Raw genomic sequence first — 60000 nt, forward strand, 5'->3', positions numbered from 1 at the left:
GAACCCATTTTCAGTCGATCGAAGGGATAAAACAAAATTCGCTGAAGGAGTTGAAGGCCATGCCACGAAATGCTTATAAAAAGTGTTTTGGGGACTTGAAAAATCGTTGGCATAAGCGATCTGGTGAAAGTTCCATTGAAGGCGACAAAATAAATATTGATGAAAAATTAATTATTTTGCGTTTTACAATTTTACAATTTCCGGGTACTTTTTTGTCACAATGAGAGAGTATAAATTGTGCGGTTAAACCCAACTGATATCTACGTTTCTTGTTATATTTCACAATAACTGATAAGGCCCGGCTTGCTTATGAACAGCCAGCTAAGAAGCGATCTCAGTTTAATTTATACATTCGAACTGTGTAGTACATTTTACTAAAATTGAAATCATTTCCATAGAAACAATATCATTAAAATTATATAATCAAAATGCTAAAAGTGACATTTTTGCTAATAACTCTTCTAATCGCGTCCATAGGAGCAGCCAAAATGGTCTGTTATTATGACTCAGCCAGCCAATTTAGAGAAGGTTAGCTTACACGGAGGTTCTTGTGGTTATTGATGATATTATGTGGGTATATAGACTCGTGTGTCTTAAATATATGTATAAGAAAATATGTGTACAAAATAAATATTGAAAATCAGAAGAGATATGGTGTAGTGTCTAACACAATCCATTCTTGAGACTGATAGTAAGCATCGAAAGCCTGCATCCCATGCAAGTGTGTAACACCGCCAAGTACCAAGCCAATCAGGATTGTAACGTGTTGTAACTAGATAAAGGGTGCTTTTTTAGAAATGTGGTTTTCATGAAGATATAAAGCGCATATAGTTATATATCGGGTGATTTTTTAAGAGCTTGATAACTTTTTTTTAAAAAAAACGCATAAAATTTGCAAAATCTCATCGGTTCTTTATTTGAAACGTTAGATTGGTTCATGACATTTACTTTTTGAAGATAATTTCATTTAAATGTTGACCGACAGCGCTGCGTCTTAGGTGGTCCATTCGGAAAGTCCAATTTTGGGCAACTTTTCCGAGCATTTCGGCCGGAATAGCCCGAATTTCTTCGGAAATGTTGTCTTCCAAAGCTGGAATAGTTGCTGGCTTATTTCTGTAGACTTTAGACTTGACGTAGCCCCACAAAAAATAGTCTAAAGGCGTTAAATCGCATGATCTTGGTGGCCAACTGCCCATGCATCCCGAAAAATGCACTGTTTGGTGTGGTTTGTACGCTGGTGGAATCATTGGACCGTATTTTTCAAAGATGCTGTTGGACGCAACGTTACGGTGAATGGCGATCGCTATCGTTCGATGCTAACAAACTTTTTGTTGCCAAAAATGGAAGAACTGAACTTGGTTGACATGTGGTTTCAACAAGATGGCGCTACATGCCACACAGCTCGCGATTCTATGGCCATTTTGAGGGAAAACTTCGGAGAACAATTCATCTCAAAGAAATGGACCCGTAAGTTGGCCAAGATCATGCGATTTAACGCCTTTGGAGCTATTTTTTGTGGGGCTACGTCAAGTCTAAAGTCTACAGAAATAAGCCAGCAACTATTCCGGCTTTGGAAGACAACATTTCCGAAGAAATTCGGGCTATTCCGGCCAGAAATGCTCGAAAAAGTTGCCCAAAATTGGACTTTCCGAATGGACCACCTAAGACGCAGCCGCGGTCAACATTTAAATGAAATTATCTTCAAAAAGTAAATGTCATGAACCAATCTAACGTTTCAAATAAAGAACCGATGAGATTTTTGCAAATTTTATGCTTGTTTTTTTAAAAGTTAGTTATTGGGCACTACAGGAAGAACTTGCCTGAAATCACCACCTAATAAAATAACCTTTCCACCAAAAGGTATTTCATTTTGGTGAATATCACGTAATAATCGATCTAAGCATAGTAATGCAGACCCTGGAACCATGCTAGCTTCGTCCCATATTATTGCTGTAGAACATTTGATTGCTTTTCCGAGGGTGCTATCTGGTTTAATTAGAGAAACAGAAGATTCAGTCAAAGGTATTGGAAATTTGAATATATTATGTGCCGTTCTTCCGCCAGGAAGCAAAATAGAGGCAATCCCTGTCCAAGCCACGGATATCACCTTCTGTCTGATGCTACGAATATGGTGGATAATACTCTTATGAAAAAAAGTTTTGCCAGAGCCGCCAGGACCATCAACAAAGAATGCCTTTACGACATCGTTGCTACTGAAAATTGCATGGGTTATTTGGTCGAATATAATCTTTTGCTCATGATTAAGCTGTTCCTTTAGTGTTTGCGCGTATAATACTTCATCATCTATATTATAATTCTCAATTCCTGCGTCTTCAGTGGTAAGATCATTTGCAGGTAACCCGAAGTCTTTTAAAGATGTGTTATGTGATTGGAAAATGTGACTAATATTTCTCAATGCTAAAAGCTCGCTGGTGTTTTCTGAATTATTTCTTAAAAAATCTTCACAAAGATGCAATTTAAATTTTCTCCAGAGCTCTATTGGTGAGGTTGGTTCTCCAAATATGCAAATCATTGCAAACATACGTCTCAGTTGCACAGGCATTTTAAAGACAGATGCTTCTTCAAATGCAGCGGTCCACTCTGTGTCATCCGCTAGCAACTTTCTCTTTACTGCTGATTCCCAATAAGAAGAGAGATGTTCCCTGTTCACGGTTAATATATCTGAATACGACCTCGGTCCTTTTAACGAAGTAAGTAATAAACGTAAAGCAAAGAGTTCCCGATTTTTTGGATCGACCGTATACATTCTACCAATTGCATTACTCGGTCGTTTTCTTCTTTGCCATGAGCGCGACGCATCTTGCCAAGTATAGTACTCAGAAATTTGATAATACAACAAAGTATTCGCAAATGGATCTATCGCATTCAATTTAAAATATGCGGTTAAAGTGGTATCGCGGTATCGAGCAAGGGTATCAGAAATTGCAGCATTATCATCACGAAAATAAATATTTTGTGAGTCTGGAAGGTGAACGGCTAGAGCTTTTACCATGTGGGACTTTTCTTGTATTGAAAATTCCAAAAGCCTCCAACAGGCTTCAGGCGCAGTAACATATCGAGCGTCTATAAATGTAGATATTTCATCATGATTATCCACGCGATCAATTGGGTGTTTAATAATTTGAACTGTTGCGCAATCATATCCTTTGTAAATATATTTGTGGAGGTATTTAACGCTTTCTATCGATGAACATATTTCGACATTAATATGGGCACTGTATTTTTTGGTCAGCTATTTGTTGTATGGGACTATCCATCGGTTGTCTATTTCAATTAAATGTTTATTGGCACGAACAACTATTTTATAACTTTTTTTTTTACAACTATACTATATTGAAGATAGCCGTTAACGTTTGAAAGCGAATTAGCATGAAAAGTTTTCGGATAGTTTTTGGAGCAAATTGGAGCTCTGCCTCCTTATTAGGAATCTCGGCGCAAACAACCAGGTCAATTTCAGAAGGCTCGCGAATAACATCTTCTTCGCGAAGTGCTACTAAGATGTGGGCATGTGGTAGACCCCGTTTTTTAAACTCAATGACATTTAGGTAGTATTTCACCTTTCCAAACACATTCCTCTGGGAAATATCTTTCATAAGCTCATTGAGCTTCTGCTTAAAAACCCGGGCTATCAGTTCTAGACGCATTTCCGGTCCCTGGTATCTCTCAATATTCTGAATGACTTCTGGCCATTTTGGGTTGCATGTAAAAGTTATGAAAAGCGACGGTTTTCCATATTTTCTTACCATAGCCATAGCATCCTGGTAATGCATGTTCATATTTCGAAGAGAGCCAACAAAACTTGAAGGAAGTGCAACTTGAAGGAAGTGCAACCAGGACGAACACTTTCCATATTTGCACCACGCATTAAGTAGTCATGCAAACCAGCATACATATGTTTCAACACGTAGCTGTTTCTGATGAGTTCGCAGAAATGCCAGACGTGCTCCTTCAATTCTGACATATTGGTCAACTAAATATTGTTGCCAAAGTTTACCTGACGCATGAAGCAAGCTAAAAAATTCTCTTATCGCCATACGGTAAGCAACAAACTGCAGTTGGGTTAATTTAAATCTGCATTCCGTTCAATGACCCTGTTCATGCAGAAGAGTTTCATCATATCCTGACTCGCCATAAGGAAACAAAAGCGGATATACTAATGGATCACACAACCTATGTAGCGTTGAGACAAATAATAAATTCTGCATATCAGATTTCCGTGAAAATATTCGCAAATTTCGATTTCCAGGTGGTTCACCATCCTCTGTTGTGGTTTGGCTAATTCGGCGAGCATTGCGATTTTCTTCTCTGGCCCTCGGTTCCTCTTCGCGTTCAACCTGCGCCATATGTTTATACTCATTTGCCAAGGGGTTAATATTTGAAAGCATTTCGTGGATTTTTCTCAGCAAATACCTATCGCAGTTTGAATTATGTTGTGCCCTTATATCAGTTGCTTGATCCGTGTCAAGAATAAACAGCTGGGCGTAGGAGGATTCTGAAGGATGATCTGCATGCAATGGACCTACCCTATGATATATTGTTCCATGTATTCGGAAGCAATATGGTCCGCGCCCTGTAGGCTCCGCAATTTTCGTTTCGAATGATGCAAAAGCAAACGAACTATTTAGCTGCCGAATATTCTCCAAATAGTGTCCCCGCCAAGAGCTCAAATCATTTTCTAACACAGCTTTTAAAAACTACACGTAATTCTTAAAGTTTCACTTTTCCGCCATGACAACATGTCGTAAAGCCATTTCTTACCTAGTAACAATTTCAACCAAATATTAAGACAATAAGTATGTATATACATATATTACGAATATAAAACAATGAAAAGTACAGGTACCTTTTCACTTCCGAAATGTTTTGCTTTACAGTGTAAACATATATTAGTCAAACCCCCAAGCGAACTATACTCCGGAAGAACTACGGAGTTTAGGGCAGCTTTGAAATAACTTGCCATAGATCCTGCATGACTACGGCTCTATTAAAACAGGTCAATTCATATACATACATACATTAACAATTAAAAATTCCTTTTTATCTATAACATTCACCTCTTCTCTTCGACCTGTTAAACTCCTTTTTCGTCTAATTCGCCTTTGGTTTGGCATTTTATTTTTAATAATTAATCTGAATCTGAACTGAAATTCGATGTAGTATGTATGTATTCGCTGGTAATAGCCGCCTTGACTTTTGGAAGAAAACTGAACTGACTCAAAGCTTACCTAACGCAATAACACTTCTAATCAAAATAACGCCGACAACAATATTTCTGTTAGATTTTGCACTTGCGTCTTCGCCCATACATATGTAAATACATACATATGTTTGTAAGTATGTATGTGTGAATATAAAACAAAGTAGAGTGCGCATGTCAAAGCGCAGTGTTCCTTAGCTCGTACATACATATACGTGCAACATAGAAGAGAGCGCATTTCAAATAGTAGATAGCGCCTTAGCGCATGCATATGTATGTATGTATGTATGTACCAAAGCAAACATTTGTAATTTGTAATATTCGTCATTCTCTTATTGTCATAGATAACTTGATTAGAATCTCTTTTCTTGCTCTCTCGCTTGCAGCTGATCTGTTTCCTGAGCTGGCAACAAAACACAATCAGGGTGCCGTCAACCAGCAGTTAGTGAAAAAGGCGGGATGCCAGAAAAGCAGCGCTATAATTACTTGACGAAATTAGTGTGAAATGAAACTGTGCGAACATATTTTGGCAAAATAAATGTTTATGTAAATTAATTAATGATTTTGCATTTTAGCATTTACATATATATGTATGTATGCATTTTCAAAGTGTTTAATTTAGTGTTTTGTATAATTTATTAAATACCCCAGTTAATATTTTTCAGCAGTGGCATCATTGGCAAAAGAGTCTCGTATAAAGTTATCTATGCTTATTGCAGTGGTCGGCATTTCTTAGCACAATTGTGCAAACTAACTTCTCACGTACGCTTACGCTCTGTCGTTCAGTCGTTGTCGAGCCAGCAACGAATTAACATCACGCAAGACTATAGCGCAAAACCAAATATGCCCTGCGAGAAATATTTTATGACTCTAAATGCCTTTGGTCTTATGCAATGCCTTTTATGTTCCAAGTCTTTTAAAGATAATAGGGAATAATATCCTTAAAAGACATTTTGTTAATTTTCATTATACTAATAATTATTTATAAAATTTGGTTAGATTTAAATCCAATTTCTCACTGGGCTACTTTTTTTTCGTGCTCACCAACACAGTGACAGATCCTCTCATGCCGACCACTGGCTTATTGTTATTTTGCTACCGAGCAGACAACATTGTTGTTGTTAGATTTCGCACTTGCGCCTTCGCGTATGTGGGTATGTGTGTAACGAAAGCAAATGACAGAAACATTTGTAATTATTCATTCTCTTACATATATGCTCTTTTCTGTAGAAGCGCTGCTTATATTAGCTTAATGTAAAAATTGAAGAACTTTAAACGCAAATATATCAAAAGTGGTTCAATGAATTTAAAATCTGTAAAATTTGTGCAAAGTTTCAGATCGCACACTTTAATTTGATGTATTATTTGTCTCTGTACGCTTTGTAGATCTCTGAAAATAAGCGCCTTGTCTTAGAATAATATATAGATAAGTACACCGGCACAAATAGTAGAGTCGACAATCAAATTGCAACGAGAGCAACAAGCTTAGCAGTTACAACAGAAAACAACAAGAAGAAACGTACATATGTAGGTAATTGTACGCCAAAAATTACATATGAACGTTTTGTGCTAACCTACTGAGTACATATGCATGTTATCACTGTGCTATTATATATTGTTTGACTTGCCATTTATCTACATACTTATACATATATATTTATTGCTTATTCTTACATTTACTTTTAGTAATAGTACATAACCTTTTCTTTACGTTATTATTTTAAAACAAATACACTTTTAATAATGAACGCCTTAGAAGTGAGCAAATTTAACCTTATTTTAAGTTGTATTAAAAATATTGAAAGCTTTGATGGCAATGATCAGAATCAACTGCCAGATTTTATAAGTCAAGTTGTAAACATCATACCATGAATTTCGGAATTTGACAATACTAACCGATGTATACTTTTTGAATATGTTAAAAACAAATGCGTTGGCAAAACCAGAGAAGCAATTCATAGATACACTAACGTAACAACGTAACGTATTTAGTAGTAATGATTTAATGGACAATCTTAAAACCTGTAGACTACAAGGAACTATAGAAAATTATTATTTTCAAATTAACAAACTTGCAAATAGAATCCACAAAAGAAATTTAACTCATGGCGATAACACCTACACAACAAGTGAGATAAACCGAATTTCACTTAAAACATTTAGGGACCATTTACCAGAACCCACTCGCACGATGATATTCGCTAGAAACCCTACGACCTTAGAAGATGCATTTCAAATAATATTAGATGCTAGAGACCAAGGTTACACTCAATTTGGACCAGCAAAACAAGGCTATATGAGTACAAATACTACAAGAACTGACTTTAGTAATAACTATAGAAATCCTAATAAACCTATAAAAATATTAGCTCCAAGCTATAACCAGTACGGTAATAAATATGATGAAAGCCATAATACAGGCAATGACAACAATTACAATAATCACAACTTTGGGAACAATTATACACCTTTACGCCAAAACCAACGATTTCCCACTGATAATTTGGATCATTATTATGATAATAACCCTGGTAGCTTAAGATTCACAGGACAAACAAGGCGATCAAACTACTCACAAGCCCCAAATACAAACATACCAAAATATACTCCAAATAATAATCTGTATCAAACTAGACAGTCTAATTTAATAAATCATAATAAAAGTTTGAACAGTTCTAATCAACAAGTGGTACCAATGGAAATTGGAAATTCCAATGTAAATTTTCCTATCGTGGGCGAGGAAACCTTCCTTACATAATAATTAACAACCCCATAAAAAACTAAAATTCATAATCGATACTGGCGCAGAGTTCAGTATAATTAACCCTGATATTTGCCATCCAAGATTGAAGCGAAATGTAAATGTAATAGCAAAAGCTTTAGGTACAAAAATATTGATAACAAAACTTTGTTCATTCCCGATATTTAAAGAATTCAATTTCAACAATTATTTCTGTGAGTTTTTAGAATATGCTTTTAACAAAAATTTCGATGGATTAATAGGAAATAATATTTGAAAGACTTAAATTGCGTCATTGATTTGAATAACAGATAATTAATAACAAAAAATGCTGTTATGACTTTATATTTATCTGAAGAAGAAGAATCTTATAACGAAATGTCTTATAAGGAAAACTACTTTGAATTCTTTAATTCCGAAATCGAAAATTATAATATTACAAAAGTTATTAAATTAAACCATCTGGCAGATTATGAAAAAGAGAAGTTAGTGAAAATAATAAGAAAATAACAAACATGTTTTTTATGACAAAAATACTAAATTAACATTTACAAATGAAATAAAGCATAGAATTATAACAAAACATGATATGCCAATATATGTATTCGAAATTGTATAGATACCGTGAGATACACAAGGAAGAGATAAATAATCAAATTGAAAACATGTTAGAGCAAAATATTATTAGACATTCTCATAGTCCAAATAATAGTCCTATATGGATCGTACCCAAAAAACTAGACTCGTCGAATAAACAAAAATGGCGCATTGTAATTGATTATAGGAAGTTAAATGATGTCCCTGTCGAAGATAGATTCCCCATACCAAATATTGACGATATATTCGATAAGCTAGGTAAATGCCAATATTTCGCGACTCTGGGCTTGACCAAGGGTTTCCACAAGATAGAATTGCATCCAAATGACATTCCAAAGACTGCATTTTCAACCACTACTGGGCATTACGAATTTTTACGTATGCCATTTGGGCTTCGTAATGCACCAGCTACGTTCAACGACTGATTAACAATGTATTGAAAGAATACATTGGTTCAATCTGTTTAGTGTACTTAGACGACATTCTAATTTTTTCGACAAGTAATGAAGAGCTATGGAAGCGATTAATAAAGTATTAAGGCGTTTGGGTGAAGCCAATCTAAAACTTCAAGTTGATAAATGCACATTCCTTGCAAAAGAAACTGAGTTTTTAGGTCACGTTATCACGCCCAATGGCATCAAACCCAATCCGGAAAAGATAAAAGCTATTCAAAAGATTTTATTACCTAAAACTCAAAAAGAAATTAAATAATTTTTGGGCGTAACAGGCTACTATAGGCACTTTATTAATGATTATTCTAGAATAGCGCACCATTTGATTAAATATCTGAAAAAAGGCACAAAAATTAACATACAGGATAAAGACTATAAAGCGGCGTTTGAATAATTAAAGGTACTGATAAAAAATGACCCTATACTGGTGCATCCTGATTTTAATAAAACGTTTACGCTTGTTACCGATGCAAGCAATTTTGCATTAGGAGCAGTACTGACGCAAAGAAATAAAGTTATTTCTTTTGCCAGTCGAACTCTAAATGGACACGAAAACACTACAGCTAAATAGAAAAGGAGTTGCTGGCCATCGTGTGGGCCACGAAATATTTCCGACCATATATTTTAGGCCGTAGATTTATTATTAAGACAGATCATCGTCCCCTTGTTTGGCTCAACAATATAAAAGAACCGAATGCGAAAATCCTAAGATGGAAAATTAAGCTAAACGAGTTCGATTTTGAAGTTAACTATATAAAAGGAAAAGAAAACGTAGTAGCTGATGGACTTAGTAGATTAAGTTATGAGCCAGCTGATAGTGAAATAGAGCTGAACCTAAATTAAATTTTTGAGGAAGATGCCAATACAGTACATAGCGCAGAAAGCGATGATACTGATTACATTAAAATAACTGAAAAACCAATTAATATGTTTAAAATTCAAATAGTCATCCAAAAGTCCAATGCCGATTCTGTAAAAACTCAAACATTATTCAAAAAAAGTTCGTTATAACGTAAATGTAACAGATAAAAATAGTATTTTAAATTTCATGAGAGAGAAACTATCTGTAAAAGGACTTGCAGTAGTTTTTTGTCCAAATATTGAGTTATATCTCGAGTTTCAATCTAGCTTCATTAAATATTTTGTGAAAAATAAAAATCTTAAAATATTAAAATCAAACATGCTTATACAGGATATAACCGACAGAGAACAGCTTTTGCAATTAATCGAGAAAATTCATTATAAAAATAATCACAGAGGGATAAATGAGGTTTTTGAGGAGTTAAAAAATTATTATTTTTACCCAAAATTACAAAAGGATATACAAAATGACATTAACAATTGCAATATTTGCAAACTTGCAAAATTTGATAGAAATCCAATAAAACACAATATATTAATAACACCTACCCCAAATAAACACAATGAAATCGTTCATGTAGATATATGGTTTCCTCAGCGTGGCATGATGTATCTGACAAGCTAACGAAATATGCAACTGCCCACTATCTGGAAGATAGGACGTGGGTATCAATACTCAAAGCTCTTAAGCAAAGGATTCAATATTTAGGAAAACCAAATCTGCTTATATTTGATAACGAAATCGACTCTGCTACAATTAGAAAATTTTTAAAGAATCAAGACATAGAATTTCACACAACAACAGCTTATTTAAAAACAGGAAATGCAGATGTGGAAAGACTGCATGGTATTCTCAACGAGCATATTAGACTCTTTAATGCTGATCCAGATTGGACATCCACACAGGCAAACACATATCACACGGTCAAAAGGGTCAACTTAAAAGTTTACACCAGTCTCGTTTTGATCTGCATTCGATACGCATTGCCTTTTGATCCTCGCGCTTTCTCGAACGTCGCCTGCATTAGTTTATCGTCATCAAAAACGGATAGTGTGGATTTTCTTGCTAATAATATACATTCTATACAAATAAGACATAATCATATACATATACTATACAAATAAGACAAGCATCTGAAATACAACCACTTCAATCGAATAGAACCGAATCCGGGTGTTTTATTTAAAGAAGAAAAGGTAAAATAAAGTGGTAAGTGTCTTACGAGTGAAGTGAGGTGGGCACCTAACCAAACATTGGTCCTTCGAGCCGGATAGAAAGGCACTATTTGAGGAAAAAAAAAAAAGAAAAACAATAAAAAAGATACAAGCGGCAAAATAATTAAAGTGACACATACAAAATACAAAAAATTAAAGGTGCGGTGACATATACTTACACATTAATTAACATATGCAAAAAAAAAAAAAAAATATTTCTATTTCAAGAAAAAATATATAAAAAAGGTGCGGTGACAGATACACATATATACATATACAAAAAAATTTTTCAAGAAAAATAAAATAAATAGAAAAAAAGAGTTCCTTGAGGTGAGATATACATACATATATATAATATAAAAAAAGCGGTTTGAAAAACGGACACAAAACGGTTCCGTGGGGTGATTCCCAAATCAAAACCAAAAAATAAAAAATAATTACAATAATAAAACAAACAAAGAAGGGTAAACCGTGTGTACAGTTATAAAAAAAAAAGTACATAATACATATAACTATACATATACATACATACAAGACAGTGCGAAAAATCAAAAAAAAAATAATAATAATAATCGGGCGCGAAATAATTCATCAAAATAAAAAAAAAACATCCGCACGGGCGCGAAGCTCAATACTTAAAAAAAAAAAAATCTTTGTGAATAATAAATATTAATAAAAGTAATACAAAAAAAAAAAAAAATTTTTTAATTTCAATTTAAATAAAAACCAACGAAGGAAAGCCAAGCAACGAGAGGAAAGTCTACAACCACAGAACAAGCACCAACAAGCAACGGAAAGGAAACGGACAGGAAGAACGCAGTGGCATAAATTAGCCCCCCCCCCCCCCTCTTTTTAACCACATATAAAGCCCTCAAAGTCCCTTGAAGCGGCACAAAGTGAGTGTATATACTCCATCTATTATTTTACATAATTTAAGCTTATTTGCATATATGTATGTTGGAATTTACAGTTGATCTCTCTAAAAACTGTATACGATCCTGTAAATTTTAACAGAACGGTTGCTACCAAACTGTCCGAACTTACGGTTGATTTCCGGGAAACCGAAAACAGTTTGGTACCTTACATATGTACATCCAAATATATGTATGAACGGTATATAGTATGATATATGTATATGTATATATATATATATATACATATATAATTATATGTATACCGGCATATACATATCTGATAAAAGACCTACTTATGCTTACATTTGTGTATCTAAACACACAACATTAAAAATAAAAAAAAAAAAATTTTTCAAGTATTCACTTGACACAATTTTCCAGCAATACCCCTTATGCTCAAAACAGTATAAGCAGGATTGCGCAAAAAGTAAGCTAGGCAATTGCGAAATTTAAAAAGAGAAAAGAAAAATAACAAAACCAAACATACATACATATATGCCAATAGTTACCACTTTCATATGTACATACCTTACATTCCGAAGCAAAGTGAGAAACAAAATTAATGCGACATACACCCACATGTATGTATAAACAGCATAACAAAAATTTTACGTATTAACCAAAAGTGCATACCTGCACTTTACCGAATTTCTATTCCCGCGTTATCCGTACGGCAAATATTATATACATACATACATACGGCATACAATTTGCCTATGCCGGTATATACAACGTACATAGGGTACAAAATTAAATTAAAATTTAACAAATTTTACAAAATTTGGAAAAAATAAAGCGATAAATGCTTTGCTAATTAAAAAACAAAAAAAAAAAATTTACGTTCAAAATAAAACAAACAAATTTAAGGTTGGTAGAAAGAAAAAGCAAATACATACGTATTGCCATTTTCAAGTGTTCACACACACATACTTATATTCAAAGACCAAATCGGCACCTGTCCAGCAATACCCCTTGTTCTTGTTAAAGCACGAGAAAGCAGGATTGCAAACAAAACAAAAAAAAGAAATTTTTTTTTTGCATCTTACGTATGCACATAAACACGCACATATTGTGCAAACTTATATACAAAGGTCATCAACCTTTTTCTCCTTTTTGCATTATCGCTCGTATACGCAAGTATTTGCTAACGAGTACGAAACATCAAATAAAATAAAAAACAAAAACAAGAACAAACTAGTAGCTAAATACATAAGCACCGGGAATAAGTAAAACGAAATACGCGTTCGTTATTTGATAGATTGCGAATACAACAAAAAAAAAAAAAACTTTTATCTTAAAGATTTCAGGCGTACTTATTATTATCAGAAGTACACTGAGAGAATTTTTCTTCTCATAATTTAAATTTTCTCATATTATCTAAATGAACGGAGATTCTAAGTAATCTAAATCAATACAATATTTAAAAGTACAAAAAATGATTTCAGAAGAAAATGTACACCTGCTGATGCTACACGCTCAAAGCAAGGTGCTACAAAGCAAAAAAAGCTGAAAGATATTTCATATACTAAATTTATTGCTGAGAGTGACAGTCTAATTCGATACTGCACTCGGTTTTCTTCCTCACCGATTCAAGACAATTCTGAATCGGTATTAGAAATCAAAAAAGAAAATCTAAGCAATTTCTGGACACGTCTCCAAGCTGCGTATGACGCAATTGTAGAATCTGACGAATCAGATCTACCTGAAAACTTCAAATCTTCAGCATACTCCAAATATGAACACTGCTTAGACCAGTACGAGGAAACGAGAGCTATGATCTCCGACCAATTGAGACTATTTAAAGCAATTGCACCTACTCCACAACCGAGAGTAGAGCTGCCACAAATTCAAAGCCAAGAGGCGAGTTCAGGCATTCACCTTAAAGTGCCAGCATGCGATACAGAATTATTTCATGGAGGTTATGAACAATGGCCGTCATTCCGGGACATGTTTACGGCCGTGTACATAAACCATCCTAAATTATCTAATGCACAAAAATTGTATCACCTACGATACAAGACAAAAGGTCAAGCAGGGGTATTAGTCAAACAGTTCGCTCTTAATGACGAAAATTTCAATTATGCTTGGGAAGCTCTAAAAGCTCGTTACGAAAACGAAAGAATATTAGTCGACAAACAAGTCACAATACTAATGAATTTACCAAAAATTCAAAAAGAAACAAGTGAAGAATTTATAAAACTTCAATCCACTGTTTCAAATTGCTTGTCGGTTCTAGCGACACAGAATATTCCCACAGACAATTGGGACCCCATTCTGGTAAATATATGCACATCCGCATTACCAGAAAAATCGTTACTTTTGTGGGAGCAATCGTTTTCATCACGAAGAAAGTGCCCAACGTGGCAACAAATGAACGATTTATTAACTACCCAATACGAAATTGCAGAAAGGGTAGATAAAAAAATGGTCAGAACTGAAAACGTTCAACACGACCTAAATCGAAGCTTCAGTAGACCCCAAGCAAATAACAATAACAACTTAAATCGTAGTTTTTTCAAAACACAAGCGTTCACATCCGAACAAAATAAACATACGTCATGCGAACTGTGTAAAGGAGGGCACAGGCTGAAATCTTGCGAGAAATTTAAAAAACTAAACATTAACGAAAGAAATAATTTCGTAAGAACAAAAAAACTTTGTACCAATTGTTTGTCTCATGCGCATGCGCTCAAAGATTGTGAAAGCAAATTTAATTGCGTTTATTGCCATAAACGACATAACTCAATGCTTCACATTACAAATTTTTCCAGCTTCGCTCAAAATAACGCTAATGTTAAAAGAGCTGCGGGATTAGTTGCAACAGCAAATCCCGACTTACAAAATTCAGAAAATTGCCAAGAAGCACCATGCTGCTCAAAGGCTTTAAAAACTCAGACGCTACACAGCGAAAACCAAAGCAGTGTATTATTACCCACAGCAGTGGTCTCCATCGAGCACCGAGGAGAACTGTTTAAACTTAGGGCCTTAATAGACCAAGGATCTCAACGATCTTTTATAGCGTCAAGGGCACAAAGTAGGCTACAACTGCCAACAAAACTAGCTAATTTTTAAATTACGGGAATGGGCGGAAGAGTAGTACAAAACTCAAACAAAATCTGCCCCATTACCCTTATTTCCCCCAAGCGGATAAGCGCATTCAAGCAGAAGCTATTGTCTTACCGCAACTAACAAACATGCTTCCAAGCTATCATATAAATAGCAAGCATTGGCAAAAGGTTTCACACCTCAAGTTAGCAGACCCCAACTGCAACACTCCCGCTCAAATAGATATTCTATTAGGCAGCGATCTCATACCTCAAATTATTCTCGAAGGTGTTGAGAAAATTACAAAAACACTTCTGGCGCAAAATACCATTTTCGGATGGGTCCTAAGCGGACTAGTTGCGGAACCAGTCACAACAATGACAACTCAAGTTGAGGAAATCTCAAACGAATACCTCAATACACAACTCAGGAAGTTTTGGGAGTTAGAAGAACTCCCCCCCATATCAATCACAACCCCAGAAGATCGATATTGTGAGGATTTTTACAAATCCACAACTACTCGTTATGTAATGGCCGGGACGTCGTACGACTACCACTAAAGCCAGAATTTCCCCACACACTCGCCTTAGGTCATTCTCGTACCTCTGCTATCCAACAGCTTTTAAGTATGGAAAAAAACCTACTTAAAAAAGGCGAGCTAAAACCAGAATACGATAGGGTTTTAGAAGAATACCTCCATTTAAACCACATGGAGGAAGTCAGCCCTGGCGAAAAAATTGTAAAAAGTAAATGCAATTCTTTTTACCTGCCACATCATGCAGTAATAAAGCCAGACAAAAAAACCACAAAGGTAAGAGTTGTCTTTAATGCATCAAAATCATCAAGTTCGGGGAATTCCCTAAATGACATTTTATTTACGGGACTCACGCTTCAGCCAGATTTAATGCTCCTCATACTAAATTGGCGTATATACAAATACGTTTTCAATGGGGATGTTGAGAAAATGTATCGACAAATAGTCGTACATGATGATGATCAAGATTTTCAGCGAATTATTTTCCGAAAATCTCCTAATAGACCACTGCGCGACTTTAAATTAAAAGCAGGTACCTTTGGCGTAAACTGTGCCCATACCAAGCTATGCGTACACTCCACGAACTGGCAGAAGACACAAAGTCAAAATTTCCTCTGGCAACACAAGTGTTGAAAACACAAACGTATGTAGACGACATTCTGTCTGGAAGCCACAATCTTCCACAGGCATACGAGTCACTAGCACAAGTGACACAAGCGCTCAATACAGCCGGGTTTCCGTTGAAAAAGATAACGGCGAACCACCCAAATATTTTAAAGGACATAGCTAAAGAAAATCTATTAGACACTAATTTCCTTAAATTCGAAAAGGAAAGCACAACGAAAACTTTGGGGATACAATGGAATGCGATATCCGACCAGTTTTCATACACTAATGAGTCAATATCCGCACTAGCAACTATAACTAAGATGCAAATTTCATCCTCGGTGGCCAAACTTTTCGACCCCGCAGGATGGCTTTCGCCAATAATGATGAAAGCAAAAATTCTAATACAAGAATTGTGGCTAGACGGAACTGACTGGCATGAACAAGTGAAACCACTTCGATTAGAGAAGTGGTCCCAGTTCGCGGGTAATCTGAATGATATCTCACAGATACAAATCCCACGATGGATAAATTATGCCCCGGAGCACAAAGTCGAACTACATGGCTTCTGTGATGCCTCTGAAAAGGCATATTGTGCCACCATCTATGTGCGCACACAATCTGACGCAGCGACCACCAGTCACCTACTGGTAGCCAAAGCAAAGGTGGCTCCGCTAAAAACAATAAGTCTGCCACGACTGGAACTATGTGGTGCGCTACTACTAGCCAAACTCGTATCCATGGTGCAAACGCATCTAAATATGACCAAATACAAATTGTATCTCTGGTCTGATTCCGAAATTGTATTAGCCTGGTTAGAAAAACCTCCACATGCATGGAAGACGTATATTTCCAATCGAACGTCTCAAATCCTTGACCTAGTGGGATCAGCCACTTGGCGACACGTGGCCAGTGCTGACAATCCTGCTGACCTAGGTACAAGGGGGTGCAAGCCTCTACACCTTGCAACCACCACTCTTTGGTGGAATGGCCCTAGATGGTTAATAGAATCCCCCGATTCTTGGCCACGATCGCCCATACGCAATATAGATACCCTCGAGCCCTCAGGGTAATCGCTTACATGCTCAACTTCATAGAGCGTATCAAACTTAGAATTAAGGGAATACGCACAGTATATCCCCAAGGCGATACATTGATGCACCTAGACCTAGAAAAGGCAAAGGTTGCTCTTATCACTTATACTCAGTCGCGCCACTTCAGCTGCGAGATGTCACTACTAAGAGAATCGAAGCCGATTGACAAAAAGAGCTCACTCTTAGTACTAAATCCATTTCTGGATACGAAAGGTCTGCTTCGTGCTAATGGTCGGCTTGCTAACTCAAGCCTGACATGTAACGAACGCCATCCTCTAATAATACCAGAGAAGTCTCGACTTGCAACATTGCTACTCAAGTATGTACACATACTAATGTTGCACGCGGAACATCGCTTAATGCAATATATAATCCGCCAAGAGTTCTATATTCCACGGCTTAAGCCTCAAATAAAAAAGTGCATTTTCATGTGCAAGATCTGCACTATGCATAAGCAGAAGATGAGGACGCAGATTATGGCAGCACTTCCACCGGAACGCTGCAACTTCGCTCTGCCTTTCACTATCACAGGTGTTGATTTTGCTGGGCCTTTTCAGATAAAGGCGTCCATGCTAAGATCTCCTACCCTAATGAAAGGCTACCTGGCTGTCTTTGTCTGTTTTACGACAAAAGCAGTGCACCTCGAGCTATGTACTAATCTGACAAAAGAGGCTTTTCTCGCGGCATTTGCTCGCTTCGTCGGACGACGCAGTTTTCCGTCCAAACTTATGAGCGACAATGGAAAAACCTTTATCGGAGCTCAAAGAGCCACAGAAAAACAGTTTGTGGACTTTATTAAACAAGTTTCCCCTGAGATTGTGCAAAAGTACGCCCCCAAGGCATTAATTGGCAATTCATCCCCCCAAGAGCTTCTCATATGGGTGATTTATGGGAATCAGCTGTAAAAAGCTTCAAATCCCACTTAAAAAAGGTAGCTGGAAACTACAAATTTAATTACGAAGAATTTACAACACTATTAATCCGCATTGAAGCCGTTCTAAATTCACGGCCACTAACAACACTCTCGCAAGATCCCTCAGATCTCACAGCCCTAACACCAGGGCACTTTCTCAAAGGAGCACCCATTCTGGCCACACCTGAACCAGGCGTGGAGTCGCTATCCTTATTAAATCGATGGGAAAGAATTAAAATTCTCCATCATAATTTCAGTCGCAGATGGAAAGAAGACTATTTAAAGGACCTCCACAAGAGGTATCGATGGAAAACATCAGAAAATGCGCCAAAGCTTGGAGATTGTGTACTTATTAACGACGATTGTCTCCCACCTACCGAGTGGCGACTTGGCCGTATAGAAAAGCTCCATTATGGCTCAGACGGCCACATCCGGGTCGTTGATCTCCGTACTCAAAACGGAATACTCACCAGACCGCTGGTTAAATTATGCTTTCTACCAACCGCGGATAATAACGAAAATCCGATACTAAACAATCCGAACATAATGCCGTAACACAAATGAAAATAAATCAATAAAATCGCAACTCGCAACCAACCGTTAACAATAACAATAAAAATTTCAAAAAAAAAATGGTCTGTCAATACGACGACCCATGCATGCCACATAACGTGGCACAATCACACATTCTATTTATATACTACCATGTATTTTCAAATACAGTTTCTTACAGAGATCAGGATGGACGTGGACATGCCTACAATCCCAACACCACCTGTTCGGTCGGCAACCAACGGGGCACGTACTGGGCCTACTCCTCCACTTCGCCCAACCAATGCGACTGTATCGCCTGCCGCTTCTGGTAGTGGCTCACGAGCAGCCCCATCAACGCCATCCACTCAAGTCGAGCCGCGTCGCATCCGATGCCCGATATGTCGCCGGAAACATCGACTACAACATTGTGGGCTCTTTAAGGAGCTAACGCCGACACAACGACAGCGTGTGGCACAGGCACATGAGCACTGCCTCAACTGCCTGTCGCACACGCATGGGACGCAGGAGTGTGCTTCTGCCGATCTATGCCACACGTGTGGCAGACCACATCATACGCTGCTGCACAGGACCCCACGACGCGATGCAGGTCGGCCAGCTGCCCCAAGCACGGGTAGATCAACGAGAGGAGACCGGACGGTACGACGCCGAGCTACTGCAGCCCGGCCTGCGCCCCACCAATGGCGTTCGCACCACGTTGCACCAACCAGGCGTCGCCCAAAAGCACCACAGCATCGCCCCGCTTCTGGACTCAGCAACGTAGTGGCAACACTCCAGCAATTGCAGAGATTGCTAGGCTGAATATTCGCCTAGGGGGGCCGGGATGGCTAAATGAGATAAGCCGCCCCCCCCTAATGCCACTACACCAAGACACCACACACACCGAATCCACATTCCACAGAACCCACACATCAACACCACCCACACGCGAGAGGACATCCACACAGGCAAACACATATCACACGGTCAAAAGGGTCAACTTAAAAGTTTTCACCAGTCTCGTTTTGACCAGCATTCGATACGCATTGCCTTTTGATCTTCGCGCTTTCTCGATCGTCGCCTGCACTAGTTTATCGTCATCAAAAACGGATAGTGTGGATTTTCTTGCGAATAATATACATACTATACAAATAAGACATAATCATATACATATACTATACAAATAAGACAAGCATCTGAAATACAACCACTTCAATCGAATAGAACCGAATCCGGGTGTTTTATTTAAAGAAGAAAAGGTAAAATAAAGTGGTAAGTGTCTTACGAGTGAAGTGAGGTGGGCACCTAACCAAACACAGATAATAAAGACGATATTTCCGAAAATGTTTATAAAACTATAATATCATACAATAATACTATTCATTCTACTACCAAAACACGACCGATCGATCTTATAAATAACTTAGTTTCACACGAAGAATTAGCTAAACTTTCCCAAATAATACACACAAGAAAGTCTGAAAGAATACGTATGTTAAATCAGAAAACCAATAGAGTTGCAACGAAAGGTTTTGCCAATGACGTTGTAAAAAAATAATAGAGTAAGTAAATCAATGCCTAAGTATGGCTTATCTCATTTAGCCATCCCGGCCCCCCTAGGCGAATATTCAGCCTAGCAATCTCTGCAATTGCTGGAGTGTTGCCACTACGTTGCTGAGTCCAGAAACGGGGCGATGCTGTGGTGCTTTTGGACGACGCCTGGTTGGTGCCACGTGGTGCGAACGCCGTTGGTGGGTCGCAGGCCGGGCTGCAGTAGCTCGGCGTCGTACCGTCCGGTCTCCTCGCGTTGATCTACCCGTGCTTGGGGCAGCTGGCCGACCTGCATCGCGTCGTGGGGTCCTGTGCAGCAGCGTATGATGTGGTCTGCCACACGTGTGGCATAGATCGGCAGAAGCACACTCCTGCGTCCCATGCGTGTGCGACAGGCAGTTGAGGCAGTGCTTATGTGCCTGTGCCACACGCTGTCGTTGTGTCGGCGTTAGCTCCTTAAAGAGCCCACAATGTTGTAGTCGATGTTTCCGGCGACATATCGGGCATCGGATGCGACGCGGCTCGACTTGAGTGGATGGCGTTGATGGGGCTGCTCGTGAGCCACTACCAGAAGCGGCAGGCGATACAGTCGCATTGGTTGGGCGAAGTGGAGGAGTAGGCCCAGTACGTGCCTCGTTGGTTGCCGACCGAACAGGTGGTGTTGGGATTGTAGGCATGTCCACGTCCATCCTGATCTCTGTAAGAAACTGTATTTGAAAATACATGGTAGTATATAAATAGAATGTGTGATTGTGCCACGTTATGTGGCATGCATGGGTCGTCGTATTGACAGACCATTTTTTTTTTGAAATTTTTATTGTTATTGTTAACGGTTGGTTGCGAGTTGCGATTTTATTGATTTATTTTCATTTGTGTTACGGCATTATGTTCGGATTGTTTAGTATCGGATTTTCGTTATTATCCGCGGTTGGTAGAAAGCATAATTTAACCAGCGGTCTGGTGAGTATTCCGTTTTGAGTACGGAGATCAACGACCCGGATGTGGCCGTCTGAGCCATAATGGAGCTTTTCTATACGGCCAAGTCGCCACTCGGTAGGTGGGAGACAATCGTCGTTAATAAGTACACAATCTCCAAGCTTTGGCGCATTTTCTGATGTTTTCCATCGATACCTCTTGTGGAGGTCATTTAAATAGTCTTCTTTCCATCTGCGACTGAAATTATGATGGAGAATTCTAATTCTTTCCCATCGATTTAATAAGGATAGCGACTCCACGCCTGGTTCAGGTGTGGCCAGAATGGGTGCTCCTTTGAGAAAGTGCCCTGGTGTTAGGGCTGTGAGATATGAGGGATCTTGCGAGAGTGTTGTTAGTGGCCGTGAATTGAGAACGGCTTCAATGCGGATTAATAGTGTTGTAAATTCTTCGTAATTAAATTTGTAGTTTCCAGCTACCTTTTATAAGTGGGATTTGAAGCTTTTTACAGCTGATTCCCATAAACCACCCATATGAGGAGCTCTTGGGGGGATGAATTGCCAATTAATGCCTTGGGGGGCGTACTTTTGCACAATCTCAGGGGAAACTTGTTTAATAAAGTCAACAAACTGTTTTTCTGTGGCTCTTTGAGCTCCGATAAAGGTTTTTCCATTGTCGCTCATAAGTTTGGACGGAAAACCGCGTCGTCCGACGAAGCGAGCAAATGCCGCGAGAAAAGCCTCTTTTGTCAGATTAGTACATAGCTCGAGGTGCACTGCTTTTGTCGTAAAACAGACAAAGACAGCCACGTAGCCTTTCATTAGGGTAGGAGATCTTAGCATGGACACCTTTATCTGAAAAGGCCCAGCAAAATCAACACCTGTGATAGTGAAAGGCAGAGCGAAGTTGCAGCGTTCCGGTGGAAGTGCTGCCATAATCTGCGTCCTCATCTTCTGCTTATGCATAGTGCAGATCTTGCACATGAAAATGCACTTTTTTATTTGAGGCTTAAGCCATGGAATATAGAACTCTTGGCGGATTATATATTGCATTAAGCGATGTTCCGCGTGCAACATTAGTATGTGTACATACTTGAGTAGCAATGTTGCAAGTCGAGACTTCTCTGGTATTATTAGAGGATGGCGTTCGTTATATGTCAGGCTTGAGTTAGCAAGCCGACCATTAGCACGAAGCAGACCTTTCGTATCCAGAAATGGATTTAGTACTAAGAGTGAGCTCTTTTTGTCAATCGGCTTCGATTCTCTTAGTAGTGACATCTCGCAGCTGAAGTGGCGCGACTGAGTATAAGTGATAAGAGCAACCTTTGCCTTTTCTAGGTCTAGGTGCATCAATGTATCGCCTTGGGGATATACTGTGCGTATTCCCTTAATTCTAAGTTTGAGACGCTCTATGAAGTTGAGCATGTAAGCGATTACCCTGAGGGCTCGAGGGTATGATGAAAATCGCTCAAGGATGTCAGTGTCATCCGATATCGTGTGAAAAGAGTCGATTCTTCGACTTTCGGGGGCAATTACATTGCGTATGGGCGATCGTGGCCAAGAATCGGGGGATTCTATTAACCATCTAGGGCCATTCCACCAAAGAGTGGTGGTTGCAAGGTGTAGAGGCTTGCACCCCCTTGTACCTAGGTCAGCAGGATTGTCAGCACTGGCCACGTGTCGCCAAGTGGCTGATCCCACTAGGTCAATGATTTGAGACGTTCCATTTGTAGCTGTCAGCGATTTCCATTTATTTTTTATGATACATTGGTTTGTATTTTAGGTGACGATATATATATTATTATATTTAAAATATGAGTTTTGGATATAAAGTAGTTATATCTTTTGGTTATTATGCACTCAAACTCATATTTTAAATATAATATTATATATACCATCACCTAATATACAAACCAATGTATCATAAAAAATAAATGGAAATCGCTGACAGAAATAATAATCAAAATTTATCAATTTTATAACGAAAACTTAAATTTTGTTTGAATATGAATGCATAATAACCAAAGAATATAACCACTTTATAACAAAAAGTCAATATATTTTTTTTATTTTTAATGCAGAAAGGAGTACTACGCGAAAGTACTTCAGTCACCCCGGGTATTCGCTCGGCCAGAGTTATTTTTTTAGAGCGCGGCCGAAGGCCGCCTACGCAGAAAGGAGTACTACGCGATAGTACTTCAGTCACCACGGGTATTCGCTCGGCCAGGTTTATTTTTTTAGAGCGCGGCCGAAGGCCGCCAACGCAGAAAGGAGTACTACGCGATATTACTTCAGTCACCCCGGATATTCGCTCGGCCAGGGTTATTTTTTTAGAGCGCGGCCGAAGGCCGCCAACGCAGAAAGGAGTACTTCGCGAAAGTACTTCAGTCACATAAATTACGTTTTACACATATACATATGTAGAAAGTATTTTTTTATAGTTAATATAGAAAAAAGAATCACGCGATAAAACAAACAAAGAAAAATTGTTAAAAATCCTACATACTTACTGTTTAAGATGTGGCAAGGCTCGTTTTCCTCATAATTGTAAAAAATCTAACCTTTTCAACGATGGGTGTGCTAAGTGATTTTTAATTAATAAATTTAAGTAAAATATAGCAAAATAAAAGTGAAATGTAAGCTTATTTCAAAGCTTAGAGTGTGTATTTAAATATACAAAGTAAAAAATGTGAAAAAATTTTGTGAAACATAGAGAAATAACATGTTTTCTTAGTGCAAATTTTTGAACTTTTAATCGTGAATATTTTAAAAAATATTAGTAATTTTTACATTATTTTTGGATATTCCTCCTCTGGCGAAGCTCCCCTATCCGTACATGCCCCCTTTATACGGAAACGGTTTTTTACCCCTCCGCCAAAGTAATCGGAATCGTGCCCATACATGCATACATACATACAAATTATGTATCATGCTACAACAACATTAAATATAAGAGTATTAAGAGAACTTATCGTGACAGCATAATATTTAATAATAAGAGAAATTAGAATAAGCTCAATGTTATTTATGCTTAGTGATAATATAAGAAAATAAAGAAAACCAGTTCTTAATGTGACACTGAAGATTGTTTTTCATTAAAGAATATTAATATATGCACAACTTCGAAGAGTTGTTTCAAGCTTAGTCAAGGAGGAAGGATTTTGACCTCACCAGTAATAACAAGGCATTTCACATTCGAATCTATTTAAAATAAAACAACAATGTATAAAAAAAATATACTGGCAACTGGTTAACGTGCAAATATTGTTACAAAAATTCCTCATATTTTGGTGAAAGTTGAAATGAGTTTTTATCTAACCATTTATAAGCTATCATCGGTAAATTGGTGAAATTTAATTTTATTATTATTAAAAAGTATATAAGTTAATTACGATCTTTATCCCGCCCAATATCCACCCAAGTTATTATTTGATGACCATCTTTATCTAAATCATCAAATTGCAGGTACTGTACACTATCTACTTCGGCAACATCTTCTGTGTTTTGAGTAATTAATTGCAGTGCTTTGTCATCACTTGAATTAGAATCTTGTGAGTTTGAGTTCGCGGGAGCATCGTTAGTTTCATTACACAAGTCAACAAGGCTAATTTCTCTTTTTGAATTTAGCGGCCTTTTGTCACTGATATGTGGTTGGTTAATAATAATGGTGTCGTTCGTATGTTGAGCAAGTTTCATATGTGCCAACAATAAAGGTTTGCGCATAAAGCCGGCACCACATTTCAGACATTCGTATGGCTTTTTTGTACTATGTACGTAACGATGAGCATTGCGATTGGCGCAACTGTTAAATTCTTTACCGCATATTTCACAAGTATATGGTTTTGTATTGCCGTGTATAAGCATATGCTTTTTCTTATGTTCAGGATAAACAAATGAAGAACCGCATATTTCGCATTCGTGAGGACGCACACCTGTGTGTACTGCATTGATATGATACTGCAACAAACGGCGTCTTTTAAACGAACGGTCGCACTGATCGCACTTGTGTAATTTCTCATTTAAATGTGTGGACTTTCGATGCGTCATCAAGTTTGAACGCTGAGCGAATGCAGCATCGCACATATCACATTTATAAGGTTTCTCTCCCGTATGTATACGTTCATGATCTTTAATTTCAGCACGACGTGCGAAAGATTTTCCACAAGTTCGACATATGAACGGTCGCTGACCAGTATGCACAATCTTATGAACATCTAAATTGTGTTGGGTGCTAAAGGTCTTTGAGCAAATATCACATATGAATGACTTTTCTCCCATGTGAAGCTTCTTATGATGAGTGAAGGTTTGTTGGTTAAGAAATGATTTATTACATTTATCACATTTATATGGGCGTACGCGTTCACTATGAATTTTCATATGCCCTTGCAATGTATATTTTGATGCGAAGTCCTTTGAGCATTTCGTGCACTTGTATGGTCGACGGCCGGTATGCATATTCATGTGATCAAGCAACACTCTTCGGCAACTATATCTCTTCTGACAATCTGAGCATTCGTATTGTAAGGAAACGTTACTGTGCGTTCGTTTGTGTACACGCAACAATTGATTATCGCTAAAAACTTCTTGACATTCTTCACATTGATATTCTGAATTTTCAACTTGTTTAGTGCTAGAAAAATTTGAATGCATACTTTCTATATGCTCTTTTATGCTTTCAATAGAAAGAAAACCAGCAGAACAAATCTCACAAGAATAAAAACTTAAATCATGGTTTTTGAGCATATGCTCTGCAAATGCTTCTGGTGCCATTGTCTTTTCTTCCTCGCACAATAAGCAAAAATATAGATTATTCACTTGTTCGAAAACCATTTTAATTTGCGCATCCACTGTCACAACGTTCACATCTTCAGGGTTGTCAGTTGTAATTGCACAATTTATAGTGGAAGCTATGTGAAAAAAAATTATCTGATTAAATAAATTTCATGAAACGAAGAATACATTTATTAAGAACTAGAAATTGGAATATTTCACTAGTGATCCCTGCGCCTGATCCGTGCACCAGCATAGTTTAAGATTTCAACATACTATAACCTAATTCCTACATATAATGGATTCCCACTAAAAAAATCAGTGGTGTTGTGGAATCTGATAGTTGTCGGAATCAGAATTGAAACCTATCAAAAAAGAAGTGGGTGTCATGAATTCAAATATTATTGGTTTGTTCAGAAACAAAACAAGAAGATAGTCGCTAACAGATTTGAAATTAAGTTAAGAAATCAAGTTGTTTTATTATTAAGAATTTATTTCTCTCTATTTCTGTAGGGGAAAACATAAGTATAAAACACGAAATGTCTTCATTATTGAGTTTTTTGAAAAAATCCGGATATTTAAAGATATTAGATTTACAAAATGTAATAAACGTAATTTAACACCCAAATGCGTCTTTATTCATTCGATAAAAGTTATCTCTGAAAATCTTCCTTTAAATCGGAACTCATTACAAACTTTAATAAGATTACTTCCAAATGTATTAATTTGCAAGTTTTATCAAATTAGTAAACAGCTGATTCGAATATTGGTTTTGCGTATGTTCGAAAAAACGAAAATCCAAACAGATTCTGTGACACCATTGAAAATCAGAATCGGTTTGCAATTCTGACAGCTAAGCAATTCTGTCTTGGATTCCACAACACCCCTCTCTAAATTACATACGTTGTCCCCAAATTTTTTTCAAAAAATTAAGTAGGAATGTTAGGCGACAATTAAACAACATCAGTATGACCTTAGATTAAACTAATTCTTATTTTTTTCCACTAATTACATTATTCGCTACTTCGATCCCGATGTTCTATCGATATAATAACGCACATAATATTTTTATTTTTCAATGAAAATAAAGAGCCTACCAACAAGAACGACGTGATATTAAAAAGAAATAAAGCTCTTAAATTTGGTCAAAATGGGTTTTGTCTTTTTCTAAAGGTGATAATTAAATCGCATGATCTTGGCGGCCATTTCTTGAAATCAACGAAAAACTAAACTTTACAGGCAATGTGTCCATTTTTAAATGTAAAATATGAGGTTGTCCACCGTCTTGTTGGAAATAGAGATTTCATAAAATTCCGGGAAAAGGTCAAGTCAAATTATAACGTCGCTAAAAATTAAGACCAGCTGATTCCACCATACCTTAATCCGCGCCAAACGGTCAAATTCTGAAGATGCATTTGCGTTTCCTGAACCAGACAGGAACTTGACTGACTCCATTAGCCACAATTTTATTTGTTGACGAATCCATAAAGCCAGAAATAGGCTTCACCTGAGAAAATCGTGTTTTGAGCGAAGAACTTTTACAGTAGCCACCGGAAAACGTGAATTTGAATAACAATTTTGAACAATTTTCAAGCCTGGTAAAATGATGAAATAGCAAGTCTTACTTTACTGAACATGGCCACCACGAGTTAATCACGTCATCCCTATTGGTAGATTCCAAGTGATTCTAACAAAATTTGGACAAAATATATCTATTTTTTGTAGCAGCGCTTTATATTTAAAACGGACGACTCAAAAATGGTAAATGGAATTGGTGCTGATCTGGTCAACGCAATCAGCAGGGTGCAGAGATTATATTGAAAAAAAAAACAGTGATAGTCAAGTAACACTTCAGAGAATCTCGGTACTGAAGTGTATCAAATCGCTATTATCAGCAAACGCCTGGACTTCGCCATACAAAGTTGTTTCTGAGAGCATACAACACAAAAAGTTCATCAAACTACTTTTTCTCCCAAGTGACAAACTTAGACAACTAGAGACGATGTCCCCGGGCTAATGTAGGCTAAGGTGTCGTCTGCACAAATTTCGTATCTGTTGTACAGATCAATGTCAGTTCTTCGACTTTGCGGCCTTGGCATGTCTTTCACAAATGATAATACTAAGAAAGATATGATTCAATACATATAATTTTATACCTACAACTGTTATAACTTTCATCTGGACCACATGTTGAGGGTTCTTTGTCTACGGAATGTATTAAGGGTTCAGAGATTCTGGAGTCGGCATTTTGCATATGGAAAATCATCAAATCTGTAAAAACCAAAAAGAATATATTAATAAATTATGCGCGCAATTTATCATTACAAAAAAGTAATATACTTTACAATATTTATTGTATGTATTATACTATACAACAAGAAAAAACGTTAACTTCGGCTGCACCGAAGCTAATATACCCTTCGCAGATGCATATCTTTTAGTAACAATGTGTTCAGTTTCTATGGAAGCTATATGCTATAGTAATTCGTTCTGAACAATTTTTTTGGAGATTATATTGTTACATTAAGCAGTAATCCATGCCAAATTTCGTAAAGATATCACGTCAAATGCGAAAGTTTTCCGTACAAGCCCTTGATTCCGATCGTTCGGTTTGTATGGCAGCTATATGCTATAGTAATCCGATCTGAACAATTTCTTCTGATATTACATTATTTCTATAAACAATAACTCATACTAAATTTCGTGAAGATATGTCGACAAATGAGGAAGTTTCCCATGCAAGCATTTCATTCCGATCATTCAGTTTGAATGACAGCTATATGCTATAGTTAACCGATCTGAACAATTTCTTCGGAGATTACATTATTATCTTAGAAAATAACTTGCGCCAACTTTTGTGAGAATACATTGTGAAATGTGAAAGTTTTCCATACTATAACTTGATTCCGATCGTTCAGTTTGTATGGCAGCTATATGTTATAGTGGTCCGATATCGGCAGTTCCGACAAATGAGCAACTTCTTGAAGAGAAAATGACGTTTGCAAAATTTCAAAACGATATCTTAAAAACTGAAGGACCAGTTTGTATATATACAGACAGACAGACGGACATGGCTAAATCGACTCAGCTCGACATACTGATCATTTATATACATACATATATACTTTATAGGGTCTCCGATACTTCTTTCTGGGTGTTACAAACTTCGTGACAAAGTTAATATATCCTGTTCAGGGTATAAATATAGTGATATTTGTTAAATTTTAAAGTCCAACTATTTTTATATATTACCTACGTAAAGAAATTGCAAGAAGCCAGGGAAATACATTAAGAGGTAAAACGTCAGCCAGAGGATCGGATAGCCAGCAATTTTATATATTCGTATATTAAGGTTTGAAAAATAAAGAAAATCAGTATTTGTAATATATGGCAGTTGGGGTAGTATCGACCCAATTTTATCTATTAATAATTACATTACATACTAAAAAATGTTACCTGTGTTTCATAAAGGTAGCACATACAATCACCAATCAAATGAAGTAAAGTCAGGCGGATGTTCGAAAATCCTGATATTAGTTGTATGGGGGCTTGGTCAAGTTTTCGACCAATTTTATCTATTTTAGGTATAAAGATATGAGTAAAACACGATCTGTAATTTTCGTTGATCAAATATTGGCTGATATATGCAGTATAAACTCACCCGGAAGTTCAAAAATCGTTATATTAGGCATATGGGGGCTCAATGAAGTATTGAGCCGATTCAACCCATTTTTAATTGTATATCCTATACATTGACCGATATGGACTGGATGACTAGAGTATACATATTTGTAGCCTTGGGGTTTAAACTATTTTGGTTGGATTTGAGCAATTTTTGGTCTAAAGGAATTATTAGTACAAAATTGTATACCATTAGATTAACACTTCTTGATTTGTTTACTGGATAGTGAAAGAATCAATTGGGATTTAAAATGTGGGAAGTAGGTGTCGTTATTGTCCGATTTCGCTTATTTTCGCGCTGTTGCGAGATATGTAATTTCACCAAAAATTGGGCGATGCAACGCCCATCGTTCAATTTTCACACCGGCTCCTATAAAGCCCTCTCATACCATCTCGGAGCTAAAATTTAATGCCGCTGACGTATTTAGTTATTGATTTATTAAGCTTTTAGTAGTTTTTAATAGTTATATGGAGTGTGAGCGGAGTTATCTTTCGATTACATCCATTTTCACACTATCGATCTATGTTGTACGTATTTTTAGTGGTTTATTAGAGGGCGCGGCAACGACCACTTTTTCGTCCACAAGTGCACTTATTACTTCGATCCCATGTGCTAATTTAGAAGTTCATATCTTAATTTAGTGATTAGTTATGGCACTTTATAGGTTCTCAGTTAATGGCGTTCTGTAGGCGTGACAATGGTCCAATTATGTCCATCTACGAACTCATACTTTTTTTTAATAAGGAACGCGCATACCAAGCTTCAGCAAGATATCTCAATTTTTACTCACTTGATATTTACCACACTGTGTTCAGTTTGATTCATTTTAAAAGTCAGGATAGTTTATATCTCAATTTTGTTAAACGAAAATATTCTGCTTTAAAGAATAGTGACATTGGTATTTTTCAAAATTGGATGTCGCGAAATATAGTAGTCGACACGACTCTTAAAACTTCAGCCGACTGGATGACACTCTTCAAAGAAGGAATGAATTTTCGTCTCTTAACTTCATTAATTTGCCGGCAGGGATTAGAGCATTAATTCAGTGTAAAAGACGTGTACGAAAAATGTGGCAAATCAGTAGAAATCCAAATGCTAAAACTAATATATACAAAGCCAGTTAAAAGCTATTTAAATTATAGAAATAATGAAGACCGTAACATACAGAATACTACAAAATATCGGCCTAAAAAGAGAAATGTACCTATTAAAGACTCTATTAACGTTTGGTGTACAACAGGTAAAAGTAAAGCAAATGCATATGGTAAATAGTAGGACTCTTTAAATTAATCGAATAACCTGAAAACCTATTATTCAAATATCAAATTAATCAAATATTAAATTTTGCTCAGCGAATATTTGAAAAAAAAAATTAAAGTTCTTTGAAATCCAAACAATCTTATTTTTGCTTGTTTTAAATTTGTGAAATGCTAATTGTGCACGTATGTATATACTGCAAAGTTTCTATAAACTTATAATATATACTTAGAAAAAAATTGTAGAAGTTGAACGCTTACCCTTCGAATAGTCGACAACGAATGGTTAACCGGATAGTCGAAAATTATTATTTGAATAATTCCCTACCCAGTTAATCCGGTTAATCGACTAGTTGAATACCAAGAGCTCCAGTAAATAGCTCGAAGAAACGTTCACTAATTTTAGTAGCGGTGGTAACAACAATGATGCTGAAATATTGGAATTTTTTGACGCACCATGCCAAATGTATTTACCGATGAAACATATTTTGCCCGCGGAAATACGTGAAAGAATCAAATCTCCAGGATATGACAAAGTCGAAGCCAACGTAGCTAGGTGCTTATCTAAAAAAGGAATTAGGTCTCTTACACTTATCTATAATTCTATAATAAGACTTAATACAAATTTCTTAAACTCAGTGGAAGTGTGCTGAAGTTGTGATAGTACCGAAACCAGATAAAGTTGAGAACGAAATCACTTCATATAGATAAATCAGTGTGTTGTCTCTATTCTCCAAAATAGGAAATAAATATTAGAAGAGAATAAGGAGATGGTGGCTAGGTCATGTCGCCGGATTGATGAAAACACTCCAACTCTGAGAGTACTCGACACAGTACCCGCCGTGGAAAGCAGAGGAAAAGGAAGACCTTCACTCTGTTAGAAAGGCCAGGTAAAGAATCTCCAATTGGAGCTAAACAGCGAAAAGAAAGAACGACTGGCGCGCTGCTGTAAACTCAGTTATAACCGCGAAAGTGGTGTCTACGTCCATAAAGAAAAAGATGTTACTCATCTAATATAGCTTTATGTGAAAGATAGCAATGGATTTGATTTGCCCTAACCGTCAGAAAGGATTGGAGGATGGAGTCAGATGTAGAAGTTCACGAAAGTGAGGAAAGTTCTCTGATCTCCATTCACTTGGGAGTGGCCAGAAACGATTCTTTTACATATGCCTCAAGCAGCTCACAACTTTCGGTCTTTGACCAAGTTCACGCAAGTGAGGAAAGTTCTCTGATCGTCATTCAATTGGGAGTGGCCAGAAACGATTCTTTTACATATGCCTCAAGCAGCTCACAACTTCCGGTCTTTGACCAAGTATCCTCTGGGTAGCCTAAGAACATCCGTTTGAAGGCGAAATATTCCCTACATAGGGTTGTGCGCCGGGTTTGGAACCCACCACGTAAAAAACAGTAACAATGAAAACTAAACGACAGCCTCGGATGAGAGACCCCCCTTTTGATGACGACCATGGCAAACGAAATAAGGACTACGATTTGAGGGCACGCACCTGGAATGTCCGGTCCCTTAATTGGGAAGGTGCCGCTGCCCAGCTGGTTGATGTCCTCGTGAAAATAAAGGCTGACATCACCGCCGTCCAAGAAATGCGATGGACGGGACAAGGACAGACACGAGTAGGTCCTTGTGGCATTTACTACAGTGACCATATAAAGGAGCGCAAGTTCGGTGTGGGATTCGTGGTGGGAGAGAGACTCCGTCGCCAAGTATTGTCATTCACTCCGGTGAATGAACGTCTAGCCACAATCCGGAAGAGAAGGACGATGTGACCAAAGATGCCCTTTATGAGTGCTTGGAGCGCACTTATGAGAGCTGAACCCGCCACGATGTCAAAATCGTGCTTGGCGACTTTAACGCCAGGGTGGGCAAAGAAGGTATCTTTGGCACTACAGTCGGTAAATTCAGCCTCCACGAGGAAACATCCCCAAATGGGTTGAGGCTGATCGACTTCGCCGGGGCCCGAAATATGGTTATCTGTAGTACTAGATTCCAGCATAAGAAGATACATCAAGCTACCTGGCTGTCTCCGGATCGAAAAGCCACCAACCAAATCGATCATGTTGTGATAGACAGAAGACACGTCTCCAGTGTTTTAGATGTGCGTGCGCTCCGAGGTCTTAACATCGACTTACAGCCAAGATTCGCACCCGCCTCTGTGCAGCAAAAAACGCACGCCAACAAATACAAGGAAGGTTCGACGTCGAGAAACTGCAATCACAACAGACAGCCGAACGATTTTCTACTCGGCTTGCACTCTTGCTCTCTGAGATCACTCGTCAACAACTCGGTATAAGGGAACTGCGGGACGGCATTTCAAACTCCTTACCTACAGCTGCAACCGAAGCCATTGGGTTTCGGAAAGTGCAAAAGAACAGCTGATACGACGAGGAGTGCCGTGTCGCAGCGGAGAGAAAACGGGCTGCCTACCTCGCAACGTTCCGATCGACCACAACACGGGCGGGATGGGATAGATACCGAGAGTTGAAGAGGGAAGCGAGACGCATTTTCAGACAGAAAAAGAAAGAGGCCGAAATGCGTGAGTACGAAGAGCTTGATAAGCTGGCCGGCAGGGGTAATGCTCGAAAATTCTACGAAAAAATGCGGCGGCTTACAGAAGGTTTCAAAACCGGAGCATACTCTTGTAGAACCCCCAAAGGTGATCTAGTCACCGATGCCCAGAGCATACTTAAATTATGGAGGGAACATTTGTCCAGCCTGCTGAATGGCAGTGAAGGCACAACGCTAGGAGAAGGCGAACCCGATTCCCTAATCAGTGACGATGGAGCAGACGTTCCATTGCCCGACCAAGAAGAAGTTCGAATAGCAATCACCCGTCTGAAGAACAACAAAGCGGCGGGGGCCGATGGATTGCCGGCCGAGCTATTCAAACACGGCAGCGAAGAACTGATAAGGAGCATGCATCAGCTTCTTTGTAAAATATGGTCGGACGAAAGCATGTCCAACGATTGGAATTTAAGTGTGCTATGCCCAATCCATAAAAAAGGAGACACCACAATCTGCGCCAACTACCGTGGGATTAGCTTCCTCAACATCGCATATAAGGTTCTATCGAGCGTATTGTGTGAAAGATTAAAGCCCACCGTCAACAAACTGATTGGACCTTATCAGTGTGGCTTCAGACCTGGAAAATCAACAACCGACCAGATATTCACCATGCGCCAAATCTTGGAAAAGACCCGTGAAAGGAGAATCGACACACACCACCTCTTCGTCGATTTCAAAGCTGCTTTCGACAGCACGAAAAGGAGCTGCCTTTATGCCGCGATGTCTGAATTTGGTATCCCCTCAAAACTAATACGGCTGGGAAGCTGGATCGGGAAGGATCTCTCCGAGCCGTTCGATACCAAACGAGGTTTAAGACAAGGCCCTATCGTGCGACTTCTTCAACCTGCTCCTGGAGAAAATAGTTCGAGCTGCAGAACTAAACAGAGAAGGTACCATCTTCTATAAGAGTGTACAGCTGCTGGCGTATGCCGACGATATTGATATCATCGGCCTCAACACCCGCGCCGTTAGTTCTGCTTTCTCTAGGCTGGACAAGGAAGCAATGCAAATGGGTCTGGTAGAAAACGAGGGCAAAACGAAATATCTCCTGTCATCAAACAAACAGTCGTCGCACTCGCGACTTGGCTCTCACGTCACTGTTGACCGTCATAACTTTGAAGTTGTAGATAATTTCGTCTATTTAGGAACCAGCATTAACACCACTAATAATGTCAGCCTGGAAATCCAACGCAGGATTGCTCTTGCCAACAGGTGCTACTTCGGACTGAGTAGGCAATTGAAAAGTAAAGTCTTCTCTCGACGAACAAAAGCTAAACTCTATAAGTCGCTCATAATTCCCGTCCTGCTATATGGTGCAGAGGCTTGGGCGATGACAGCAACCGATGAGTCGACGTTACGAGTTTACGAAGAGCTGTACGAGATATATGACGACATTGACATAGTTCAGCGAATTAAAAGACAGCGGCTACGCTGGCTAGGTCATGTTGTCCGAATGGATGAAAACATTCCAGCTCTGAAAGTATTCGACGCAGTACCCGTCGGGGGAAGCTGAGGAAGACCTCCACTCCGTTGGAAGGACCAGGTGGAAAAGGACCTGGCTACGCTTGGAATATCCAATTGGCGCCTCGTAGCGAAAAGAAAAAACGGCTGGCGCGCTGTTGTTAACTCGGCTATAATCGCGTAAGCGATGTCTACGCCAATTAAGAAGAAGAAGAACCGTCAGAAACTGTGGTCTTTCTTGTCTATTTTCGGGGCAAATTTGCAAGTCTTATTTTTTTAAATTCAATTTAAGCTTTTCAAACAAAAATACTTAATTTTTTGAGAACGCTTTTATTGGAAGAAATGGAAACATGATAAAAACTCTCCAAAATAAAAATTCTTAAATCTCTAACGTTTTCAGGATATATCAGGGATGCAGCATTAAAAACATACGTTTTTTTTTTAACTGTAAAAAAGTAATGAATGTCTCAATTATATGACCACAAGTGTACAAACGTGTATGAACAGAATTATATATTCATATGAAGATTTGAATGAAAAATACTTAATTTTTTGAGAACACTGTTTTATTGGAAGAAATGGAAACATGATAAAAATTCGCCGAAATAAAAATTCTTAAATCTCTAGCGTTTTCAGGATATATCAAGGATGCAGCATAAAAAACATACGTTTTTTTTTAACTGTAAAAAAGTAATGAATGTCTCAATTATATGACCACAAGTGTACAAACGTGTATGAACATAATTATATATTCATATGAAGATTTGAATGACTCTTATGTGGATTATTTGGCTTTATTCCATAATCATCTCTGAAGATATAATATGGATTTTTTCTTGTTGTTGTAACGGTTATCTTATCCCCTTGTCTGAAGTGTGTTGCATCCGATGACTGGTCGGTCGTCGACATAGCTGGGGGAAAGACCTCTTGATGTTGGTGCTGTGCACTTTTCGGAATCCATGCCGGTGGTTGGCTAGGCTCAGGTGGTGAGTGAAGGTCGGGAGTAGCAAGACCTCAAGTGTCTGGGGAGAAGAGAGTTATCATTCGATAGGACTCCCCTTTGTTGGGGAGTTTCCCAGGATGGGTTGAGGACCTTGATTGGCTAGCTTACTCTCGACGAGCCTATATGCTTTAGCATAAACACGTTGATTCCATCAGGGCCAATGGATTTGGATGATTTCGCTTTGTTGATGACATTATGAACCTCCTCATCGGTGAAAGTAAATGACGCGCAGTCGTTTGCCATTTTGCGCAGCCGTCGGTTAACACATCGCTCGGTTTTGTCTATCGAAGGGTGCAAGTGAATTGCCGACTAAAGTTGCTCGCGCACTTCTTCGGGTCCGAAGAGGCATGACCATTGAATTGAACTTTAATTCGGTCATCATGCCTGGCCGGGTTAGACAAAGCCTTGAGAGTAGACGAAAGCTTACTCACACCGGTGGAGAGGTTGCAAGACTTCACGTTCTCTATCCATTTCGCCCGCTTATGTTGGTTTACCAATCGCCGAATCTCCAAATTGAGATCCCTTATTCCGTGATCCACGGGATCGACATGGCGTAAGGTGTCGCGCTCATTAGCTAAAATGGCTGCTTCGGCTGGGAAATTTGGGCGCAGTTCCGCAATTTTTCCAGCCGAGAAGAAGTTCGCCAAAACATACGTCCATAGGAATGGGTAGAGCGTTGAAGGTGTTCTCTGTTAATTCTGTGAAGCCGACCCAGTTAGTTTTGTTAAAGTTAACGAAGCTACAATTGTCCACAAAAAGAAAATGGGATGTTTCTCGATCGAGATAATTGTGGGTAGATGGTCTAATGCGAGATTTAGCATAGGTCGCCAGGTTATGCTATTTATCAGACCACCACTAGCAATGGTAATATCGGGTGAGCTATTACAGGTGCCCATAACTCTGGTGGGGGCTTCGTCATTCATTGTGCAGAATGTCAAATCTTCAATCTGTACCGCCAGCTCCATCCCCCTACCATCGTTTGACAGGCACGATTACCAAAGCACTTATCTATATTCGGGTGATGTCCTGTAGGGCAACATGTAACTGGGAAGATGTATTGGCTCAGTAACTTATAACAGTTAAATATTTCGATCCCGACATCACCTGACTGGATAGCTATACCCTAACATTCTAGGGTAGTATCCCTGCGGTCAATGTCTTCATCAATTAGATGATACTGCACGGTGTTATGAAGGCTAAGCCACCACCATTATATCGCTCGCGATCTATATGTAAGACGTTAAAACCGGCACAACTCAGAAGATCTGAGCGGCCTTTTAGCTTGGTTTCTTGGACCGCAGCTATCGATACGCGTTCCCGATCCATAAGTGCAACTATCTCCTCGATCTTACTCTGAAATCCGTTGCCGTTGAATAGAAGTATACGGGTTTGTCACGGGTATCCGTGCGTGATCCTGGGGATGAGGTAGTGACGTGTAAGTGGTGTTTGTTGCAGCTGTAGAACCCCCGATGATTGGAGCGGAATGACGGTTGGGGGGTGACAAGTCAGTGTGGGAGCTATGTTGTCTGTTTGTGCTCCTGGGGACCGTGGAGGTCCACTGTTGGCCACTCGGGGTGAGTGGCGACGCAGCGCGCAAACCATGTGCAGATAGCACAGCCGTAGATGCTAGTGTCGCAGTATTGCGTTGGCAACTTTAATATTATTATTAGTAATATTATATTTTATAATATAAATTCCTCTCATCGCATATACTGTACCAACTTGAGCTAGGTAAAATTCTGATATCGAATTCAGCACGAAAAATTAAAGTCACCTTAATCTATCAGAATTTGAATTTTTCTACCGTTTGGCTCAGTAACTTATAACAATAAGCAGATGTCATTATCATGCTTACTTTCATGTCGTTACTCCTTCCAATCAAAATTTCATTAGACAAGGAAATAGCACACATTTAGTTATTTGTACAAATATTCACTATGATTTGCCGGTCGTGGAAGAATGACGATATTTTAAATGTCAACTGTGTGTTTAACTGTAGCTGACACATTAACTTAAAATATTTACAAAATCACATTTTGGAAAAGAGTGGACAAAGTATTTGGAGTATTGTTCAAAAATGTTTAGATAAACACATTTTGAAGAACCTTTAGATCTTATTATAAAAGTATATATAAGCTTATTTCCGGTTACACGTCATAAATGAATGTACAGAAATATAATAAATTTAGTTCCAAGTAAATAATAATTTTATATAATAAATACGATATCAAAAATAAATGTTATAATCCTGGTTATTACAGTATCAATCAAACTAAAGACTTACCTTGCTGAGGATTTTCTGTTAAGTTCGCAATAATGCCGCTGTAATTATTGAATTGGGAACTTTCACTTTGTGCCTCGTATTGCGTTTCAATATTTAAAAGTTTAGATTCAGCAATCATTTCTTCGCTATCGGTAAGTTCTTCTATTAAGTCCACTACAGTGTCATCCAACGTGAGTTCTGTGTTCACAAGAACATTCGTCTCAATAGCTTCTGCAGTGTCATCGCCAAATGATCCTAAGCTTTCACTCTGGCATTCGGTTGAATTTCCGTTTAGAGTTTTGCTTTGCAATTCATCAATAATTATATTTTCAATTAATTCACCTAATTCAGGCTTCTCTATTCGAGATATCTCGTTTTCACAATCAATAAGTATGGGATCTATGTTGTACATTTGAACAGTTCGATTATATGCTTTGATTATTTTTATTCGCACTTCGCAAAAGTTATGAAGTAGTTTCTCAAACTCCAAAATATTTGTATTGCAAGACAAGCAGAGTAACTGCAAGAAATAAAGTTATATTCAATCTTAAGAGAATCTTTGTTTCTTACGTTGGAATGCGAGTTAATTTCATTTAATTCTCTGCCTAAAGCAGTTGCTAATACAAGAGACAAAGGGTTATCAATTCCACCATCCTCACGCAGCCGCATTTCAAAAATTAGGAAAGTGTCTTCTCCTTCAACGAAATCGCGATCACAGAGAAAACATTTGGCATTTCTTAACATAAAGTCATTCTGGACTAAAGTATTCCCTTCATCAATATGTGATTCACCACTGAAGTATTTTCTCTCTGAAGTTAACACCATATTTGATTGAGTGTATATATGCAGGGTAAGAACCTTGTATTAAGTTTTGTACCACCTGCAAAACATTATATCTTATTGTCATAAATAAACATTAGCATTTTTAAAATAGAATATTATACAATACAAATAAAACAAAATTTTATACTTCTAAATGTATTAATATATCTTTTAATTTATTATACCCAAATAACATTAGCACATAAAACTACAGGACAGAAATATATCGCAAATCGATATGTACGGAAACTATCGTTTTTGGCAGAGTTGCAAGGCTTCAAATTTCAAAACAACAAATAATTTTTTTTGTCCACAAACACACTAATAGCGGGATTCTGTAACCAGTCTCTAGTCTCTTTTTGAGGTAAAGTCTCAATTTGTGGCTAGTTACTATTCACTAAACAGTCTCTAGCGTTATAACATCGATCAAATGCGCAAGTAAATGTAAATTAAGCCTGCTAATACATATTAGCGCTGTCATCTGTCAGGGCTATTAGTCTCGAAATATTGCCTCAAATTTGAGACCTGATTGTTAGTAGGTCACAAAACTAAAAAGAACTCTTGTCTGCCATTTTGAGTATACCGAATAGAGATCATCATAGATATTCATCGATTGTCGTTTTTTTATATTTTGTAAGGAATTCAAACACGAAAAGGTTAAAAATAAATAAATTTTACATAAATTTCGCAAATATTATTACATAAAGTCAACATATACTTTTATTCTTATTGATAATTATGCTTTTTGACTATGTTATAGAAAATTTAATATTTGTTATCTTATTTATTTTCATTCAAGTGTAAAAACATCTCTGAATAATGAAATGTAATAGACTTTGTGACTGTCACTTACAGAATACCAAAATCGTCTCAAGTCTCAAAAATTGTGTCTAACAGCCCTATTCTCATGCCCTCACAAAAGTCACCAACCTCACTACAGAGATGTTTCTCTCTATAGTGAGGGTTACCTTATTCTGGCGAAAATTCAAAAGCTCAAATGCTCACTATTCTCACAATTATCTGTGACGTGTGAAAGCAGCCATCATAATACAAAACATCTGTGTTTGTTTTGTTTTGCATATTTGACATTTTTTAAAATATTGAGAATTGAGTGTTATTAGCATGGAGGAACTATTATTTGTATATGCGGCAATTGTTGAGGAGGAGGAATCGGGAGGTAGGAGAAAAATTTTAAAGGGTTTGCGAGACAAAAGCGATCCCTTTACTATGCAAGACACTGCATTTATTAACACATTTCGATTCCCAAAATCGCTATGTAAATTGCTGATAAGTGAATTGGTGCCGCATGACGTGCAGAAGTCAAATATTCCTTTTGATCTGCGTTTCCTGACGAGTTTATATTTTTACGGGCATGGCTCTTATCAAAAATGCGTTGGTAATAGTTATATGCTCTCTATGAGCCAATCCTCAGTGTCAAGAGCTCTGCACTTTATTTCAAAACTGATTGTGGATGTTAAGGGAAGTGAAATTTATTTCCCTTCAAGCGCGCAGGATGTGTCAGATGCAAAGAAGGGGTAAGATAAATAAATAAAAATAAATATAAATAAATAAATAAATTTTTTCTTAAAGATTTTACACGAAATTTGGGATCAAGGGCACAATCGGCGCAATCGATTGTACCCATATTGGGATTGTTTCACCCTCAAGCACAGACGCCACTACTCCTCTCTCACTTTTTATGAACCGGAAAGGATTTTACAGCCTTAATGTAGAAGCAGTACGTAATGTTATATATTATACAAACTATTTTATTAATACATATGTATATATTTGCATTTTTGGCAGGTTTGTGATCATCGACTTCGGTTCACCGCTGTCAACGCGAGATATCCCGGGTCTTGCCATGATTCTGGTATTTGGACCACATCCCCAACACGTATGCACCTCACAAATACCTATAGCACGCAAAGTGATTCGTGGTTGTTAGGCGACCAAGGATATCCATTGGAGCCATGGCTGTTAACGCCAGTCGCTGAACCTTCAAACGCAAGGGAAGTGCGTTACAATAAGTTGCACGCCAAAGCACGTAATACCATTGAGAGAGCCTTTGGTGTTTTGAAGTCACGATTCCGGTGCCTCTCAAAACACCGCATTCTTCATTACAGCCCTGAAAAAGCGTCTTTGATTATTTACGCGTGTACAATTCTTCACAACATTTTACTGAAGCATGGTGTGGCTGCAGACCTTGGCTTTGAAGAAGTTTTAGAAGAATCACAAGACACCGAAACTGTTTTCGAAAACCCCAATTTTAGGGAGGGTGCTAGAGTAAGAGAACGTTACATTATTTCTTTATAATATACATATGTATGTATATATTTCCAGTGGCGTTATGTACTATAAATACATATATATATAAATATATATACATATATGTAAGTTACTGTCTGTCTCTGTACATTTTACTTCCTCTAAGAATGAATAAAAAGACATCTACATATGTTTAAATAATTCATTTTATTTTATTTAATTTTTTTTATTTTTTACATTCTTATTTCATTTTTTACATTCTTATTTCATTTTTTACATTCTTATTTCATTTTTTACATTTTTATTTCATTTTTTACATTTTTATTATTATTTATCCAATTTTTGGGACAACTTGGCCATAACCTCAGACAGCGAGGTCAGTGCCTGTGTCATTTGAGCCAGCACCTCTGCCATCTGCACATTTTGCTCTACAATTTTTCTTTGTAGAGCAATGGCCTCCTCCTCTCGCTTTTCTCTGTCCTCCATTTTTTTTAGCACTGTTCCAAGCATCTTCGCTGCAGTCAATTTTTCGGGAGGGATATAAGAAGACGATGGCATGGGAGAAGATAATATGGGAGGAGATAAGGAAGAAGATGGAGGTGATGGTGAAGAAGAAAAATGAGGTGAAGGCGAGGAAGAAAAATTTACTGATAAAGCAGGAAAAGCTGGAGCAGGCAATGTGACTGCTAGTGAAGATGCTGGAACAGGCGATGCGACTGTTGGTGTTGGCGCTGGAGCAGGCGATGCGACTGCTAGTGAGGGTGCTGGAGCAGGCGATGTTGGTGTTGGCGAGGAAGCTGGAGCTTGTGTATTTATATACAACGGCAAAACCTGTAAGTATAAAACGGACCAATTATTGCCTCATGTAATAAAAAAATATATAGTAAATTACCTGATGACCCAAAGTCGCAACACCCGGCAATCCATCCACCGCTGCTGCCCCAAATGTGGTTATGGCTTGCTCCTCGAATGGAGTCATTCCACTTATCGGAGGGCCTCCACCAGTCGCTTGCGCATGGGTCTTAAGTTTGCGCGCTCGCGATCGCAACTGGTGTTTCCAATGCATTAATGACTATGGAAATATACATATGTGTGTATTTTAGTAATGTGACACAAACACAAGCATTTATTATCTTACCTCCTTACACTTGGCTGCCGACCGAGTTGGGCCTCTTAACGCATTTAAATTATCTGCTAACTCCGACCAAAGTATTTGCAGCCCTTGAGGGTTGGTCGGAGTTAGTTTCGCCCGTTGCAACTCAGGATGCTGCTTGCAAAACATTACGTAATGTTGCAGCTGCTCCTGAGTTGTCCGCTCCGTTTTTGCACGCCTAGGAATATAGGAAATTATTGTATATATATATATTTTAAAATTTGGAAAATTACTTACATATGCTGATTATTCATTTGTGTGTCCATTTTTGTTTTGGTTTTTTCAGAATAGGGCTGTTATTTTTATTAAAACAGCTGTTTGACAGCAAAAAGCTTTTTACCTCACGTGGTGACTTTTTAAAGCTTTTTTCTTATGAGGTTTGAGCAAGAATAGCCTCACAACATATGCCTCACAAGAAATCTCTCAAATGTTTCCTCTCAACTCAGTTGAGAGGTTTTTTCAGAATAGGGCTGTAACTTAGGATCTCAAATTTAGAGACTTGAGACTGTATCACAGTACAGAATCGCACGGTAAATTTGTTTAACTCATTTCTGTCCGATGTGTGTTTAAATATTCACTCAACAGTGTTCACGCCAAGAATCAAATATTGGAAGTCGTTGAAGACATTAGGGGGATTCTCTTGCTCTTGCAAGATTGCAGATTGTAAAAATCCTATACCGAAATATACAAGGGCGCGAGAGCACCCGTTAATATTGCGATATATGAACGGCTGATTCGGTCAATTTATTGTAAAGACTATTGTGAATGGCTATTATGAATTGGCGCACCTTCTGCATTCATTCTTAAGAAAGAAACTATAACAAATCTTTATAATTTAAATAGAAATTATAAAATCTATTTAAAACTTACCTTCCTCAACAATTTAACAGCGAAATATATCTTCATGTAAAATGACAGCTGAAACAGGGTTGAAATTATATTTTTACGTGCCATTGCACGCAAGTAAACATAGGTTTTGGTCTGACATATTTTACACCTATTGCAAATAATTTTCTGCGTGTGTTTGTTGTTGTGCCATTGCATTATGTCGAAAAATCTGCAACTCGTGCACCATGCAAGGGTTTTGCAAGAGCAAGATAATACACCTATTGATTTTATTTTTATTTTATCATAGAGGAAGTGTGAAACAATATACTGTTCTTATAAGACCCAGACAAAATCGATTTCAAGGTCAAAGTTGATACATTTTCAAAAATCAGAAAATGTATTTTCAAAGATTTCCAGCAAACTAGAAAATAAAACACACCGAAATATTAACACCCCCATTCTGTATACTTGACAAATTACTAAAATATAGTTAATATTTTGAAATTTTTATCAAGAAAGAAAGTTTTTGATATTCTGTGACAATTTTGATTAAATCCAAAGCTTCAGTACGAAGAGCTTTTCCGCCCACACCTGTGTTGAACAAAATGATGTGCAGCTGATATTTTAATCAAATTCTTAATTCGTTAAAACTGTATTCGTCTCCAATGTAAGTTTTCTCATATATTTATATATTCAATGGAAAATAATTTAATTAACTAACTTTAATTTGACAGCAAATCGAAATTTCAAAGCTTTATTTTGATGGCACATGTACTTTTGACAGTTGAGTGCCCAACATTACGAGCATCATTTGCAGCTAGTCCTCTGCCATTAGGCAGCTCAATACATTCAAACCGTTTGCAACTGGCAAGCCAGTTAACCACTGAACCATCAACATCATCATCATGCTCATCAATATTCTTGGAAAATCGTGTATGAATAAAATATATATATGTTTTTTGCATTTTTAATTACTTTCTTTCCATTGAAGGATGCTTCAACTTCACAGCTATAATGAGCTGCTCGGAACAAGCTTATCTGCAACAAGATAGCTGAGATCACCAACAGGAATGTTGCTGGTGAAGAGGAGAGCCGGCAGGAACATCGGGAGATGATGCAGGCCATCCAAGTCCTAACTAATGCCGTAATGGAATTTCTAAAAATAAATAATAATAATTCCTAATAGGTTGGATAATAATAACCTGTGTAAGAACATCGTACTCGCGTACACTCGTTTTAGTTGACAGTCAAACAATTAAAATATAGAACTTTATTAAAATAAATGAATATATGAAAATATGACAGTTTATGCATTTTTTATTAAACGTTCTCAAACACTGCGTACTCGCTATTTTACGTTGTTCACTCGCTGACGGTTGCTTTTTGACTGTGCCCTTTTGGTTGCTTCATTTTTTCTGACACTTGTTGGGCAACAGAGTTGCCATCGCTTACAGTCGGCTTTCCTGACCCAATGTGGTGCCCTCTCCCATGGTGCTCTCATCTTTGTCGTCTGGATCATCCGGTGGTAACATGCACCAAGTTTTAAGTTGATCTGATGCAAATACGGCTTTTTATTGACGTTGTGTTCGTTCGGCATGAGGTAAATCTTCAATTACATAACGATCATTTGGCTTGACTTTGGTGATGATGAACGGTCCTCTGAATCGTGGTTCTAATTTACGTGATGAACCGGAGCTTATTAGTTCGTTTGTAGTCACCTTCGTTGTACGTCTTCGGTTGATTATGCCTTGCGTCGTATAGCTTCTTGGCTTGTGCTCTTACGTCGTTAATTCGTTGAGCGGTGTCGATTCGTAGTTGTTGTAGGTCGGAGACGTTTATCAGGTCACCATCATCGTCTTGAAGTGCCTGGATAAGTTGATTCTGCAGGGTGTCTCGTGGCACGTACCCATAAAGTAGTCGGAATGGTGTACAACCTGTGGTTTTATTCGGGATGGTATTAATGCTCCATTGTATTTGACGTAATTTGCCGTCTCATCGTCTTTCGTCATCAGCAAAAGGTAATAGCATGGATAAGATGACGCGGTTAGCTCGTTCAGCGTGTCCGTTAGCGCGTGGCGTCCGCACTGCGTTGAGAATATGTTTGACGTTGTTTTCATTGCAAAACTTTTGGAACACTTTTGGAGTGAAGGCCGTTCCTCGGTCGGATATGATACGTTCAGGCATTCCCAGATAGCTCGTGATCTCTAGCAATACCGGGATTACATGGTTTGTTGCGGTACTCTTGACTGCTCGTAGAATTGTGAATTTGGTAAATGAATCTACAATTACCAATACATGCTCGTTACGTTGGAAGATGGAGTCGTGTGTAGAAGTACACGCAAGTGAGAAAAGTTCTCTGATCGCCACTCACTTGGGAGTGGCCAGAAACGATTCTTTTACACATGGCTCAAGCAGCTCAAAACTTCCGGTCTTTGAGCAAGTATCCTCTGGGTAGCCTAAGAACACCCGTTCGAAGGCGAGCTAATGTGAGAAGGCGAAACATCCCCTGCATAGGGTTGTGCGCTGGGTTTGGGACCCGCCACGTAAAAAACACCCCCAATGAAAAGGAACATCAAGCCTCGGAAGAGAAACCCCCCCTTTAATGACGACCATGGCAAACGAAATAAGGACTATGAAATAAGGGCATGCACCTGGAATGTCCGGACCCTTAATTGGGAAGGTGCCGCTGCCCAGCTGGTTCATGTCCCCGCAAAAATAAAGGCTGACATCACCGCCGTCCAAGAAATGCGATGGACGGGACAAGGGCGGAGACGAGTAGGTCCTTGTGACATTTACTACAGTGGCCATATAAAGGAGCGCAAGTTTGGTGTTGGATTCGTGGTGGGTGAGAGACTTCGTCGCCGAGTACTATCATTCACTCCGGTGAATAAACGTCTAGCCACAATCCGCATCAAAGCGAGGTTCTTCAACATATCGCTGATTTGCGCCCACCCCCCGACGGAAGAGAGCGCGCTTATGAGAGCTGCCCCCGCCACAATGTCAAAATCGTGCTTGGCCATTTTAACGCCAGGGTGGGCAAAGAAGGTATATTTGGCACTACGGTCGGTAAATTCAGCCTCCACGACGAAACATCCCCAAATGGGTTGAGGCTGATTGCCTTTGCCGGGGCCCGAAATATGGTTATCTGTGGTACTAGATTCCAGCACAAGAAGATACATCAAGCTACCTGGCAGTCTCCACAAACATAAGGAAGGTTCGACATCGAGAAGCTGCAATCACAACAGACAGCCGAACGATTTTCTACTCGGTTTGCATTCCTGCTCTCTGAGAGCACTCGTCAACAACTCGGTATAAGGGAACTGTGGGACGGCATTTCAAACTCCTTACGTACAGCTGCAACCGAAACCATTGGTTTTCGGAAAGTGCAAAAGAACAGCTGGTACGACGAGGAGTGCCGTGTCGCAGCGGAGAGAAAACAGGCTGCCTACCTCGCAACGTTACGATAGACCACTACACGTGCGGGATGGAATAGATACCGAGAGTTGAAGAGGGAAGCGAGACGCATCTGCAGACAGAAGAAGAAAGAGGCCGAAATGCGTGAGTATGAAGAGCTTGATAAGTTGGCCGACAGGGGTAATGCTCGAAAATTCTACGAAAAAATGCGGCGGCTTACAGAAGGTTTCAAGATGGGAGCTTACTTTTGTAGAACCCCCGAAGGTGATCTAGTAACCGATGCCCAGAGCATACTTAAATTATGGAGGGAACACTTCTCCACCCTGCTGAATGGCAGTGAACGCACAACACCAGGAGAAGAAGAACCCGATTCCCCAATCGATGACGATGGAGCAGACGTTCCATTGCCCGACCATGAATAAGTTCGAATAGCAATTGCCTGCCTGAAGAACAACAAAGCGGCAGGGGCCGACGGATTGCCGGCCGAGCTATTCAAACACGGCGGCGAAGAACTGATAAGGAGCATGCATCAGCTTCTTTGTAAAATATGGTCGGACGAAAGCATGTCCAACGATTGGAATTTAAGTGTGCTATGCCCAATCCATAAAAAAGGAGACCCCACAATCTGCGCCAACTACCGTGGGATTAGCCTCCTCAACATCGCATATAAGGTTCTATTGAGCGTATTGTGTGAAAGATTAAAGCCCACCGTCAACAAACTAATTGGACCTTATCAGTGTGGCTTTAGACCTGGCAAATCAACAACCGACCAGATATTTACCATGCGCCAAATCTTGGAAAAGACCCGTGAAAGGAGAATCGACACACACCACCTTTTTGTCGATTTCAAAGCTGCTTTCGACAGCACGAAAAGGAGCTGCCTTTATGCCGCGATGTCTGCATTTGGTATCCCCGCGAAACTAATACGGCTGTGTAAACTGACGTTGAACAACACAAAAAGCTCCGTCAGGATCGGGAAGGACCTCTCCGAGCCGTTCGATACCAAACGAGGTTTCAGACAAGGCGACTCCCTATCGTGCGACTTCTTCAACCTGCTTCTGGAGAAAATAGTTCGAGCTGCAGAACAAAATAGTGAAGGTACCATCTTCTATAAGAGTGTACAACTGCTGGCGTATGCCGATGATATTGATATCATCGCCCTCAACACCCGCGCCGTTAGTTCTGCTTTCTCCAAGCTGGACAAGGAAGCACAGAAAATGGGTCTGGCAGTGAACGAGGGCAAGACGAACAATCTCCTGCTATCAAACAAACAGTCGTCGCACTCGCGACTTGGCTCTCACGTCACTGTTGACCGTCATAACTTTGAAGTTGTAGATAATTTCGTCTATCTTGGAACCAGCGTAAATACCACCAACAATGTCAGCCTGGAAATCCAACGCAGGATTGCTCTTGCCAACAGGTGCTACTTCGGACTGAGTAGGCAATTGAAAAGTAAAGTCCTCTCTCGACGAACAAAAACCAAACTCTATAAGTCAGTCATAATTCCCGTCCTGCTATATGGTGCAGAGGCCTGGACGATGACAGCAACCGATGAGTCGACGCTACGAGTTTTCGAGAGAAAGGTTCTGCGAAAGATTTATGGTCCTTTGCGCATTGGCCACGGCGAATATCGCATTCGACGGAACGATGAGCTGTGCCTGATATACGACGACATTGACATAGTTCAGCGAATTAAAAGACAGCGGCTGTGAAAACACTCCAGCTCTGAAAGTATTCGACGCAGTACCCGCCGAGGGAAGCAGAGGAAGAGGAAGACCTCCAGTCCGTTGGAAGGACCAAGTGGAGAAGGACCAGGCTTCGCTTGGAATATCCAATTGGCGCCACGTAGCGAAAAGAAGAAACGACTGGCGCTCTGTTGTTAACTCGGCTATAATCGCGTAAGCGGTGTCAGCGCCAATTAAGAAGCCCGTTACGTTTTGAACTTTTTGGGAACGGACTCAAATGATCAATGTGTATTGTCGTAAATGGTATTGGTTTAACGTTGTCGTAGAGATATCGACCCTCACGTCGTCCGCCAGGGGTTTTATTTAAAGCACAACCCACACATAAGTTGATGTAGCTCTCTACGTAATTGCGCATTCGAGGAAACCAGATGAGATTGAGAATTCGTTTTAATGTTTTGTCAACGCCCATATGGCCTGCCTTATCGTGGAGTATTTGGAACCTTAACTGCTTCGAAACAACTCATAGTAGTCTGTTGTCGTATTTTCGATATAAGCGTCCCAGTTCAACAACGTAGACGGGATATTCTGGTTTCACCTCGTTCTGTATTTCGTTAACGATGTTTCTTATTTTCTCGTCTTGTAGCTGAACACTAAACAACCAATCTGCCTTGTCGATAATTATATTGAAGATTTTGAGAACAGTGTTTTGAGAACGATGTTGAATTTCATTGTCGAATTCTTGGATTCTCAACCACCATCGCGCAATACATGGTATGAGCTCTCGTTTCTCCATCGTTGTTCGTAAAGCGTTGCAATCGGTGATAACTTTAATCTTCTTTCCGTATACGTAGTATTTGAATCTTTCCAATGATTCCACAATCGCTAATGCTTCGAGTTCATAGCTATGGAAACGTTTTTCGTTGTCTGTAGTAGAGCGACTAAAGTATGAGATCGGATGCAGTTGTCCATTCTCGACTTGCAACAAAACGCTTCCAATGCCGATAGAGCCTGCGTCTGTATGTAGTTCGTGTTCGGCTTCGATGCGGTAGTTGACCATGTTGGGTTTCGATGATAATGCGGTTTTGAGTTCGTTGAATGCTGACTCTTGCTGTTGTCCCCATGCGAATGCGGTGCGTTGCAATTGTAGCTTTTCAATTGTGCTTTAAATTCATCATTTTGTTTCGTTGACTCAGCATATTATTGTTGTCTCGCTTGCTTGGTTGATATACTTGTTGCTGAAATGCTTTGTTGGAGTTCTCTATGTTTTAGTCCAGCTCTTGCATAGCGTATAATGGCTGCCTCACTCAGTTTGTAACGTATACCTAGAGCCGCCACTCGAAAACAATATTCTTTTATGATTTCTTTTGGCTTCCTCGTTGCATTGGCCATCACGAAATGAATTACCGCCTCGTCTCGGTCTGAACCAAATTCGTGTCGTAACGCATTAGCAAAATTTTCCAAAGTTGTGTGTAATGTGGGTGATGCATCCAACATACGTGCAGCTCCTCTTAGTCGTTTATAAATAGCCAACAATAAACATTTCTCGTCCCATCTAAGTATATGCTTCAACTACTCGATCGACTCTGTCAAATTGCTCTACCGTAATGCTTGCGTCATTCGTTGGATCAAATAACGGCAGGGTATTTGCAATTTCTTTTACTGACGCGTGACGCATATTCCCGTTCGTTGAAATATCCCTGTTCGCAGAAATAATTCCGTTGCTTTGAATGCGTGTTGTAACGTTGTTGTTAGGTGCCACCGTGCTGTCGTCGTTCGTTGAAATAGCGTCAGTGGTAGCTGCGTTTTGTACCGTTTGTACCTCTTGCGTGATGGCTGTACCAGTGCCGTAATTTTGTTATTGTAGTAGCTGTACCATCATTCATATATAAAATATAGAACTTTATTAAAATATATGAAAATATGACAGTTTATGCATTTTTTATAAAACGTTCTCAAACACTGCGTACTCGCTATTTTACGTTGTTCACTCGCCGATGGTTGTTTTTTGACTGTTTTGGTTGCTGCCACTTGCTTCATTTTATCTGACATTTGTATTGCTTTTTCATTAGTATTTAATGAATTCAATAAATTTGGTTACATTTTTTTTTTGTTTTAGAATAAAAAACAATGAAATACAAGTTTCAGTTTTATTTCTTTTAACAAAAAGGAAAAATATATAAAAAAATAATGCAAGTAAGTAATGTATTTCGAAAGCCGAATCAGTCATCTATTTTGTTCAACATAACGCCTGCTTTCGTCATTATAGTATTGTGCAATACAACGCAAGTACTAACAAGCAAAGCGGAAGTTTCGTGGGAACAATGTAGAACTCAGTGCTTCAACAAACATCTGAAGCGAAATTGTATACATTTTTTGTGTATGTTAATAATCTCTTTAAGGTCCCGTTTCAAGTGAATCGCAAAGCTATATTTTTGTTAAAAGCTGGAGGGTCCCCCGTAGGTGGTGAAGCGCAGCTTGAATATTTTTTAATTATAGGGTATACAACCCCGGTTTTATATAAAATTATTTAAATGTTAAATAAAGGTATGCATATAAATCTTGAGATAATGTTATTTTCTTAAACTAAGTCTTACATTAACTGAGTTTAATGAGGCGGCTGACGTTCCTAGACGCTCAGTGTATGTTGTTCACTTAATTTGTTCCAAAGAATTGATTTTTATAACGATAATCTTCGATGTGTGCAATTTTACGCACTTGATAAAAAGTTCCAAAAATAGTCAAAAAGTACAATTGAGCTGATGAAGTTGAAAGCAATTGTTTTATAGACGGCATTTGCATTTCATAAAATGTTTTAAAATTGCTCGGTGCCGAAATACAAGTAGTTATGTTTTGTTGATGTAAAAAGTCTTATTCTTCGAGAACACTTTAAGACTTAAACACGTAGAAAATTTGGTACGTGCCACTGGAAAATTTTAAATAATAATTATTTGTGCCTTGCAAAAAAGATGCTTTCGCGGTCATCGCCAGATGTTAAAAGGTTCGATGTAAAGCTTATGCATTAATGTAACTGTTACTATGTGTTTTCTGTTCCTTTTGGCTTTTTGACAGGCGGAATGAGCAGTGAGGACAATGATGCTCTAAAGAGGCGAATAGCTCCATCAATTCCCACTGGAGTCCAATCGACAGTCATTCTAGTTGACTCCACATAAGGAACCAGCTCTCAAGCGTGGAAAGACGAAAAAGTCGGCTGGAAAGGTTATGACATCAGTCTTTTGGGATGCACGTCAAAGATTGGTTACTGAGCCAGTTATAATCTATTTCACTGCGTATTTGGTTGCAGTTATTTTCTAATATTCCAAATACTTAGCAATTGTATTAATTTTGAGGAAGAATCTGTTAAAAATGGTACGCGTACATTCAAATGATTCTTACAAACATTCTTACAATACATTTTGAACAAATGCTTATGATTTGATATATAATTTTTGTATTTATGAGTTGTATTAAATTTTGACATAAAGAGATAAGATGTATCCTATGTCCTTACCCTGGTTCTAAGCTACCTCCTCACCAATTTTCCAAAATACAAAAACTGATACAAAGTTGAAGAATGAAAATGGAGAGTGAAACTGCTGGAACGTGCTTGCTGTCCGGATGATGCGCCAAGAAGAAGGAAAAATGCCGGTTCGTTAAGCTGACAGCTTATCCAGTTTTTGGGTTGCCATATCTATGCTTTTTGCAGAGTTGCATTTGGGGTTGCCACATCACTCCCCCCCCATAGGGAAGACGGAAGCGTACTCGACGACCAGATTTTGTTTGGTGCTCTTTGTGTTGAACTGTTTGATTCGACGGGGTTTGGTAATCTTCGGCGACGAAAGCTGCTTTTAACCGGTCGATGGTAAGGTTTACGTCCTTCCCTCGGATTTTGACTTTGAAAAATTTGTCGCCGCGGTCGACTACGGGAAATGGTCCCTCGTATGGTGGTTGAAGAGGTGGACGAATTGAGTCGTTTCGCACGAAGATTGATGGTGTTGAGTATAAGTTCTTTTCTACGAATGGTACGTGCGCTGAGTTGTTTGTAGTTGGTGACTGCATGCGTATGCGTAAATTTTCGACGAATTCACCTTCGTTAGCATTGTGCGTATGTTTTTCGGCAAAGAACTGGCCAGGTAATCGAAGTGTATTTCCAAAAACCATCTCTGCGGGTGTCCCCTTTAAATCATCTCTCCATGAGGAACGAAAACCTAGAAGGATGAGTGGGAAAACTTTGACCCAGTTGTCTGTCATGTAGCCTTTTATCGCTGCTTTTAATGGTAAGTGGTACGTAGGTGCTTGATGCCTAAAAGTCTGGAAAGTTCTCGGAATAGTGTAAATTCAAATTGTCTGCCTTGGTACGTTGTTACTCTACTCGGTACTCCAAATCTTGCGATCCAGTGCGTGTAGAAATTGAAAGCAATGGTCTCCGTCGTCATGTCTTCGAGCGGGAGTGCCTCTAACTATCGGGAATAACGATCGACTATTGTCAAACAGTATCGATAACCTTTGCAAGGTGGTAGTGGTCCGACGATATCCATATTTATGTGGTCAAATCGTTGCTCTGGTAACGTGAATGTCGACAACGGTGCTCTGTTGTGGCGCTGCACTTTAGCTCTTTGTCACGGGATGCACTGCCTGGACCATAAGCGGCAATCTTTTCGGAGACTCGGCCACACAAATTTTTCTGCCATCAATTTAGTTGTTTTAGCGACGCCGGTGTGTGCCATGTTATGTATGGAGTCGAAAGCTGTTCTGCGAAACGAAGGAGTTAAGTACGGTCGGAATTGGCTGGTGCTTACGTCACAGAAGATGTCTACAGCGGTGCCTGGAATCGTGAAAGGTTTGATTGATAGGCTGGTATACGAGTTTTGTAAGTTTTTGAGCTCTGGGTCAGACTTTTGACTCTCCGCAAGTTTTGCGAAGTCGATAGTTCTTGGAGTATGAATGGCGTCAATACGTGACATTGCATCAGCTACTACGTTTTCTCTTCCGGGGATGTACCGAATGTCTGTTGTGAATTGTGCGATAAATTCCGAATGACAATGCTTTATGACGCGGAGATGCCTTTTCAAGCTTTTGCTGGAACACGTACTGCAATGGCTTGTGGTCGGTGAGGATGAAAAATTCTATTCCTTCTAGCCTCTATGTTGAAAATATTTGACTGCTTTGTATGCCGCTAAAAGTTCACGATCGTAAGTGCTGTATCTTGTTTGTGTTTCAGTAAGGCGTTCGGAATAAAAACCTAGTGGCTGCCACTGGTCGTTGTCGAGTTGTTGTAGTACAGCTCCTACCGCAGCTCCAGATGCCTCAACCGTCAAACTGAGTTGCGCCCTGTGTTTTGGGTAAGCGAGTAAAGTTGCTTTGCGTAAGTCGTTTTTACATTGTTGAAATGCCTCCTCTGCTTCAACTGTCCAATCAACTGGTGATGTGTCGTTTTTGTTGTTTCCTTTTATGAGGTTGAATAATGTCATTTGCCTTTCTGCGGCGCAAGGCAAGAATCTGCGAAAAAAGTTTACCATACCGAGAAAGCGTCGCAAATCACATACTCTCGAAGGTAGGTTGAAATTTTGAATTGCCCGTACTCGTTCTTCTGGGAGTGAAATTCCACTGCTGTTTATTTTGAAACCTAAAAATTCAACTTGCGGCTGACCAAGTGGGCATTTCGAACGGTTGATAACAAGGCCGTACTCGCGTAGCTTTTTAAATACTAACTGTAGATGATGACGATGTTGATTCATATCCTTCGGTGATATCAAAATATCATCGAGGTATGGCCAGGCGAAGTCGTATTCATGGAAGATGTGATCCATGAATCTTTGGAACGTTTGACTGGTATTCCTCAAACCAAAGCACATGAACGGAAATTCAAACATGCCGAATGGCGTTGTAATTGCAGTCGTTGTCGTTGGGCTCCACAGGAATCTGGTGGTAGGCCCGACGCAGATCAAGTGTGGAAAAAATTTTGCAACCATGCAGGGAATGAGTGAAATCGTGCAAGTGTGGCAGGGCTCGGTGACGACGTTTAGTCGCCTGAAATCCCCACAATACCTCCACTCGCCGTTTTTCTTCTTTGTCATGTGCAGCGGGCTTGCCCATGGGCTGCGCGATGGACGACAGATGCCAGAATTTTCCTCTTGATGCAACGGCACAACAACAAACACACGCAGAAAATTATTTGCAATGGCTGTAAAATATGTCAGACCAAAACTTATGTTTATTTTCGTGCCGTCATATATCACTAGATTCTGCAATGGGTGCTTCTTGGCCTTGCATATTTCGGTATAGGATTTTTGCATTTTGTGTCATCGTGCAATCTTGCAAGAGCAAGAGAATGTCGCTATTGATAGTTGTCAGTGAAAACTCATCGAAAACACACATTGTCGGTCCGAACGACTTAGATTCCACAACATGCAAATGTGTTTTCAAATTGTTTTCAATGTCGGTCCGAACATAGTATAAGATATATAATTGAAATTCAGGTATGGTACTTCTCTGACAATGAACAGGGTTTTTTAAAGCAATGTTTTACTCATAACAGTGTTTTACTCATAACAGTGTATACATTTGAGCGAAAACTTGACTTACCCCCATATAACTAATATCAGGATTTTCGAACAGCCGGCTGACTTTACTCCATGTGATTAGTTAGTATGTGACATGTTAATAGTATAGGGGTATTCTCTTGCTCTTGCAAAACCCTTGCACGGTGCACGAATTGCGGAATTTTCTAATTTGTGCAACGGCGCAACAACAAACACATGCAGAAAATTATTTACAATGGCTGTAAAATATGTCAGACTAAAACTCATGTTTATTTTCGTGCAATGACACCTAAAAATATAATTGCCACCCTGTTTTAGCTGTCATTATACTTCTTCTTCTTTATTGGCGTAGAGACCGCTTATGCGATTTTATCCGAGTTAATAACAGCGCGCCAGTCGTTTCTTCTTTTCGCTACGTGGCGCCAATGGTATATTCCAAGCGAAGCCAGGTCCTTCCAACGGAGTGGAGGTCTTCCTCTTCCTCTGCTTCCCCCGGCGGGTACTGCGTCGAATACTTTCAGAGCTGGAGTATTTTCGTCCACCCGGACAACATGACCTAGCCAGCGTAGCTGTCTTTTAATTCGCTGAACTATGTCAATGTCGTCGTATATCTCGTACAGCTCATCGTTCCATCGAATGCGATATTTGTCATGGCCAATGCGCAAAAGACCATAAATCTTTCGCAGAACTTTTCTCTCGAAAACTCGGAACATCGACTCATCAGATGCTGTCATCGTCCAGGCCTCTGCACCATATAGCAGGACGGGAATTATGAGTGACTTATAGAATTCGGTTTTTGTTCGACAAGAGAGGACTTTGCTTCTCAATTGCCTACTCAGTCCGAAGTAGCACCTGTTGGCAATAGTTATCCTGCGTTGAATTTCTAGGCTGACATTGTTGGTGGTGTTTACGCTGGTTCCAAGATGACGAAATTATCTACGACTTCAAAGTTATAACTGTCAATAATGACGTGAGAGCCAAGTCGTGAGTACGACGACTGTTTGTTTGATGGAAGGAGATATTTCGTCTTGCCCTCGTTCACTGCCAGACCCATTTGCTTTGCTTCGCTTTGTCTGAAACCTCGTTTGGTATCGAACGGCTCGGAGAGGTCCTTCCCGATCCTGACGGAGCTTATCGTGTTGCTCAACGTCGGTTTACACAGCCGTATTAGTTTTGCGGGGATACCAAATTCAGACATCGCGGCATAAAGTCAGCTCCTTTTCGTGCTGTCGAAAGCAGCTTTGAAATCGACGAAGAGGTGGTGTGTGTCGATTCTCCTCTCACGGGTCTTTTCCAAGATACGGCGTATGGTGAATATCTGGTCGGTTGTTGATTTGCCAGGTCTAAAGCCAGACTGATAAGGTCCAATCAGTTTGTTGACGGTGGGCTGTAATCTTTCACACAATACGCTCGATGGAGCCTTATACGCGATATTGAGGAGGCTTATCCCACGGTAGTTGGCGAAGATTTTGGGGTCTCCCATTTTATGAATTGGGCATAGCACACTTAAATTCCAATCTTTGGGCATGCTTTCGTCCGACCATATTTTACAAAGAAGCTGATGCATGCTCCTTATCAGTTCTTCGCCGCCGTGTTTGAATAGCTCGGCCGGCAATCCATCAGCCCCCGCCGCTTTGTTGTTCTTCAGGCGGGTAATTGCTATTCGAACTTCTTCATGGTCGGGCAATGGAACGTCTGCTCCATCGTCATCGATTGGGAGATCGGGTTCTCTTCTGGCGTTGTGCGTTCACTGCCATTCAGCAGACTGGAGAAGTGTTCCCTCCATAATTTAAGTATGCTCTGGGCATCGGTGATTAGATCACCTTTAGGGGTTCTACAAGAGTATGCTCCGGTCTTGAAACCTTCTGTAAGCCGCCGCATTTTTTCATAGAATTTTTGAGCATAGCTTTCATTATACATAAAGACATATTACACCGTTAAATTGTTGAGGAAGGTAAGTTTTAAATAGATTTCATAATTTCTAATTAAACTATAAAAATTTGTTACAGTTTGTTTTGTTAAGAATGAATGCAGAAGGTGCATCAAATCACAATAGTCATGCAAAATAGTCATTTACAGTAATATACAAGTATATATCATATAATTCAAGTATATCACTAGATTCTGCAACGGGTGCTCTCGTGCCATTGCTTATTTCGGAATAGGATTTTTGCCTTTTGTGTCATCGTGCAATCTTGCAAGAGCATGAGAATCCCCTTCATGTGGTATTGGGAAAAAATAGACAAAATCTGGTCGATACTACCCCAACTGCCATATACTACATGTAATGGTTTTCGTTTCTAACAAACATTATGTGTCTGTCAGTATAGGAGTTATACATATATTGTATATGTATAGAAGTATGTATCAGGTTGGCTTTGATTCTTGTAACATTCAAAAGTATAATTTTTTCGGTTACACCCGAACTTAGCCCTTCCTTAATTGTTATATATATATGTATGTAAATATGGTTGGAATAATGTTGAAACTTCGCCAAATGTGAAGATTAATTGAAATGGCGGCAATTTTAAATCTTGCATTAATTTAGAAACACCCGGTATAATGTCTGTGCGAATAATCGCTTTTTATACTTCCATTGTATCTTATTTCATTCACAATTGTATTATAACTCTCTAATATTTTTTTAATAAAGTTGTGGTATACTGTACGTTATCAATTTAGGAAAGCTGATGTTTATAAAACACTTGTATTCCTAATTTCGAGATGTATAGTAAGTCTGGCGTCGTTCGCAATTTTTTTGTAGTCACAGAAGTCGATAGTTCTACGTTCCTTTTGTAATCTTTCTAGTCCTTGATCGGTACAAGTAGGCTCACATATTCGTAGATGTCCCCCGTCGCAGTTGTCCTGTACGGTAAAAGTTAAAGGTTAAATGTCCGTAAGTTTTTTAAATGCGATTTATGAATATTTCTGTTATCTTTAGTATTTATTGTGTCGGTATAGCCTTTATCGACAGTTTTCTTTTTAAAAATGGGTTTGGTTTTACCTTTAATTTGCTTGTTCTTTTTAAATATAGTATATTTCATTTCAGAAGTCAGAATTAAATATTTCCATAAAGTTTGTTAAATTTTGCGTTCTTCCATAAAAAACATTCGCTTCTTTTCGTAACTGAATGTATCGTGCTATTGTATCCGTCAACATCTTTGCATGTAGTCGTTTAAAATTTACAATAACTCTGTACTTATTTTCTCCCGATGGAACAATCCACAATGGGGAGTTAGAAGGACTCTTTGAAGGCCTTATCACACCATTATTTAGAAGTTTTGTTATCTGTTTTTCTACTTCGCCCCGAAAGTTGGCCGTGTAAGGATATGATTTTGTATTGATCGGTTCTTCATTTGTTGTTCTTATTTCTGCTTTCTGCTTGTGCCGATTCTCCCACTTATGGAGACTGCTTCGAGGAGTTCCGAATATTTTTTTATAATTTTTCCAAACTCATGTTCATAAAAGGTTTCCTAAATTTATTTGCGTAGAAATATTTTGTTTATTGAGCAATTTTCCCTATTTATACCTGCTCCCAACTCCTTGGGGCATCATCACCTGTGAAGCCTTCAAAGGGCTTTAAATTAGGTAATATAAAGACATGTGACATTCCGCAGATACAAATTCCACGATGAGTAAATTATTCCCCCGGACACAAAGTCGATGATGCCTCCAAGAAGGCATACTGTGCCACTAACTATGAGCATGAAAGACGTCCATTTTTATTCGAACTTCACAAATACCTGACCTAGTGGGATCAGCCATTTGGCTACACGTAGCCACGTACAACTGATAATCCTGCTGATCTAGGTAGAAGAGAATGCAATCCGCTGCAACTTGCCACCACCCTCTGGCCCTCGATGGTTAACAGAATCTCCTGATTCTTAGCTACAACGCAATATAATTGCCCCAGAAATTTTAAAAATTTACTCCTTTCACACAACATTGGATGATACCGACATTCTTGAGTAATTTTCATCGTCCCCTGGCTTCATAGTAGTCGCCTACATGTCATAGATGACTTAAGATTAAAGTTAAAAGGTTCTTCTCAGAATACCCCCACACCAAGAACTACAAATGCAAAGGTCGTTCTAATCGCATCAACACAAATGCGCTATTACATAACATTACTAAGAAAACCAAAACCCATTGATAACAAGTAAGGAAGGGCTAAGTTCGGGTGTCGCCGAACATTTTATCCTCTCGCATGATAAAGTGATAATCGAGATTTCATTAACTGTCATTTACATATTTTTCAAATACCGTATTTGTGTAAAGTTTTATTCCGCTATCATCATTGGTTCCTAATGTACATATATATGTATTATACAGAGAAGGCATTAGATAGCATTCAAAATATAGTTATATTGGAAGAAGGCGTGGTTGTAAACCGATTTCACCCATATTTCGTACATGTCATCAGGGTGTTAAGATAATATTATGTACCGAATTTCATTGAAATCGGTCTAGTAGTTCCTGAGATATGGTTTTTGGTCCATAAGTGGGTGACGCCACGCCCATGTTCAATTTTTGAAAAAAGCCTGAATGCAGCTTCCTTCTGCTATTTCTTCCGTAAAATTTAGTGTTTCTGAAGTTTTTTGTTGGTCGGTTAACGCACTTTTAGTGATTTTCAACATAACCTTTGTAAGGGAGGTGGGCGTGGTTATTATCCGATTTCTTAAATTTTTGAACTGTATATGGAAATGCCTGAAGGAAACGACTCTATAGAGTTTGGTTGATATAGCTATAGTAGTTTCCGAGATATGTACAAAAAACTTTGTAGGGGGCGGGGCCACGCCCACTTTTCCAAAAAAATTACGTCCAAATATGTCCCTCCCTAATGCGATCCTTTGTGCCAAATTTCATTTTAATATCTCTATTTATGGCTTAGTTATGACACTTTATAGGTTTTCGGTTTTCGCCATTTTGTGGGCGTGGCAGTGGGCCGATTTTGCCCATCTTCGAACTTAACCTTCTTATGGAGCCAAGAAATAGGTGTACAAGTTTTCATCATGATATCTCAATTTTTACTCAAGCTACAGCTTGCACGGACGGACGGACAGACAGACATCCG

General features: G+C 38.9%; 3 protein-coding genes across 5 annotated transcripts; 1 reads left to right on the plus strand and 2 right to left on the minus strand.

Annotated features, from left to right (window-relative positions):
* Positions 1 to 24260: 24260 nt before the first annotated feature.
* On the minus strand, positions 24261 to 39286 carry LOC120771105 (zinc finger protein 665-like). Of its 3 annotated transcripts, none has more exons than XM_040098947.1 (5): positions 39225 to 39286; positions 38788 to 39097; positions 38239 to 38737; positions 28135 to 28245; positions 24261 to 26111 (listed from the first exon to the last, which is right to left on the minus strand). In XM_040098947.1, exons 2-5 carry the CDS (start codon positions 39040 to 39042, stop codon positions 24589 to 24591), a joined length of 2388 nt encoding a protein of 795 aa, XP_039954881.1. In that variant the 5' UTR covers positions 39043 to 39097; positions 39225 to 39286; the 3' UTR covers positions 24261 to 24588. The 3 variants fall into 3 exon arrangements, with proteins under 3 accessions (XP_039954881.1, XP_039954882.1, XP_039954883.1); XM_040098948.1 differs by having other exon boundaries at positions 39188 to 39248; XM_040098949.1 differs by lacking the exon at positions 39225 to 39286 and having other exon boundaries at positions 38788 to 39113.
* Positions 39287 to 40096: 810 nt separating this feature from the next.
* LOC120770716 (putative nuclease HARBI1) lies at positions 40097 to 41185 on the plus strand. The gene is made up of 4 exons (XM_040098295.1): positions 40097 to 40574; positions 40630 to 40777; positions 40846 to 41086; positions 41166 to 41185. The coding sequence occupies exons 1-4, from the start codon at positions 40162 to 40164 to the stop codon at positions 41183 to 41185; spliced, it is 822 nt and encodes a 273-aa protein (XP_039954229.1). The 5' UTR covers positions 40097 to 40161.
* Positions 41186 to 41634: 449 nt separating this feature from the next.
* On the minus strand, positions 41635 to 42772 carry LOC120770717 (period circadian protein homolog 1-like). Its single transcript, XM_040098296.1, has 4 exons — positions 42698 to 42772; positions 42446 to 42638; positions 42200 to 42379; positions 41635 to 42138 (listed from the first exon to the last, which is right to left on the minus strand). The coding sequence occupies exons 1-4, from the start codon at positions 42724 to 42726 to the stop codon at positions 41635 to 41637; spliced, it is 906 nt and encodes a 301-aa protein (XP_039954230.1). The 5' UTR covers positions 42727 to 42772.
* Positions 42773 to 60000: the final 17228 nt, after the last annotated feature.

Source organism: Bactrocera tryoni, chromosome 3, assembly GCF_016617805.1.
Source record: "Bactrocera tryoni isolate S06 chromosome 3, CSIRO_BtryS06_freeze2, whole genome shotgun sequence".
NCBI lineage: Eukaryota > Metazoa > Arthropoda > Insecta > Diptera > Tephritidae > Bactrocera > Bactrocera tryoni.

Coding starts and splice junctions, on each gene's coding strand:
- LOC120770716 (XM_040098295.1), top strand. CDS start 40,162: ATGGAGGAACTATTATTTGTATATGCGGCAATTGTTGAGGAGGAGGAA. Junction 40,575..40,629: donor GTGTCAGATGCAAAGAAGGG/GTAAGATAAATA, acceptor TTTTTCTTAAAG/ATTTTACACGAAATTTGGGA. Junction 41,087..41,165: donor TAAGTTGCACGCCAAAGCAC/GTAATACCATTG, acceptor TCTTCATTACAG/CCCTGAAAAAGCGTCTTTGA.
- LOC120770717 (XM_040098296.1), bottom strand. CDS start 42,726: ATGGACACACAAATGAATAATCAGCATAT. Junction 42,639..42,697: donor CAAATGAATAATCAGCATAT/GTAAGTAATTTT, acceptor CTATATTCCTAG/GCGTGCAAAAACGGAGCGGA. Junction 42,139..42,199: donor TTGCGACTTTGGGTCATCAG/GTAATTTACTAT, acceptor TTATACTTACAG/GTTTTGCCGTTGTATATAAA.
- LOC120771105 (XM_040098947.1), bottom strand. CDS start 39,042: ATGGTGTTAACTTCAGAGAGAAAATACTTCAGTGGTGAATCACATATT. Junction 38,738..38,787: donor AAATTAACTCGCATTCCAAC/GTAAGAAACAAA, acceptor TATTTCTTGCAG/TTACTCTGCTTGTCTTGCAA. Junction 28,246..38,238: donor AACAGAAAATCCTCAGCAAG/GTAAGTCTTTAG, acceptor TGGTTTTTACAG/ATTTGATGATTTTCCATATG.